The sequence below is a fragment of the Arachis stenosperma genome, chromosome 3 (assembly GCF_014773155.1).
Source record: "Arachis stenosperma cultivar V10309 chromosome 3, arast.V10309.gnm1.PFL2, whole genome shotgun sequence".
Taxonomy (NCBI): domain Eukaryota; kingdom Viridiplantae; phylum Streptophyta; class Magnoliopsida; order Fabales; family Fabaceae; genus Arachis; species Arachis stenosperma.
The window spans coordinates 161254779-161326867 of record NC_080379.1 but is presented as its reverse complement, the minus strand read 5'-3'; the positions used below and the strand labels follow the sequence as shown (position 1 = coordinate 161326867).

General features: G+C 31.1%; 7 protein-coding genes across 9 annotated transcripts in view; 4 read left to right on the top strand and 3 right to left on the bottom strand.

Annotated features, from left to right (window-relative positions):
- LOC130967119 (protein trichome birefringence-like 2) overlaps positions 1-275 on the top strand; it is a 2195-nt gene extending 1920 nt beyond the window's left edge. The window contains exon 5 of the mRNA XM_057891941.1: positions 1-275. This exon is cut by the window's left edge and continues 68 nt beyond it. Coding sequence (XP_057747924.1) covers positions 1-275 — 275 coding nt within the window.
- Positions 276-11059: 10784 nt separating this feature from the next.
- Positions 11060-11746, top strand: LOC130967118 (uncharacterized). The gene has a single exon (XM_057891940.1). The coding sequence runs from the start codon at positions 11060-11062 to the stop codon at positions 11744-11746; it is 687 nt and encodes a 228-aa protein (XP_057747923.1).
- LOC130967117 (uncharacterized) lies at positions 11743-12165 on the top strand. The gene has a single exon (XM_057891939.1). The coding sequence runs from the start codon at positions 11743-11745 to the stop codon at positions 12163-12165; it is 423 nt and encodes a 140-aa protein (XP_057747922.1).
- A 35757-nt stretch (positions 12166-47922) lies between these two features.
- LOC130967116 (homeobox protein knotted-1-like 6) lies at positions 47923-57453 on the top strand. The gene is made up of 6 exons (XM_057891938.1): positions 47923-48264; positions 48397-48516; positions 48636-48777; positions 54359-54618; positions 54809-54932; positions 57416-57453. The coding sequence occupies exons 1-6, from the start codon at positions 47923-47925 to the stop codon at positions 57451-57453; spliced, it is 1026 nt and encodes a 341-aa protein (XP_057747921.1).
- Positions 57454-57457: 4 nt separating this feature from the next.
- On the bottom strand, positions 57458-61139 carry LOC130965491 (cysteine-rich receptor-like protein kinase 2). 2 transcript variants are annotated; one of them, XM_057890252.1, is made up of 8 exons: positions 60996-61139; positions 60010-60803; positions 59491-59604; positions 59184-59323; positions 58890-59100; positions 58576-58810; positions 58202-58352; positions 57458-58097 (listed from the first exon to the last, which is right to left on the bottom strand). In XM_057890252.1, exons 2-8 carry the CDS (start codon positions 60794-60796, stop codon positions 57756-57758), a joined length of 1980 nt encoding a protein of 659 aa, XP_057746235.1. In that variant the 5' UTR covers positions 60797-60803; positions 60996-61139; the 3' UTR covers positions 57458-57755. The 2 variants fall into 2 exon arrangements, with proteins under 2 accessions (XP_057746235.1, XP_057746234.1); XM_057890251.1 differs by lacking the exon at positions 60996-61139 and having other exon boundaries at positions 57459-58097; positions 60010-60921.
- A 1495-nt stretch (positions 61140-62634) lies between these two features.
- On the bottom strand, positions 62635-65768 carry LOC130965557 (cysteine-rich receptor-like protein kinase 3). 2 transcript variants are annotated; one of them, XM_057890324.1, is made up of 8 exons: positions 65293-65768; positions 64825-65210; positions 64615-64728; positions 64389-64528; positions 64085-64295; positions 63753-63987; positions 63403-63547; positions 62635-63271 (listed from the first exon to the last, which is right to left on the bottom strand). In XM_057890324.1, the coding sequence occupies exons 1-8, from the start codon at positions 65676-65678 to the stop codon at positions 62945-62947; spliced, it is 1944 nt and encodes a 647-aa protein (XP_057746307.1). In that variant the 5' UTR covers positions 65679-65768; the 3' UTR covers positions 62635-62944. The 2 variants fall into 2 exon arrangements, with proteins under 2 accessions (XP_057746307.1, XP_057746308.1); XM_057890325.1 differs by lacking the exons at positions 62635-63271; positions 63403-63547 and having other exon boundaries at positions 63749-63987.
- Positions 65769-68840: 3072 nt separating this feature from the next.
- Positions 68841-71135, bottom strand: LOC130970066 (high affinity nitrate transporter 2.5). Its single transcript, XM_057896026.1, has 2 exons — positions 69890-71135; positions 68841-69454 (listed from the first exon to the last, which is right to left on the bottom strand). The coding sequence occupies exons 1-2, from the start codon at positions 71041-71043 to the stop codon at positions 69082-69084; spliced, it is 1527 nt and encodes a 508-aa protein (XP_057752009.1). The 5' UTR covers positions 71044-71135; the 3' UTR covers positions 68841-69081.
- Positions 71136-72089: the final 954 nt, after the last annotated feature.

Sequence of the window (72089 nt, the reverse complement as noted above, 5' to 3'; positions counted from 1 at the left end):
TGCAAAAGTATCCTTCAAAGATGAGGGTTGTGGAGTATGTTATCCATAACATGAAGACACCAGTTGTGTACATGAACATTAGCAGGCTCACTGATTACAGAAAAGATGGGCATCCTTCCATATATAGAAAGGATTATAAACCATCAACAACAGATCAGAACAATTCTCTATTTGAAGATTGCAGCCATTGGTGTTTACCAGGAGTGCCAGATACTTGGAATGAATTACTATATGTTTCTCTCTTAAAAGATGCAAGGGGAACTTGGAAAACTTGATGACCTTCCACTATTTTGCTAATTTCAAGAGGCTTTTATGCCAACTGTGCATTTGCGAGTTGGGATTTTAGGGAGCTTGTGTTTCGGGGAATGTTTTTACATTTTTGGAAACTTTTTGAGAATTTTAAATTGAAAATTGTAAAAACATTCTGCGAACCACATGCCCCCCACAAGGGAAATGGAAGAACCGGAAAGGCCGGAAGAGTAATCGCTTCAATATTCCAACTCGCAATCGCGGCGACCTAGAGAATGGCCACCCGGCACATGCTGCAACCTTATATATCATCAGCTCACACAACTGGAATGTCTAATTCTGAGTTTTTTCCACTAGAAATGTTGCTCATATATAAGGTTGTATTGAGTTAGCTATATATAGTTTGATTGAGTAACAAGATTGTGTATAGGCTTTTTACAAATTACACTCATCTAGCTACAAGGACATGCCATTATACCTTGGATGGTACATCATTTTCAAATTTTTTAGCTGTTATTTTCAGTATCTTATGACAGATTTGGTTGCAGACAATAATGAAGAATCAAATTTTCTGTAAAAGGGTGTTGTTTTTTTTTTAAGTAATTACTGAGGTAGAAGCTGTCCTAAGGGAACTGGGAATTGATAATCCATTGAAGTGTTAAACCAATAAGGGGCTTAATAGGCATCTAGATCTTGGAAACCAACAATTTCAACATGTTCCCCATTGGAAGGTCAAGAAATTGTTGGATAATTAACTTCAACAATGAAACATCAGATGAAAACTTTTATTGAATGTAAGGCCATAAGTCCATAACACAAGAAGCATACATACACACATGAAAAAGGGAAAAGAAAAAAAGAAAGACACACAGACACAAACATTTACCTACCTACATACTCATCTGCAGAAACTGAAGAGCTAGTAGCTTCTCAAAGGAGGAACATCTTCTTAGGTTATTAAATCCTAATTGAAGAAGAAGAACTAACTAGTACAGAATTGAATTGATTGATACATAGCCATATAAGGACCCTTCTATATGTATATATAGGAGTGTCCATTAGTGCCTTCTTGTGACTTGCCGGTTTGCCAAGGCTGTACCCAAATTAAAGCTTCTGATACATGTAAAACTTTGGAGCTGGAGAATGCTTTAATTTCCCTCTGCTACTCATCACAGAGAATGATGCATTTCCACATAGTATAAGGCCTTAGGCAAACTGTGTTGAAAGTGGAGTAGAAGTGTGAAGAATCTACACACTACCCTCCATGTATGCTTCTCTTTCAAGAGCCACGGGTAGATTCCTCCCAACAAAGCTGCTCCATCATTCAACTGATCCTTCTTCTCTATAGAGAACGCTACTTAGTAGAGAAGTTATTATTTTGCAGCCATTGGCTTAATAAATAACTTCTCATGACAACTAACTCTTCATCAGTAGTCATCAGTAGTGCTATCATCTATTCATTATCCAAATCCCTTAACTTAACTTTCTTTTTCTTTTTTTCGAATAAATAGTCAAATTTGTCTCTAAAAAATTACTGGTTTTTTAAATTGGTCCATAAATTTTTTTAATCAAATTCATATTTCAAAAATTTTAATTTAATCATGTTGATCATGTTGATCCTTTCATCACTTCTTTTGTCGTTAGCATATATCAAAATATTCTAATGTGGCACATTAACTGATATCACAACAAATTGGTTATTAATATGACAAATTTATAAAATTATATTAAATTAAAACTTAATTGAAGGAGGACTTTTGAGGTATTGAAATTTTTCAATTTGAATTAATTTGATCTAATTTTATAAATTTATTATGTTATCCACTAATTAAGATTACTAGATATGAGTTATGGTATCACTTGATGTACCATATTAACAAATTTTTTATGCCATCAATAAAAAAATGACGGAAAAACCATCATGATTAACTCAAATTTAACCATTTGTTCTTTTTTTTTCCCTCTCATATCCATGAAAAGTGGGTAATGCTAGGGAGACAAAAAAAACAGTCAGAATTTGCCTTATTTAATATTTATTAATTGTCGCAACAATTAATTAATGTTAAATAAAGTAAGTTATGACTGTTTTTGACTTATTTTCTTTGGTTACCAAACATTTATGTGAAAAGTAGTAGTTGCAATTGGAAAGCATGTACACAGTGATACTAACCAAATTTAAATTAAAGAAAATTTTTTAAAAAGAGCAGTTTTTAGTAATTTTAGCCACTATTTAACCAGTATAAATATTAAAATATTTTTAATAAATAAATTTTGTTAATTTATTTATATAAATTCTGATAAATATATATATATAAATTATATTAATTTACATGTATAAACTCTAATAAATATATATACAAATTATATATTTTATATATATATATAAAATTTTATAAATATTAATACAAATTATTACTTATCAAATATTAATATAAAATAATAATATTTATTAGTTGTGTAATATTACTGTAAATAAAATTATATGAACAGTATGTACTACTGTGTGTACATTATTAAAATAAATACACACATGTAGTCAAAATTATATAATGATTATATATTTGATTTATCAATTATCATGATAATCTTAACCTAATTAATTACCTAACTTGTTGAATCCCATCCATTATTTGACTCTATCTCACACTAGATCTACCATAATTATTGTTCCATTTTTCACAACTTTTTTTAATCAAATGGAATGAAGTGTTAATATCCCTACCCTAATTTTGATAGTCCCATTTTTCATCTACTACTTAGGTCTATATGAATAGCCATCTAGCTACTTGTGTCCATAACGACTTAAATAGATAAAAACCCTAGGTAATATTACCTTCCCTCATAGGCAATTCAGGGAATTTAATAACATGATAGTCATGTTAAATTTCCAAAAAAGAGAGTATATCCACTTATGATATAATTATTTCGTACCATTAAATGATGTGACTATTCAATATATATATATATATATATATATATATATATATATATATATATTAGTGATTTATTATTAAATGATATTATATCAATAAAAATAATTATTTTTATATTAATTACATAAATAATTATTTAAAATAATAAATATAATTAAATAAATATATAAAATAATTTATATTAACTACATCAAAATTAAATTTCTTTATTTGTATAATAATAAGCTTTAAAACATGTGTACCGACCACATCTCTTCTTTTTCTTTTTTCTTTTTTCTTTTTTCTTTTTCATTTGTGCTTGACTTTTGATTATTGGAGGGTTCTCGTGACGCATCAGTGAATCCACTAGCGGATTCTCATCTATCTCTCACTTTTTGCTTTCAATATGTATCATCCACTAATCTCCTTCCTTCTCATCACCCATGCCACCAAGGCTATCCTTTTTAATTTCTTTTATAAAATAATTTATTTTTTCAATGAATTTTGTTAATATATATCTTAAACATACATTTTAAAATATTGAAAAATTAATAAAAATTATTAAAGATAATTCTTTTACACTTCAATACACTCAATACATAAAAGTTTGTAAACAAATGTATTATTATATTTTTAAAATATATTCTTAAAACACGAAATAACTAATTTTTTAAATAAAGAATTTGATTGAGTTTGCCACTGTTATCTTTATTGACAATAACTATGTTTGTGTACTATTTAACAATAAATTTTATTATTCTTTAATTGATAATGTTTTATTTTATTATAAGTCATTCCAAATTATTTTCACAATAATTCTGTTTCCATCATTATAAAAACAAAATAAGAATGATGAAGAATAATTAAAAGAAGAAATCACAAAAATGATAATATCGATCCCGGCATAGCTATCCTACAATAGCTAGGTCACTTTTGTTTTCTTCACTTTTGTACTTTGCAACGCGTGTCCAAAACTCCAAATACCTTGCTTTTAATTTAACTAATAATTAGCTATTAATGTTTTGAGTAATGCTACACATCTAAATTTTATTATAAATAAAATTAAATTAAATTAAATAATAAAATTTAAAATAATATTAATTATAATTATTAATTATTACTATATTAAATTAATTTAGTTAAACTTTGTTAACAAATAATTCAGATGCATAACATTATTTTAATCCATTATTATACTTGCAATTGCCTTTTTTTCATAATTTTCTAGTAAACATACACTTGAATTATTTCTTAAGAGTTAAGAAATGTTTAATCGAATGCTAGAATCTTTAATAATTTTGAGTAATGTTACATAATTAATAAATATTATTATTTTTGTTAATAATAATTTATATTTATATTTTTAAAATTTTATACACAAAAAAATAATATATAATTTATATTTATATTTACTAAAATTTATATATATGAATCAATAGAGTTTATATTTATAATTTTTAAAGTTTATACATATAAATTGTTAAAATCTATGTTAAAAAAATAATTAAAGACAATAAATTTTAAAATACTAAAAATTACCCACCTTAAGAATTTTTCAATAATTATTCCATTCAGATATACATACTAATTTGTTTCAAGAATATTTTTAATTTATCGATTTAATTTAAAAATGTACATACTAATTTGTTTTTAAAATATTTTTTATTTAATTATTTATAATAATAAAATTTATTAGATATTTATTTCTTTGATATAAATATTAAAACTAAAAGTGATAGAAAAACTAACTTGACTAATAAAACTAATTTTTTAAAACTTTTAAAATAATACAAATTTATTATAAACTAAAATATCAAATTTAAAATTTATTGAGAATTAATTTAAGTGTTTACTTTTCGCTTTTAAAAAGAGATGCTTTACATTATCATCAAGCAAGCAGTGAACAAAAATCTCCTTTTATATTATCCTATAATAATAAAAGTATGATCATTTATATCAGGAGTATTAAAATTACTTGTTAAGAATATAAGAAAAAGAAATTATGTATTTGGTGTTGTTGGAAGTTTCAAATTTTATCAACAATTACTCTTTAGCATAACCTATATATAACTATATCAACAGTAACAAACCAATTTGGATTGGTCAAGTAGTCAACTCACTCGTCCGCTTAAACAAGTATCGGAGTTCGAATTTCGCTTTGTGCATTTAGAGTAAGTCATTGGCCAACAACAAACTCTTAAATAGAACTTCAATTTATGACAGATTAGTCATTAACCTATCATATTGGGACCAAAAAATAAAACTATATCAACATTAACCAATAACTGAAACTTGAATTGGAGTACAGTTTCTCACTTCTTTTACCTTTTTTCTTCGCATTGCTTCTTCTTTAAGAAAACAAAAAAAAAAATGTTATTGCCTTTAAGTTCCCTTTTAGAAGCTAATCTTTTTTTTTTTAAGTATTATTATATTGTAGCCTCTTACAATATGTAGATTGTAGATGCCAAGAACTAAAGCCTATTATTTTTCTTTGTATGGAGATAGAGGGTAATCTACTAGTTTTATCAACGTGTCTTTTTGAACATAATTTAAATGTGAAAATAAAAAAAGCTAAGATATCGAAATGTTATCATATATATTAAAATCTAACAATAATAAAATAAATATCGATCCAACATTTAATTTAATATTTAATTCCTATGCAATGCTAAGATAAAACAACAACCCCGTTTAACACTTTGTGAGAGGAAAAAAAAAAACAAGATTATTTGTTTTTGAGTTACAATTATTTATATCAACTTTGTTGTTGTATTCATGATTTGAAAATCATTATGGCCTACCATATACAAATGCGGAAATATTAATGAGATAATATTTAAAGTTTTTTATATAATATAATATTTATAATTTTATACATATAATATTTATAATTATATAATTATTTTAGTGATAATTAATAAAAAAAATAAAATAATTTTAATTTTTTTTCAAAGATTTATTGATACGAATGAAAGCGTGCCACCAAATAGGGGTGTATTAGTAATACTAACATATGATGAGTTGGTTCCAATTAGCAATAATCAGCAATCAAAGTTTGGGTCCCTTTGTAATCCGAAATTTCCAAGTTTTACGGTGAGTTCTGTTTGATTTGCTTTTCAAATCTGGTTGATTACTGTTGCTAAAGTAGCCATCATCATCACAGTAATTATAAACGTGTCCCTCCACTTTCCACATGTCATTGCAAGGCTTAGACCAAGTAGTTACACATTTTTTTTTCATTTAAATTATAGTTTGTTGGTTAATAAGTACATACTTACGCTTACATAATGTGGGGCACATGTATATTATGTAATTTTTTAGCTATTAATTATATCATTATTGTTAGAAATAAATTATTTATATATTTTTTATAAATTTAAGTTTTTAAAATAAATAGTATCATAACAAAATATCAAAATTTGTATACAACCAAAATTTTTTTTATATACGGTGGGTTATGAATTTCAATTAAAATACGGGTTGTATTTTATTTGATATTGATGATAAGTCTCACATAAGTACTTAAAATATAAGTTGCAAATTTATGAGGTTTTAGCCTCTCTCTAATCTCTATCTCTCGCTCTACAAAGCCAAAGTTTTTTTTGTCAAGAGTTTTCCCTTCAGGTGAGAAGGAAAGTTTTGTTTGGTTCTTTTTTTCTTTGGTCAGGAGTTTGGTTCTGGTTTGGAAAAACTATTGAAAAGCACTAAATAACTGATTGAAGAAGCCCACAATACCTGACCAAAAGTTTAGAAGCCCATCATTGAACTACTAGTGGGCCTTTTTGGGCTCCTATTCTCCACTTCTTGACAAATGCTTTACATGATTTTATGACCAAAATACAAACCGCAAGATCAGTGTTTATTTATCGACTTACTGTAGGAAAAATTCTGTCACCAAAAAAATTAAAAAGAAAAAGAAGGAAAATAATATGCTTGAAGGAAAATGTTAGAATTTCTCTTCAATAATCAGAGTGAACAAGTATAAACAATTAATTTTTAATTAATTAATATTTTTAATTTTATTATAAAATTATTTTTTTTATTTCTTATTTTTTGGAAGATGTGGAATTTAGAATTAGATAAAGTATTATTTTGGTACATAATATTTGGGATAAGTTCTAATTTATTTCTTAACGTTGTAAATGTCTTATTTTAGTCCCAAAAAATTTTAAACGTTCTATTTTAGTCTAAAAAAATTTTAAATGGATTCAATATTATCGCACTATTAAATTTTACATGAACAATTAATATACTAAAAAAAAACCAATAATATTTAGTTTTAGTATGTAAATAAGATTGACCCATTAACGATCACTAATGTAAATGTTTTCTTTTTATTCTTGAGAGTTGATGAGTAATTACTAGGATTTGGAGTTTTTTTTTTTTTTACAAAAAGATTGAGAAGAGAGATTGTTACTAAAAAAGTTTTGCTGGTTTTATTTTTTAAACACGTAGAAGAATATATGACTTAAGTACTTAATAATAAATATTGTTAACATTTATGTCACTTATTTCATTAACTATTAGTGTTATATCTAATATTAGAATAACATTGGACATGTTTGATATTTTTTTAGATAAAAATAAGACGTTTAAAATGTTAGAGGTCAAATTAAAATTTAATTTAAATATTAGAGACCAAAATAGTATTTTATCTATTTAAAATTTAAAATTTAAAATTTATAGTTTAGAGTTTAAGATAAAATTTAGGATCAAGGATCATTGGTGGTGATGATAGATGAAATTGTAGTATTAAAAAAAAGTGAAAATGATACAAAGGTAATTTCAAAATAAAAATGGTGAATGAGTTTACTTTTTTTTTTTAATCTTGTTTAATAGTTAGTTGAGACTTATTCTAAATATTGATTTATTGAGTGATGTTGGTTGTTATCATGTTTGTTTTCTAATAGAGATTTTTACATCAGGTTGGGAACAAGACATATAATATGTTTTTCAAAATTAATGAATGCATATAAAATATTAGTCACCAAATTAATTATTATATATTTATATATAAATATATATATTATTTAAATTATTTTTAATATTTATTTTATATTTTAATATCTACTTAATATAGTAAAATTGGATTTTCTTCCAACTAATAAGGGTGACATGTCGCTCTCTTGTGAATTCGTTTTCCCTCCAAAACGAATGAAATTTTTCATCTATGAAATTATTTATTATAATTATATTATTATATTATATTTAATATTTAATGAATAATATATAATTATACTAATTTAGGAACATATCTTTATTATAATTATATCAAATCAATATTTAATACACTATTAAACTACTTATCAATTATAATGCGTAATTACTGTGCATAATAAAAAACTGCCTTAATAATAAGTAATTTACATATTTATTTTTGTTTTACTAAGGTTTATAAATAGTGTTTTCTTGTCGTACATGAATCTAAATTTGAGAGTCAGCTCATAATTTTATATTTAGTATTTTTTTCTTACTACTTCATAGAATAATAATGTATTCTTTATTTTTTATTGAAGTTGATCCTTTTAAGGTACAATTTATAATTTTTTATAATATTTTTCATATACTCATTCTATTATATTATTTTTTTAATAATTTATTAATCGTTGTTACTCTAAGTTATTCTTATCGTTTAATGTTCAATTTCAATTGTCTTTTACCACAATCGTTTACAATGCATCACATCCATGAAATACCTCATCGAGTTGTATTCACTATTCGAGTTCCAACTACATGGATGTAAGCGTTTAAAGAATGGGCAATAATCTCTACTTTACCGAAGGATGGTTGGATCTACTCACCTATTATGACCAACCTAATGGAATGTGGTTAAAGTTAACTTTCTTGGGAGGAGCTCGATTTTTTATTGAGAAATTGCATCCACGAAACTTTATAAGGCAAGTTCAAGTTCCATCCCCTCCATGTTTTTTACGTCTGCCCGAAAATCTTTGAAATGGAGCACATAATGAGATTGAATTCCCTCAGTTTAAGTTCAGTTTTGCTAAATTCGTGACAAACTCGGATATGCAGTTTCAACGATTGGTAATATATTTAATTTTTCTTATTTTAAGCTGTTTATTATTAGAATAATTTTATAACATATTGTGATTTTTTTTCATAAATTAACGGCTTTCTTTTGCATGCATGTAATGCCATTGAGAGGAATAAGAGTTAGTTTGGTTTCTCGGTGTGGCAATTCTATACCTTGCCGGCTTGCCGCATTGCATGAATAGCGGATGATAAAGCTTATTTAATAAGAGGATGGCTTGAATTTGCACGAATTCTAAATGTTGATACTTACAATGTTATTTCAGTTGGTTGTCATTACGAGAATGACTCTATACTATACGTGACTAAGGACTAGAATAGATTCAATATTGTTTAAGTAATTTTGGTTTTAATATTAGTATTTGATTAAATTATAATTAGAGAATTTTAAATTATTGCCTCAATTTATATATTATGAGTATTTTTTGTGGATGTACTATTTTTAAATAATTTAATAATTAATAAAATGAAGTGGTGTCAGATATATTATTTAAATTTATTTTTATCCTTTATTTCTTTATTTGTATTTTTATTATATTTGACAAAAAAACTCTACCTAAACATATAATTTTCGTTGACCTAAACACAATTTAGTTGCAAAAAAAAAAAAAAACCGATTTTATCTATAAAAATAATGAAACATGTATCTTTTGATATTATATTATTATAGTAAGTAGACATTATGATATAATAATATCTTTAATTGCATTATAATTAGCTCATAAATAATGTATGATTATATTATTTTAGGAAAAAAATGTTATTATAATTATATCAAATCAATATTTAATTATGATAAAATATGTTAATTATAATTATATCATAAAATTATAATAATCACGATAGTTATGTTATATATTTTAATCATTTATGTAAGTAAATAAACTAGAAAACAATCAAATCAAATCATGACGGTAAATAAATAATATAGAATAATATTATACATTTAATTGCATTATAATTAGCTCATGAATGATGTATGATTATATTATTTTAGGAAAATATTTTTATTATAATTATATTAAATTAATATTTAATATATTATTTAAATATAATTTTTATATAATAATAATATTATATATATTTATATATCATTTTTTTAAACTCATTCTTATAAATATTGGCATATAATTAATATAGATAACATATATACTTAATAAATATCTTTATTAAATTAATTATAACGATTAATACAAGATAATCTCATAAGTATAATCTAATTATAGCAAGAATTTTCATAAAAAAAATTCACTACTAATTTGAATATAATTGATATAGTTAAATTGATACAACCAATAATATTTAGGAAATATAACAAAATATTACTTAAAAATTGGATTATATATATATATATATATTAGTTTCGTACTTGCTTTACATACTCCTCTTAATACAAATTTTGATTCATTGCTGTAAACCATATCTACTTAATCTAAGAAACCGTAACTAAATCCACATACTTCCAATACTTGCATTTGCATCGATTTTTTGTGTGCCTTTTTCTTTTTTGTTATAATGATTTTGATATTTATGTTAATCACAATAATGTTTTTTAAAAGAAAATGTTACTAATGAAGCATTTTTTAAACAAAAAACAAGGAGTGTTATTTATCATTTAACAATGCATTTCAATCATTTCTTGCGAGAGACTAATTTAATAATTTTTTAAATAATTGTGTTATTTTAAATTAAAAAATACAAATTTAATCATATCAGAAGTCCAAATAAAAGGTATTACACTTGCAAAAATTGAGGATTTGTTCCAATCAAATGGCAAGTCATTGAAAGAATATTGTAGAATGCTATATCTTTCAGAAAATTTGGTGTCCAACTTAAAAGACATAATTATAATGGAAGAGTTGAACTTTGACGTTAATGCTCTTGCGAATGAACTAGGTGGGTATTTAGAAAAGCTAACTAATGAGCAAAAATTTGCATACGATCAAATAATTGGTGCTGTTAGCGGTAATATGGGAGAATTTTTCTTATACAGTCAAGGTGGTTGTAGAAAAACATTCTTATGGTCAACTATATCATGCTCAATTAGGTCTAAAGGAGATATCATTTTAAATGTTGTTTCGAGTGAAATTGCTGCACTTTTGTTGCCTAATGGAAGAACTGCACATTCAAGGTTTAAAATTTCTTTGACCATAAATGAAGATTCTTTGTGTAGCATTAAGCAGGGAAGTCCTCTTGCAAGATTAAGATCGAAGGCCAAATTAATCATATGGGATGAAGCTCCAATGATAAGTAAGTATTGTTATGAAACTTTAGACAAATGCCTCAGAGACATCTTAAGGTGCTCAGATTCGTATAATGCTCATTTACCATTTGGAGGTAAAGTTGTTGTTTTCGGAAGAGATTTTAGACAAATTTTATCTGTGATTTCCAGAGGCTCAAGACAAGATATAATTCAGTCTTCTATTAATTCTTCATATTTGTGGCATAACTGTAAGGTTTTAAAGCTTACAAAAAATATGAGATTGTCACTAGGTGAAAACAACAACATACAAGAACTCAGAAATTTTGCAAAATGACTACTCAAATTGGTGATGATTTGGCTGGTGATTCAACAGATGGTGAATCGATCGTTCATATACCATCTGACATTTTGGTTAAGAACTCTGAGACAGCTTTGGATGACCTCATTGATTTCGTGTATCCAGATATGTTATCCAATTTATCCGTTGAAAATTATTTCAAGGATAAAGCAATTGTTGCACCAACTTTGGATTGTGTCACTGATGTCAACAACAAGATGATTGCAAGGTTACCTGGACAAGAAAGAGTCTACTTAAGTTCAGACTCTGTGTGTGCTGAGGAGGAAAATATAGAATTTAAGTTAGATGCTTTCTCGCCGGAGATTCTAAATGGAATAAATTGTTCAGGTCTACCACCACACAAGTTGGTTCTGAAGGTTGGCGCTCCTGTTATGTTACTGCGGAATATAGACTAAACTAATGGTTTGTGCAATGGAACGAGGATGCAAGTTAGAAGAATGAGAAATCATGTGATAGAATGCAAGACTTTAACTGGTAACAAAGCTGGAAGTATTGTTCTTATCCCAAGACTGAATCTAATTCCAAATAATGAAACATTGCCGGTCAGGTTTCAAAGAAGACAATTTCCAATTATCATGTCATTTGCAATAACAATAAATAAGTCCCAGGGACAGACTCTATCGAAAGTTGGATTTACCTTCCAAGGCCAGTTTTCACCCATGGTCAATTGTATGTTGCATTATCAAGGATAACGAGTAAAGATGGTCTGCGAGTGCTGTTGCAAGATCATGGACACTTGGAAGATAACTGCACGATGAATGTGGTATATAGAGAAGTTTTTGAGAGCCTATAATGAAAAGGTAATAACAAAATGTCTTACTAAATCTATTTATTTATTAAAATCTATTACTATCAATTAAAAAATTTAGAAATTATAGGAACTAATGAATGACTTCTTATTGTACATTAATAGTTTGAGAATATTAAAATTATCGTAAAAATTCGTATTATTTTATTCTCTTGATAAACAATTTTATAATTACGTTTAACCATATAATTTTATATACTAACATTGATACAATGTTGAATTGTTATTCAATAGGTTTAAATTATTTATTGTTTATTACAGAACTTTCTATATTAGGATTCTCTATTAATTTGTTCTTCATTTTGAGCTGATTTTGATATGTTCTTAGTTTACAGTAAACCAACATATAAAATTTTGTTGGATTTATTGAAAAAAGTAGATAAAATAACTATTTTATATTTAATACAATTAACACTATAGTAAGAAAAGAAAAACAACGCATACAAGTTATTTTTTATTAATCAAATTATTATAATTAAAATTAATTTTAATACAACAACTTAAAATTATAATTACAATCTTATCACGTGCATAGTACGGATAATTAAATTTGTATATTTTATATAATTGATTAATTTAGTGGCTAATTTTTAGTTTACATATAATATAATTATATTGTATATCGTAAAATATTTTTACACAAAATTAAATTAGAAGTGTTATTAATTTACGGATATATTTATTAAACTTAACAAGTGAATTTTATCAGAATTAGCGAGCAGACATGGGGTCTTCAGAAACATTTTAAGTGAGCTGAAGAGTTGCACGTTTTTAGATGAAAATTCATAGGACATCATAATATATTATGTTCCTTTCTTTTCGTTTCTTTCCTAATAAATATTATCATCTACTCATTTTTACTTTCTAATTTTTCCATGGTATAAAATCTCCAACTGATTACTTTGTCGTCTCCGGGGAAAAGAAAATTAAATAAATAACATAAATTATGTTCCCTGGGGTACTTTTCTGGTGATATAGATGAGTATGTTGCTTTCAATTACTTTTCCTCCTCCTTTAAGCATCTTTGAAGAAAATAATTAATATCATATAAATGAAGTAAATAGAAGGTTAATCATAGTAGCGATCCAAAGGAGTAATGTTCTTTATTTAGGGTCAAAAAAGCAATAAATAATATTAGGTGATGAAAAGCTATAAGTTAAAACTGTGTTAGCAGCATAAATCAGAGTGGTAGTGGCCATTTTAAGTTTGGGATTATATTCTGTCACTAATTGTATAAATTAATGTTGGTGGTAGGTCAGATATATAGATATTGATGATATCGGCTAATATATTTTCTTGACTAAGTTGGTGACAGCGATAAGAACTCGCATTAAAGCCCGTCATTGTTGGATTGTATTTGTATTCTTTCAAAGATTATCACTTTATCATGTAATAATGTAGGAACCACTCATATAAAGACGCTTAAAACGTGTTTATTTAAAGACGTTTTTTAATAATTAAAATTTAACTTATATAATCGATCAAACTGTCTTATGTTTGTCAAAATTAGATCAAACAAATCGGTTTAACTGAAAAATCGATAAATTAAATCTTAAATTGATCCAAATTAATATTTTTTATAAAAATGACTACAATACTTTTGTTATAGAAAATGACTTAAAATATTTTTATTATATATATATTTTAAAAAATTCTAAATTCTAACCCTTCTTTTCTCTTTATGCCGTCATAGAATTAGAATTCAGGATTTTTAAAATTAATATATATAATAAGAATATGTTAATCATTTTTATAATATATAAGAGTATTATAGTCATCTTCTATAAAAAAAAATTATTAATTTAGATCGATTCAAGATTTAGTTTACTAATTTTTTGGTAAAATTGATTTATTTGGTCTAACTTTGACAAAAATAATACAATTTAATCAATTATATAGATTGAATTTTAATTATTAAAAAATATCTTTAAAAAAATATATTTTAAACGTCTTTATATGAGTAGCTCTTAATAATGTATGTATAGAGAACTTAACCCTTTCTATATATTATGAGATTTTATTGTGAGACGAACGCAGGTCTATATGATGATATATCGACAGACGATGGTCGGCCCGAGCATCCCACAACTCATGCCAGCCACCAAGCAGCTGCAAGAACCACTTGCCGCGACCAAATCTCCCATCAAGCCTGTGTCGTCAATGTTCAGTGGCCTATTCGGAATGTGCTACAGGCCACCGAACTGACATACTACCCGATCCACCTGATTCCACTCGACGATAGCGAAGCAAAGCAGTGGACATACAACCGCCGCCGAGGTCTCCGCCGAAGCTATTGCCGGTAGAATAATCCCAACCAGTTGCGAGTCGGCATATGGGTCCACTCAACCTGTTCACAAAACACAGATACACGACAACGTTCAGATAATCATATGCAACAGGTACAAAAGTAAACTAAACATTAATTTCTTAAAATTAAACATTAATTACTTACATTCAGCATCCCAATCTCGTTCAGCGTACGCCTGTAATGTCTCAGCCTGCTCTCGCTTGTAGTATTGTCCGACCGGTACTGAACCCACCTACACAACCAACAACAATATTATTTTATCCGTTATTATTAATAAACAACTTAATAATGATATGAATAATTTTGGTAAGTGTTTATAATACCTCTCGACGAGTATCAAAGCTATCGGGCCGTACTAACAGAATACGGTGGTAGGCCCAAGAAAGCATTAAGTTGACGCATCCTCCCAAGTTGCGCTGACCATGCTCTATGGCCCGGCACATCTGGTGGTACAACCATGCCAGCACAGCCGAACCCCACGACAACCAGCTACACGTATCATGGTCCTTCAACAGAGGAAGCCACCTGATATGCACCCGAGAGTCAGATGCATATGGGAAGAGGATACCCCCTATCAACTGCATGATATATCCTCTCGTGTACCTCATCAGGCGCTCCTCTGTGGCGTCCTGCTCCAGCTATCCACAAACCGTGTTGTGGAACCAAGTGAGTTTCACAGTCCACTTCGTTTGTGACTATCTGTCCTCTAGGCCAGGAACAACACCCAGAATCTACTCACATAACTTCTCAATGGTCCGTCCTTGATGGTGCTGCTCCCACTCACCTATGCATCCACTCATAGGATCACCGTCAATCCTAAGTCCCAACTGATAGGCTACATTCTGCAGGGTGATAGTCATCTTTCTGTACGGTAAATGAAATGTATGGGACTCATGCCTCCACCTCTCTATCAACGCCGAGGCAAGCGACCAATCGTTCTCGAACTCGACCATATAGGCCACAGACTCAAATCCGGCTCGTCTCAGATATGGCCTAATATGCTCCGGCGGCCGTGTCATTAGATTCAGTCTGGTGCGCAAGATCCGAGGCGCCTACCAAATGGAAAAGAAAAAATTAAGAAAAAAGGGGATCGTGAAGAAATATAATAGCAAGTTCACTTTTTATTCAATACAATAAAATAAAAAAAAGTTAAAACATCTTACCACTCGATCAAGCCTCCCAACAATGTACTCAGCGTGATCCAATTTATACATCTCATCCTCATAACCCAATAACTGTTGCTCCATCGAAACACAATCTAGTAAAATAAAATCACATACTAAATTATTAAAAAAATAAACTAAATAAAAAATAGCTTATAAACCTACTAATTTTAAGCTTACCCTATTTAACTGACGTCGTCATGTAACTAATTAATTTATAACTAACTCAACTTTAAATTTTATTGCTCACGTTTCTTTTTTATCTAAGTTAACCTAATTAATTATTCCACTAATTACCTTCTAATTCACAACGCAAGCTAATAACTCTGACTAAATTAACTAATAATATACTTTCTTATATTCATTAACATGTTTATAGACAATAAAGAGTAACTATACTTAAAAATGGTAAGATAAAATAATCTACCTAATATAACAACACTTAAAAGTATGTCTAACTAACTAACATGTAAACAATAAATTTGTTATTCTAACCAACAAACAATCTATACCTAACAATTTTATCTAACATATAAACAGTAACTTTACATAAGCAAACCAAATAATTCTAATTAAGATAAAAAAATATAGACTATTATTTACTAACCTAGAACTGAGAATATCGTCCACACCAAATTTTACGGATGTCGAAAAGACAAAAAAAAAAGTAAAAGAGAAAATTTGGAAAGGAGAATAGAAGAAGAAAGGAACAAACATAAATAGTCCCACTAGTTTAAATAGTATGCCGAACTTAGCATAGAGTTTGTCGGGGTGCGACAAACTCTATAAATTATAGAGTTTACCGGAGACACAGCAAATTTGCTGTTATTTCCAAAAAAATCGTATCCTTAAAAATAAAATTAAAAAATCTTTTTTAAAGAATGAATTAATTATTTTATTTTATATACAAAAAAATCCTTTCTCTAATCAGTCACTCCTCATTCCTTAACTCCAATGTAGTATCAAAAATATTTTAGGTTTATATTGATTACTTGTTAATCGAGTAAACTCCTTGTATATACAACTGAAGTTATTCAGTGCGATAATACAATTTTATTCAGTATTGTTACTTTTTTTTCAATCAATCACTTTTCATATTCTTTTGATTCAATATAATTAGTTATCTTGTCAGTTTTATTATTTAAAAAATTGGCGTCCATCTTTTTATATTGTTTAACTTTATTTTTCTTTTACAAAAGATCACAAATTAAACAATTTAATTTATTTTTTAAAAATTAAAAATTTTTAACATTAAAATTGAACACTCTAATTCTTTTTTAACAATTAAAAAATAAAAATTAAATTAAAATTAAACTTTTCTGTTTTATAATTTATCCTCTCTTCTTAAACAAATCTGACCATTCAATTTAATTAATATCAATTAGAAAAAACAACTCTATCTAAAAAAATACCAAAACTTCTAATAACAGAGTATTATTCACATATTTGATCCATATAAAAAAATTAGCCATCTTGTCATGCCGTGGTAATAGTAATAGAGAAAAAAGAAAAAAAATACTAATTCCCTTTTATGATGTGCTATATGATATTATATACTAATTATTTTTTAATTACTATTTTTTATTTATACTATTTTAACTAAAAAACTCCTAATTAAAACATTAATTAAATACTTACCATCTTAACTAATATTATATATTTAACAATTAAGTAAACTATTAAAAGTGCAGTCGAATTTTGTTATTAACAAAAATATTTTTAAATAATTTAAAAATACTACACAAATGTCCAAAAAAAAATTTTTTAATGGTAAACGACTTTTTTATTTGACAAACCGCTTATACATCTGATTCAAAATTTTATAGGAATATCTAAATAACTATTTATAAAAATCACACAAAAAATTGGATACAATTTAATATCTAGTTTTTTATTTTTTAAAATTATTATTAGTTATCGACAAAAAATCACAAAAAATATATATATTTAGTGAAACATTACCAAATTTAAGGATAAAAATATATAATTTTTCTAATTATGCTTGCAAAAATTAAAATTATAATATTTTTTGAGAATATATATTTAATATTAAATATTTTTGTCACATTTTAAAATTATTTAAAAATATTTTTATCAATAATAAAATTCGAACATATTTTTGTTAATAATAAAATTATGCGGATGCGTTTTTTATGATTAAAAAATTTAGATAAATATATATATAAAAAGTTAACCCTTTAACCTTTATCTCGATTCTAGAATTATTCTCATTATTTGAATCCATGTTGTCAAGTTTACTTATTATGTTATATAGTCTGTACGTGAACTTAATACTTAAATAAATCAAATCAGACGGATGAAATTAAACACTATTTTAAGAGTCTTTGTCAAAAGACACAACAAATTAATGTCAAAGCTGTTCAGCCAACAAGTGTTGAAAACTCTTTTTCAAGAGCTTCATGACCAAACCGCAAAAAAGATGTAGAGGACAATGACAAAAGTGCACAAAATTAGAGCATGCATTCCCATTGTTGTGCTTTAGTTAGACAAAGTTCTAAACATATCGGATTATATTAAAGAAAGTTATTGTAATTTTATACAATCAATAATTTACCTCCTGCAATCATTTTCCAAAAGTACTCCATCCACTTAGTTTGGAGTTAGCATAATTAAAAGGTGTCAAATTTGATAACAACATGATCAAAAGTACTCCATCCACTTAGTATGCCATAATATATAATAATAATATGTAATTATTATCATTAACATAAGACGGATGTTTCTATAAAGTTGCATAAAACATCTTTTTGTAAAGATGCTTATCTGTCGATATTATTATTAGACGTATTAATGAATCGATTATTTTTAAAATTTTTTTAATAAATTAGAATAAAACTGATTTTTTATAACAATAACAATAAATCTAATTTTTTTAGAAATCTAATTGTATTTTTAAATTTTTAGAGATTCAAATGTTTATAAAATAAAAAGTTAGAGATATATTTATTTTTTTATCAAAAGATTAAAAAATATTCGATTTAGATTATATAATTCGATCGAATAATTATAATACAGACAATTGAATTTATTATTATTACTATAATAAATTAATTTTATTCAAATTTATTAAAAAATAAATTATTACCAGTTTAATAAAAATATTCAATAATAACTTAACATATATAAACATTTTAAAAAAAATATTTTTAATATCTTTATTAAAGTGATCTCTTTAACATAATGCTTCATTCAATTGGTTATCGTCTAACTTTACCAACCACAACTTAACAAATCAAGCCGCTAAACCAATTATATGTTTGGTACATTTAAATTCTAAACTTACACAAACTAATTATTTGAACGTTAATTGTGCTTTGATCGTCAAAATGATCAATTAGAAAGACCTAGATCCTGTTTTCTTTCCGAATAGGAATCTCTTGAAAGTGATGCAGAGGGTTTATGTGGGATTAAAAGCCAAGTTTTGAGTTGACTTTTGCACCATTAATTAATTTAAGCTAATTGATGGATAACTTTTTTTTTTTTTTATTAAATTTGCACTATTTCCTCTGCATCAACTTTTCATTCCTTTTCTATTCTAATTACAATTAATTAGAAGGATCGTGATGAAAAAAGTTCTTGATAACGAATGATCTTTGACCAAAGTTCTTAATAACTAACGAATGATCTTTGACCATTAACTTGGCCACTTTTATAAACACGTGTCATACAGTTTAAAGGTTAAATACTTGTATAATTCGATCAAACTCTCCGACCTTGTTATCTTTATATTTTATCTTAAAAAAGGATTAATACGTCTTTAATTTTTTGATTCGTAAATATTTAAAAATATATTTAAATTTTTTATTTTTTTAAAATCTAAACATATTAATTTTTTATGTTTACTTGGATTTATCAGATTCAACAAAAAAATTAAATATAACTTTTTTTGTACTAACTTAATTGATATAAATGTATATGTGAAAATTTTTTTAAAATTGAACAAATTAAATTCATTAATAAATTTGTCCTTTTTCTTTATCTTTTAAATCTCTTTTTAAGTCAAATCTTGGTTGCGGATGTGCATGAAAATTAAGATTAATATCATTATCAACTCTAATTAATTAATAAAAATACTATTTGTACATTAAAATTAATTACTAAAATCAGCTATTAATATATAGTTTAATTTATTTTCAATATGTACTTATATTCTAACATATATTTGGTCGCTGATTTTAGTGTACACGTAATATAGTCGTTAATTAATTTTCCTACATAAAAGCAACTAATCGATTACAATCATATATTGACAATACAGCGAAAAAATTTCACAATAGTTATTGAGATTCACGACTTTCACAATTTTATCCTTGAGATTCAACTCTAGAAATTATATTGGTCGCTGAATTCTTTTTACACTAAATTAACTAGCGAACGGAGTGTTGAGTTTGCTCTAACTTACTGCGCTAGACATATATATAGTATTTAATCGTCAAAATAAAACTACGTCATTTAGCCCTGTGTCCAACGAGACAAGTTAGAACTAGCTTAGCACTCTGCTCACTGACTCAGTATTAAAAAGGGTCAGAGACTAATATGGTGTCCGGAATTGAATCTCAGGGACCAGTATAACGAATTTTGGATTTAAGGGACTAAAATGGTAAAAATCTTAAATTTAAAGGACCACTTTAAAAATTTAGTCCGATATCAATTCGCTATAATTTATTTTTTTAGCCAACACTTAACCATTAATATACTTTTGTAAATCAATGTTACGAAAAAATATTTGCTTCGTTACGATGATAAATTTATACGTATTGATACAATAAAAATACGATACATAGACTGTATTATTATTCGCTCAAGCATTTATTTTTTTTTAGAAAATATATATGATATCATTGTATTTATTAAAATATTTTTATAATTTATTAGAAAAAAATAAAAATATTTTTTATCATGGTTACTATTTCGAGAGTTACCTGAAACGTTGATTTGGGTCTGAACGTGAGGTCCAGATCTCTTAGTATAGCAGCATCCGACCTTTTTTGTGTCACGGTACCGCCTGTCCGAATTTCTCGTGAGGAGATGAGGGGTGGTACCTACAAGAGATTCTCATGCTTAAGTTAGTAAGGGTTTTAGGGAGGTTTTTGTTGGAATAGTTCCATCTTTATTGATGGATAACCGTTTTCTTTGTCTTGAGAGTTTCTTACATGGGCCTTTCATTCTTATTAGACTTGATTATTATGTTTTAGACCATAATATGAGCAGTTATCTTCTCTCAAATGAAAAACAGGAAGAAGTTGAACAACATATTTTTTCATTTCCAAATGAGATTTTTTGTTTTGTTTGTTTTTTCTTTAAATTATTTGAAATTAAAAATACAAAATTAAAGACAACTGAATTTTGAAATTTAATAAATTTAAAAAGATAATTTTTGTCAAACTTACAAATAAGGATATTCAGATTGTTTTTGTAAAATAAAATAAAAATATATTTTTATCTTTTTTTAATAAATTATAAGAATATTTTAATAAATACAATGATATGATATTTTAAAAAAATTAAATGTTTACATGGATAAATATACCTATAAATTTTCATTGTACTAAAATAAACACTTAAAAAAAAAACTCAAATGCACTAATAAAGTATATGTATCGGCTAAAATTATTGGCCATGGTGATTAATTTTAATGTATACTTGATAATTTTAGTCAAACTTATTTTGTCAAAGAGATATAAAAATATTAAGTATATACTAAAATTAACCATATATATATATATATATATATATATATATATATATATATATAGTTTAATTTATGTTTAATATATATTTTGTATTTTAATATATATCTTATATTATGTGTAATATATGTATATGTACTTACTAAAAAAATTGTTTTGGGAAAAAATGAATTTTGTCAAAATTTTTCACAATAATATGGCATAGCATTTACCCTAAAATGAAAAATGTAAATTCTTCAATTTCTCCTCTTAAATGAATATGAAAATTCTTCTATTTCTCCTCTTGCAAATTGCAATGTGTAAATTAATACGTCGAAATGTCTAAATCAATAATCATGTAAAAAGTTACCTATATTAGTATGGTGAGCATACACTAATTACTCAAAAGAATAATGACAGAACTTTACAAAAAAGCTTTGATCTATCTAGAACTAATTTATTTTTCTCCCTTAAAGTTAAAACTAACAATTGTATATGAGCTAGCACTTTAATGCGAAATAAAATACAATAATACTATCATCAGATAACTCCACTGATGCTGCATCTGATGCTATACATGATGATAGTCAAATGAGTTATTTTACTCTGTTACACATAAACTTGTATTTCCACAGAGTGAAGGATTCTCTAGTATGGAAATTAAAGAACACTCACATGTATCTTGCATGCATCCAACGTTTGTTTTCATTATGTAATTTATATAAGCTGTATATATGGTAGCAGCTACAAGAATAAATCGTTAATTCTCTTTTCTTTCGGTTTCGTTGTTTATTATTTTTGGTTGTCCATGTAATGAGAAACATTACGTAGTTTTGTATAAGCTGAAAACTCAGGTACAGTTAACTGTACATAAAGTTGATAGGTTAATAGTTGAAAATCGTTAAATAATTTGACTAAATTATTTAACAATTCTCACTTATCAACTTCAGATAAATTACACTTAAAACCTGAGTTTCCATATCTTTGCATAAACTACAAATAAAAGTACCGTAGTTTTTGCATGTATGCCAGTTAATTACTATGTGGAAGTGGCACAATAAAATGATACATTCAACTCAGTTAATTTTATTTTTCAAACACAAAATTAATTCTAATGTTGGGAGTAAACCAAAATATAAATTCTTTGTTCAATAATTAAAAACTAAAAAAATATTAAGAGAGTCAAATAAAATTCATCTTAAATAAATGCATATAACACTTTTTGTTCCGTGCGTATGAGTCTGAGGTATGACAACTTCTTCTGCTGTCGACCGAGCTTCAGGTAGAAGAGTTATACGTCGGCTGACGGCGGGAGCACCTGCAAAAAGCATTCCGATGCTCAAGTAAGAATATGAAGTAAGAAGAGTGATAATAATAAGTCAGAGTGAGTTATGTGACCTGACTTGCTCCGAGGTTGCTCATTTGTTTATATAGGCATCTTAGGTTGTTCGGTTGGAGCATATTTCGGGATTCTTCGCTCTTGCCGAGATTATCTATGACGATAACGTTGGAGTTAGTCAGTTGTGTTTTCGAGCTTTCACAACTTATCCAGATTTTGTGGGTTGTTATCTATTTGACTTTGTTTAGAGCCGAAGTATATGGTATGCTAGTGGCAGCCGAGGTATACGTCACGTATCATAACCCCCAAGCTTGCCTTGTGCATGTAAGAAAACAAAGGCGAGCTTTTAATATGTCCGTGTACCTCGACTTGTGAATATGTTGTCGGAGATGTTTCTTCCGTGTGTATGGAGTTTTCTGTCCTCAGAGCACAGACGCCGAGTTATACTTCAGCCGTCGAGGAACACCGGAGGAGGTTGGGACTTATCCTGCTACATTTACTTGGTTCTGTTTATATAAGATTTCTATATGACTTAATTGTGATATGTTCTCCTCATTCCGAGATCTAATGTATGGATACGGTCCGAGAATCTTGCAGAAAATCATTTGGTGACTTTTTTGTAAAGGTATTTTTAGGGTTATTAACAAGTAACCGTTATCTTTTTCAATTTGCTGCACATGGCCGAGTTATAGCACATGCAGCCGACTTATACGGATGGATCACGAACTGCTCTGTTTTGAATTTGTAAGTGGTCGAGCTATAGCTTACGTGGCCGACTTATAATGATAGATCAGACCTAATCTCTGAATTATAGCTTGTATTCGCCGAGTTATAGTCACCAGATCATAGCCTCCAAGCTTGACCTGTTTATTTTTAAGAGAAGCAGGTTGAGCTTTTGAGGTATAACTCGGCAGGATATAGAAGAGATGCGGTTGTATTATAATTTTGAGATATGAGGATTAGCCCCCAAGATCAACCTGATCATCTTGAAAATAAAATTGGACAAGTTTGTCATGGGAAAATAGGTTGCTTATTTCAATATATTTTTGAACAAGCTTATAGATGATTGTTTGTTGGACTAATGCCGACCTATAGGTGATTGTTTGTTGGAATGGCGCCGACTTATAGGTGTCGGTTTGCTTTGATTGATTCAAACTTATAATTATCAGTTTGTTTGGAGTGATTCCGATTTATAGGTGTCAGTTTGTTTGGATTGATTCCAACTTATAGGTGTTAGCTTGTTGTATTGATTCCGACTTATGGTTGCCGATTTGTTAGATTGGTTCCGACTTATAACTGTCGGTTTGTTTTTGTATGCCGACTTTAATATTAGTTTGCCATAATATGTGTAGAGCGTAAACAATAGCTGAACTAAGGCATAGATAAAAATAAAGAAAGATGAAGTTAAAAATAATATACTCTTATTGAGAATCACCCTCATAATATAAAAGGTATAGGATGAAAGTGCCTCATTAAAAAGCTCTCCAAGCAAAGTCCGGTGTAGAAAAAAATCGTGTGAGTGGAAAAAAGAGTACATCTTCGAGCCATAGTTCTTTGCCTAGTAGTGCTTGAAGGGTATAAGTCCCTTGCCGATCAATTTGTTAATTCATAAAGATCCTCCTGGTCATATTCTTTTGATTGAGTTGGTTTATTGATCCGTCGAGCTTGTCTAAGCTCTTTTATTTCCATCTGGCGCGTGGCCCTTTCTCTGAACTCCTCAAGTGACTTCAGTTTGGTTATTGCAATTGTTTCTCAAAATTTTTCGGGTCGAAGGCCGGTCTTAAGTGCATGTAAGTGGACTGCGAGGTCTAAGTCTGGAATCTCCATAGTGACTTCGGCAAATCGGGTCATGTAGTCTTTTAGACTTTCGTGTTGTCCTTGTTTGATTGTGCCGAGGTAGTTTGATCCATGAACGTATATCCTTCATGCGGCGAAATAGTCGATAAAAGACTTCGCCAATTTTTGAAGAGATTGTACCTGCAGACAATTTTGAGAACCAGAGTAAAGCAGCACCATCAAGATAAGTGGAAAAAGCTCAACAAAGTATGGGCTCATTATTAGCACCGTTAAAAAACATCACGGACTGAAATTTCTTAATATGAGCACGGGGTCACCAATCCCCTTGTATGGCTCGAGGGATGTAGGTAACACGAAGTTCTTTGGTATTTGAAAATTGGTGATCTCTTCAAAGAAGGGATTATCTAATGTCAGCTTCTCCTTTGACGGGGTGATGCTTAGAAGGTCTGTGTTACCCAAGGTCGAGCTTTTGGAGTTTCCTTCCTTGTTCTTTCCGACATTATTATGGGCGGACAACTCGGCTATCCTTCGAACTTCTGCTTAGAGTTTACCAATTTGTGCTAGAAGTTCGGCTTGTGTGGACTGATGAACTCCATTATTGGCCATGTTGGAAGATCGGGAATCCTGCAAACGAAAAGAATACAGAAGTGGGTAGAGAAAATAGTGGGGTTATGTTAATTCAGGGCCTCACGGTGGGCGCCAAATGTTCCGTGCGTATGAGTCTGAGGTATGACAACTTCCTCCGCTGTCGACCGAGCTTCAGGTGGAAGAGTTATACGTCGGCTGGGTTTGGAACACCGTGGCGGGAGCACCTGCAAAAAGCACTCCGACGCTCAAGTAAGAATATGAATTAAGAAGAGTGATAATAATAAGTCAGAGTGAGTTATGTGACCTGACTTACTCCGAGTTTGCTCATTTGTTTATATAGGCATCTTAGGTTATTCGGTTAGAGCGTATTTCGGGATTCTCCGCTCTTACCGAGGTTATATATGATGATAATGTTGGAGTTAGTCAGTTGTGTTTCCGAGCTTTCACAATTTATCCAGATTTTGTGGGTTGTTATCTATTTGACTTTGTTTAGAGTCGAAGTATACGGTATGCTACGTGACAGTCGAGATATACGTCACGTATCACTTCTCAAATAAAAAATATATGAAAATAATAACTTTTTTATATTATGTTTTTAAAGAAAAAAAAAAGAAAAAAGTAGACAAGTGAGTTATTCATCGCATTTAAATAAAAAGTAAAAGTAGTAATTTTAATTTTCTACACACTTTTTTTTTGGAGGGGAGAAGAAAAGAAGTAGATAAGTGAGTTATTCATCACATTTTGATTTGGATTCCCCAATCTCCATGATAATTTATTTAAATAGGATTCTTGGCTTTTGGCATCTGATATGAAAAGCATAATAATAACCACATTCATATTCCACCTCCCCCAGAATGATTTTCAATTCATATGGTTTCAAGTTCAACTATCCCTACCAGTTACTATATAAAGGAGCCAAAGTCCCATTTCTCTTCCAAGTGTGTCATTAAGCATAACCAAAATCAAAACTTGTATATATTTTTATATATGCAACTAGCTAATAACTACTATATCATATAATTAATTTTCTCACCCACCTAGCTAGCTAATTCTTATAATCTGATGTATAAAATACTTCAATTCTCATCTACCAAAACCAAAATTTTGGAAGTTAAAGGCATATTGGCACCATGCAAGAAAAGCCTACGCTCGGATGTAGTTATATTTATTGGCATCTGAAGTCTGAACAGGTATGTGTGTATGTTATGCTATTTCATTTCACGTATTATTAGCGTTTAAGATTCCTTCGATATTTATTCAGCTTTGCTAATTCTTTGGAAATATACTGAGAATATTTTACTCCTATAAAAATTAAAGAAATAGTATATTCACAAACTTTTTTCTTTACAGAATATTGATTTATTGTGAAGTAACAAATCACCCATTATTACTTTTTTTTTTTGTCTTGATCCATTATTACTTTATAGGCGATGCAGGATAGTTAGATAGATCTAATTAACTAGGCCCGACCTCAAAATTCTGACGGACCTAAAATTCTTTTTCTTTTGGGCTAGATTCAAAATTGGGCCTTTAGCGCCGTATTAAAAAACACAGAGGTTACAAATTTTTACTTGGAGTAAACTGCCTTTAAACGGCCTTTAATTACACTAATTTTAAAAAATTAAAACAAATACATTCAAATAGATTTAATATTTTTTAATTTAAGATACAAATTTAAAAAACAATTTAAGTAAAACTATAACTCAATAATTCAATTTTAAACCTTTTAAACTCTAACACATTCCAAAACATTCCTTAAATATCTCAAAATACAGGTTTCATTCCATTAAATAGAGGTGTGCATGGGTCGGGTGAAACTGGGTTTGATGTGACTCAGACCCGACCCGAAATATATACCGGACATATTTATTAGATTCGAACCCGACCCTAGACCCGATGAAACCTATACACTTTCGGGCCACGATTATACCTGGTGAAAACCGGGCCATTAACATTACATTACCTTGATACATTCTTATAAGCTAGCATGTGAAAATATCTAAATTTCCAACTATTATTTGACATGGTAAAATTCACTTAGAAAAATATAATAAGAACCAACTCTTCTCTAAAATTATAGTATAACTATAATCAATACTAATATTGTATAATAACACCAAATATTTAAATCAATACAAATAACACAACATTATGCATTAATCTAAAATCTTATGCATTTTAAACATAAAACATTAACTTATAGTCTTATAATAACTAATAACACAAAATATTAAGGTTTACAATACTTAAATTCCATATAAGAATAGCCATCATCCATCACTAATAACACAAAATATTAATTGTGTATGATGATCGGGTCACCGGGCTGACTTCGGGTGACCCGAGCCATGGCTCGGACCCGATCCGAAATAATGACTGGGTCTATTTTTGAGATCCGTACCTGATCCTAGACCCGATGAAATCGCACCAAATTAGCCCCTAAAATGCTCGAGGACGGGCCGGGTCGGGCCATGCACACCCCTACCATTAAACCTTTCACCTGCAGGTAAAATTTAGATCCGTAGCACCTCATACTCCTCCTCCGTTATCGCGCTTCTCTCCTGCGCCGTGCTCCTTTTCTATCTTGTGCTCCTCACCCGCCCCACGCTCTTTCCTCGCCGCGCTCTTCCCTTGAGCCGTGCTTTTCTGTCGCGCCGCGCTCTTTTTCCGTTTCCCTTCCATCTTCGTCATGTTCCAATCCTCTGTTAGAATGTGGACGCATAACACGCTTTTCATTTTGTCCGCCTCCTTTAGTAAAAAATTCTATCTTTTTAATATATGTTTTTGTTTGTATTTGAGAGTTTCAGTCTTGTAAGAATGATTTTAAAGTTATCATAACTAAATAAACATAGTAATTGTTAACTTTATGTTTTGTATCTATCTTTTTATGATTTTTCATAATTTTGGATGTGTTTATAAAATATTTGGTTTGTTATATATTATTTTAGATGTTTTTATTTAATTTACCAAAAAATTATATTATATGTATTTTTGGATATGTTTTAAAAATATTTTATTTATTATTTATTATTTTAGTTGTGTACATAACAATACTTAACAGGAAAAAAATAAATAAAAAATTCTATAAAATCAAGTGTATATAAGAAGATATTATTCTGTGTTTAATTGGGTTGGGGTATTTTTTCTAAAAAAAATGTATTATTAACATTTTAAGATAAAATAACTAATAGGAATTTAAAAGTGTAAAAATTTCAAAAATGGAAGAGAATTAAAAAATATAAAAGTTAAACTAAATTTCAATAAATACCGTTTCTTAAACAATCAAAAAATTAGTAATTAGAAAATTATTATAATTAAATTATTAAATTTAAATGCGGTTTAAAAGATGAATATCATTTTTTAAAAAATTCTACTAGCGTAATTTTTTGAATTTTAAAATAAAAAATAAAAGAAAATAACTTAGTTGATTTATATTATAATTGGCTTCTAGACCTTTTTCTTTATCGATTAACGATTAACGATTAACGATTAACGAGAGATTTTTAAATAGATCTCTATTCCTCAATAAATTAATTTTTAATTTGGCCAATTAGATTACGGTATATCTTGGAAAAAAATTGAAACCAAAACAAAATTCTGTAATGTAAAAATGGAAATTTAGGACATAGGAGAGTGGGGGTGAAGGATTCCATTTACACCCCAAAGCCACAAGAATTTTTTTCCTCCATTCCGATTTCCAGAAAGAAAGGGATTAGGGGGAAAAAAAAAAAGAAAGGGGGGCGGGGGGTTGTCTTTTCCAATTCTGAGAAAATTAGTTTTGTCCATAATATTTATTTTATTTAAAATTTGAAAATTCGGTGTTTGAATTAAATTTGTAACATGTTATTGAATGAGACAGTCCAAATGTATCAAATTTATTTTATTCTAGTTTAGCTAAGACACCCACTAAATGTAATATAAGTGTATTTTGTTGGTGTCTCTTTTAAAATGAGCTCCATATACTCATTTTGATAATATTTTACATGCTACACACGTATTTAAATACTTCCCTCCCCCAACCCCCCAAAGGAATTTACGGTAATAATAATGTTATATGATTAAGTCATTCTAATAATTAAATTTAACTAAATTCATTATTTAAAAATTTAAGATTGATAATAAAAAAATTTAGTTGAAAAAAAACATTTAAAAAATATTTAATTAAATTTAATTACAAAAATAAAATTTAACAATTTTCAAAAACAACTTATTAATAAAAAATCGCAATAGTAATGGATTCATGACAAAAGACTGTTGTTAAATCATAAAATTAAACATATAGTGTTATTAATATGTTTTATATTGAATGTACCATGCTATTTTTATATCAAAATAATTTATTTTGTTGAATATCTAAATTAAATTCAATGTATGTAATAAATATTAGCTAAGTACTGAGTTGACCTAAGTAATCCTATTATTTTTTGATCTATTGCATAATCTGAGTTTTAAATTATAAAACTAGTCAAACGAAGATATTATTAATTAGTATAAAAATTAGTTTAATTGAGTTTGTGAACGTGACTTATATGCAACAGAACTAATAAGTGATTTGACCATGGATTGAAAAAGCGTGGCCCATAAGAAAAGAGATAAGTAGATGGGTTGAGCAATCAATCAATCAATCAAAACTTGAAAACTGAAAAGGAGAAACGAAATTGGTGCGTAGTGGCAGTGGCTTTGGTCACCCCTGTCACAAACAGCAGGCCAAGTCCCATGCCAATCAACAAAAACAATAATAAACAATTAAACATTACATAACCAGTAACTTAGCATGATTATGTGAATTGGACACAAGTCCGACCACGAGTTAATTGTAAATCAGTCACCGGACTTAATAGTGAATCAATTAAAAATAAAAAAAATTAATTCAATACAATTTTTAAGTGACTAATTGATTTAAAATCACAACCATTTTTTTAAATATATATATTTATATTTAAATATATTATTTTATTATATCAAAATTCAAGTACAACTCAAAAATCAGAGAAAATGGAAGAAAACACAAGAAAAGAATAGAAAAAAAGAGTAATTACCTATATGTACTCCATGAAAAATATAAACGCTGACAACTGTACCCATCAAATAAAAAAATAACTATTGTACCTATAAAAGATGAGTTTTATATGACAAAAATATCCAAACTCTAAAAAACAATTCAAAATTTTTAAATTGTCCTTCTTTCTACTACCACCACTGCTGCCACCATGTTTACTCTTTCTCTCTATCATTATATCTCTCTCTCTAAATCTTCTTTCAACTCTCCGATGAATGTCCCAATTTCAAAAATCTAATTTCAAAGCCAAACTATGAAGTAATATCTCCAAATTTAAGTTGAAAGAAAGGTTAATAAAATAGACCTTGGGTATGGAATTGGGATCAACAACCTGCCAAACATTCTCGAGCCACCAGTACCACTAGCAACTCTTTGAAGGCCAATGATAGGGAAGTAGAAATAGATACCGATTTGGTCCTTCACCTGAAACTTGTAGGTGAAGTTGGTGCCTGGTTAAATGGGACACATTGTTCCAGGGAGTACCATCCTGCCATGAATTCTTCCTGAGTTGGATACCATGTCAGGTGAAGAGGAAGGGCTCGTCGATGTTGTTGCTGGAGCAATTGATCTCAGGGCCTGAAAACTGGTTGTTGATGAGGATAACTTTTTCTGGAACACCCAATGGAGAAATGGTGCCGTAGAAGACATTCCATGTATAGTACACATATGGATCTTTAGCAATCACGGTTGCTACCAAGATGCACAACATCACCATCGACACAACCGTGCGCGTCATTCTTTCCAGCTTCATCTTTTGGTTTGCTCTGTGTCTTTCTTACTGAATGAGAGAGCACAAGGGAAATCCACCTTTTGCTTCCCTGCTTCGCTGCTTTATTATACTTCAACAAGATCTATATTCCTCTTTTCACTTCTTTGGATTGCGTACCATCTAGGGGTGGCAAACGGGTCTAAACCCGCTGAGTTGGCCCGCGTAACCCGTCAAAAAAGGTGAGTTGAGCTGAAAAATTGGGACCGCCAAATAGCAAAAGTTCGCTTAACTCGCAACGCTTAAACCGCGGGCTTTGGCGGGGCGGGGCGGGTTTTCCAGCCGGGCTTAGTATTTTTTAGCAAGGGGGTATTTTTACAATTTTTTTTACCAAAACCCAACTTCTCACAACCCAACTTACAAGAGAATGAAGATGAAAATTGAGTGTTTTGGATTATGTTTATTTTGTTTTAGAGACAATATTTATAATTATGTTTTGGATTATGTTTATTTTGCTTTGGAAACAATATTTATAATTATGTTTTGGATAAAAACTTGGTTTATAATTATGTTTATTAGATATTTATAATTACAAATACTTTAATGTTTGTGAATATAAAAATTATAATTTGGTTATACTTTTAAAAATTATAATAGTTAAAAATAAAAAATAAAAGAGATTTTTTTATGCCTTTATATATATTATTTAATAGTTAAAAGTAAAAAAAAGGATATTTGGCGGGCTTGGCCTGCCAGCCCGCCAGCCCGCCGTTAGGTGGGACGGGCTGGGATTCTGGAATTGCCTCACTAGGTGGGGAGGAGCGGAGCAGCCCCCCTAAGGGCGGGCCTCTGGCGGGGCGGGACGGGCTTCTCCGCTTGCCACCCCTAGTACCATCTCTTGTACTTTTTCTATTCTCCATTTTAAATTAGGACTCACCGGAGAGTTGGAAGAAAATTTAGAAAAGGGCAATTTAGGGTTTTAGAATTATTTTTTAGGGTTGGGGTATTTCTGTCATATGGAACCCATCTTTTATGGGTACAATGGTCATTTTCTTATTTGATAAGTACATTTGTCAGCGTTTATATCTTTCATGGATACGTATGGTAATTTATTTAGAAAAAAAAGAGGTTTAAGAGAAAATGAATGTATCTAATAGTACTGTATTATTTCTTCTCAATCTCAAATAGAGAGAAGAGGTTCTTATATAGACAAAGGGAATTCTGGAAAGTTAAAAAGACTCTGAGCTAATGGCTATAACTGACTTAACTAACTTTTTTCCTAATACCCCTCTCTTTAAATTGAGGCACACGTTAGTACATATTGTTAGTTATTTTGTTGTGAATTTATCTGGTAGGTGTGGTGTGAATGGTTGTCTGACTTTGGGAGGTTATGGCCTATTCTGAGTTCACTGAAAGAACATTTTGAGAGTTAGAACATGTGTCGTTAACAGGAAAGAGGAGCATAACAAGTGGCTCATATGCTTCTTTGCAATTATTTGGAATGTTTGGCTAGAGAGGAATGGGCGGATCTTTAATAACAAGGAAGTCGGAGTAGAAGAGGTGTTTCACAAATCTTTGACCAGTTATAGAGAGTGGAGTAATATGGATCCCTTTTGTTGGTGATGGCAATATTGGAAATAACAATAGGGATAGTTTTCAGGTTATAGTTCGTTGGATTTGGTGTTTGAGACTTTGTTTAAGACTTTGTCGCTCCACTTTATTGTGTTGAACTTGCATGTTAAAAAAAATTTTGATTATGAACTTAATAAACGTATATGGAGACAAAGACTTTGTGAGTAAGTCTGCTATTTGATCTGCTAACAGAAAATGCGTGATATGCAATGATTTTTTATTGATCAAGTCTTTGAGAAAGTAAAGATCAAGTTCTAAATGCTTGCATCGAGAATGAAGAACATAATTAGCTGCAAGAAAATAAGCGCTTTGATTATCACAGTAAATAGTGGGGGGAATAGGTTGAGGAATTTGTAGTTTTGAAAGGAGTTGTTGAATGGACATTAATTTTGTTTGGGTTGCACAGATATTTGTATTCAGCCTCTGTACTGTTTCTGCTAACTTTAATTTGTTTATAACTCTTCCAAGCAACAAGGTTATTTCATATACACAGTATCCAGTGATGCTCTTGTAATAATCAACGTCACTCCCCCAATTTGCATTCGCAAAAGAAATAAGTCTAAAGTTAGTTGATTTAGTGAACAATGAAACATAACTAGTTGTACCTTGCAAGTATCTAAGGATACGTTTGATCGCTCTCCAATTATCAATGGTAGGATGGTGAAGAAACTGAGTAACACGGTTAAATTGCAAAGGCCAAATCTGGTATGATATGATTGAGGTATTATAAAGCACCCACCACAGACCTATACAGTTTTGGATTCTTGAATGTGTTCGCAATAAAGGTTGTGATTTTTTTTTCTGGTCACCATAGGAGTTGGCATAGGCTTACAATCTACCATCTTGGCTTGTTGAAAGAGCTCTTTAGCATATTTTGTTTGTGAAAGTAGACTACTACCATCTTTTAAATATGTTGCCTCAAGACCCAGAAAGAAACTAAAATTGCCTAGATCTTTGAGGGAGAAAGTTTGGTTGAGTTGTATAACTAATTTGTCTATTTCTTTTACATTGTTTCCTGTCACAATAATATCATCAACGTATACTAACACATAAATCACATGATTAGAAGAATGACAAACAAATAGAGATGTGTTTGATTTTGTGTTGTGGAAACCAAACCCCTTTAAAGTAGAAGATAGTGTCTCAAACCAAGCTCTTGGAGTTTGTTTAAGACCATAAATAACTTTGTTCAATCTACATACCATAGAGGTGTTGGAAGAGGAGTAACCTTGTGATTGAGTCATAAACACACTCCCGTCTAGCTTACCATTTAAAAAGGCGTTATCAAAGTCGAATTGGCGCAAGGGCCAACCTAAAGAGATAGCAATGGTAAGAGTGATTCTCACCGTCGTAGGTCTTACAACTGGGCTGTAAATTTGTTCGAAGTCAACTCCTTCAACTTGGTGAAACCCTTTACTAACCGAGCGGGCTTTATATCTTTGAATAGCACCTGTTTGATCTCTTTTAATTGTGAAAACCAACTTGCTGCCAATAACTGTTGCATTAGGGGGAGCTTCCTCTAAAGTCCAAGCAATGCACTTCATTAATGCGCTATACTCTATATTCATTGCTTTCTTCCAATATGACGAGGTCAGTGCTTGAGTTACATTTCAAGGTTCATCATTGACAAGGTCAGAAGTTTGAGCAAGTAAGGATTTTTGTTTGGTAATACCCAATTTAGAGTGAGCAGTCATAGAGTGAGTGTTTGTTGGAGGTAAACTGGTTGGAATTGAAGTTGGTTAGTGTAGAGCAAGGATGTTGAGGGAGAAGAAGATTGAGATGGTGCTATATGATGTGAGGGTGTTGAATGAATAAGGTTTAATGGAGAAATATCAGTGGGTAGGTTGTTTGGAGCTGTGATGGTGACATGAGGAATATGTGAGGGTATAGTTGCATTTGACTTGGCTGGTAGTGTCTCTATTTTAAACCTGGTTGAATCAGAAGGGGTTGGAGGTGTAAAATTTGCAATTTTGTTAGTTGAAAACAAAGTATAATAGGAAAATACGAAGTCATGAAAAAGAACATGTCTAGTTAAGTATATTTTACCATCTTTAGCCATACATTTATCGCCTTTATGATTTGCACCATATCAAATACATATTGTTCATATTTATAATTAAGTTTTGTTTTACTATAAGGTCTAAGAAATGAAAAACAAGCACACCCGAAAATATTTAGAAAAAGATAATATAATTTTTGATGAAACAATTTCTTACAGGGTCTAATATTATTAAGTACTATGGTAGGAAGATGATTGATGATATATACAAAATTAAGGAAGGTATCTTCCCAAAACTTCATGGCCAGGGAAGAACTGGCAAGGAAGGGAAGACCCATCTTAATGACGTGGCGATGTTTCCTTTCCAGAGTTTCCTGCTGATGGTGAATATAAGCACATGACTGTTTGTGATGGATGACTTCTAATATAAGAAAGTCAGTGAAAGCTGTAGGTAAGTAATCCATACCCATATCAGCTTGTAATGCTTTAATACAGTGTCTAGTTTGCTTTTCAATATATGTCTTATAATTTTGAAATGCTAGCAATGTTTGGGACTTGTTTTCAAGAAGGAAAATACAAGTGAATTTTGAGAAAACATCAACAAAACATATGTAGTATTTAAAATCATTTCTGAAAGTGATTGGGACTAGTCCCCAAAGATCATTAAAAACTAATTCTAGAGGTTGAGTATAAATAGAGTCAATCATAGTAAAAGGCAAACGATGAATTTTTGTTTAAGGGCAAATTTACAATTACGTTGAGATACAGAAACAGAATTAGTAGGAATAGAACATAAACTCATATACACCTTTAAAAAAAATCACATGAATTGTTATATCTATAACAATTCTTATTATTGTTAAATTCAGGAGTGTTTATATATTGGATTGATTTGGGTTTTGAGAAAAAAGAGATTTACACCAATGAACTTAATTGATTTAGCTGGATTGAATAAAAACTTTTTTGTAAATAGATCCGAATCAATTTGTACCGCATTAATTCGGATGTAGATAAAACCGCTAGAACGGAGCATTGACGGAACTGATGGAAAGAAGCGCATATCAAACTATCAAAAAAGTTGTAACAACTGCCCTTTATCCATTCTAAAAACAAAATTAAATTCAAAATTTGAGAATAAGCTAAGAGATGGGTTTAGAATTTTGAATTATGGATAGGAATCTAATAACTGCCTTTTTTTTAATTTAAAATTATTCCAACCACCCTATCACCAAAAGTATATAAATAAGAGTACACCAATAGGTAAAAGATCATCCCTCTCAAACACTAATTCTCCCTCTACGAAAATATTCTGTGTGGAAACATAAGACGCAAGCTCATAGGCAATAACGAGGCGTTAGAAAAAGTGTAGGAAATTATGCTTTTTACTTTTATATTTGGCATGTATTATGATCTATTATTATTTTTACCATCTATGCATGTTGTCATGTTTCGGTGTCTTATGGCACTAATTATCGTTTTCTTCTCTGTTATCCACATTGATCATGTTTGTCCATTATGTTATTCATATCCTCTTAAGCCATTAGTACATGCCTTCTTACAAGTCTTTTTTAATTATTTAATATGCCTTATTTTCATTATGTGCATTTATATGATTCTTTAGTTTATGCCATTATATTATTGATATTCCTTTAGGGTCGAGAGTACATCCCCTTTTATAAGTTTTATTCAATTATTTTATGCCTTATTTTTATTATGTGTATTTATATAATCTTTTAGTTTATGCCATTATATTATTAATATTCTTTTAGGGTCGGGAGTACATACCTTTTTATAAGTTTTATTCAATTATTTAATATGCCATATTTTCATTATGTGCATTTATATGATCCTTTAGTTTATGTCATTATATTATTAATATTCTTTTAGGGTCGAGATTACATATCCTTTTATAAGTTTTATTCAATTATTTAATATGCCCTATTTTCTATACTTTAATATGATCTTTCAATTTATGCCATTATGTTACTAATATCTTTTTAATTAGAGAGTACATGCATATGTTGTGCCATATAACTAGGGTCTCATTGTTTCACATGTCCCTGTTACTACTATATTTATCCATCTTCTTGCAAGATTTCTTTTTTGTATGATTTTCTTCTTGTGTATGCCTAAACAACCCTATTTGTAAATTGAACTGAGGGAATGATCCTTCAATAAGGGAAGGTGACCCCAAAGACAAGATATCGATATGATCCATCGACAAGGAGGGTGATCGATCGAGATGATCCTTCGGTAAGGGAATGTGATCGCCAAACGTTTGGGATAAGAACTTTCGATAAGGGAAGGGGACTCCCATCTTTATACCGGTTTGTGCTCAATACCTTCAATAAAAACCACAAGTTAAGAAAGAAGAAGTATAAAGGAAAGTTTGATTATAATTATATTTTTAAGATTATTTTCTTAAGTTGTGATTATGTTGATGTTCCATAAGTTATTATCCTTTCTATTTGACTTGCATATGTCAACATTACGTGCTTTTCTTTTATGCCTATTATGTTTTACCTTTTACAAGAAAGGTTCATAATACATGTCATACCATATGATTTTTAAATCCTGCATATGGGCTGGGGATAGGTATGGAGGTGTTACATAGCACTCCTATTGAGACTTTTTAGGTTCTCATCCCTTCTTGTTCCCATACTATCTCCGGAGAAACATGGCACAGCGGATGGAGACGACGCAGCACCCCGAAGATAACTTCTGAGTATGACCTCTCGAAGCATGCGTGGGTAGTTATGACCACTACTACCGTGCTCCAAACTATCTACTTAGGTCTAGATTTTGTAGAAAGAAATCCCCAACTGCCTGTCGTAACCTTCCTAGATACGAACACTCCAGCACTCAAGAAACGGTCATCCGAGATGGTATATCTCAAATCAGATTCTGAGACAGAGGAAGAGGAGTCCGATAGCCCTAGCCAGAAAAAGGACTACTAGTATCTCGATTCATGAAAGACTAAAAGGTCCTGACCAAGGATAGGATATGACACAAGGATGGAAGTTTTTTCGATGAAATTAGTTAGGATGTATTGGTTTCTTTTCCTTTCGTCATAATTAATTTTAAGCACTTTCTTCTTTTAGAATCGTACTCATGGGAATTTTGTTTTTTATTCAATTTGCTCGAACCTCTTTGAGTGTATTCAATTCCGTCTTTTCAGCGCTATTTGATTGCTACCCAAAATTTCATGCGTATTTTCCTCCTTTCTTGCATAACGATAGAGTTTATTGATTTTCTATCAATGGTGACACCCTATCTAAAGGGCCTTCAAGGATAGGATTTTTAGCTAGGCTGTTACATTATTGGTATCAGAGAAAAGTCGATCTAGGACCCTACTATGGGAAGTATGACTAATAAGATTTTTTCCTTTTGCTATCCATAAACAAGACAATTATGGCAAGATGTGGAGGCCTACGTGGATCAAGTTCGAGCTCCTCAAATCTAGCGAAATACATGAAGGATATGGCAAGGGCAATAAAAGAGCAAACCGAAGCCACCACTCTGATGGCCTAACAACTATCCAATGCAAATCTGGATTCCAAAACTCACTAATTAGATATAGGACAAGCATGTACAACCTTTGGTGACTTTAAGAAAATTGGTCCACCTGAATTTCATGGAGTCCTCGACCTCGATGTGGCGGAAGAATGGCTGATAGAAATGGAAAAAGTGTTTACAATTTTTCTATGCACCGAGGTACAAAAAGTGAGGTATGCTACCTTCATACTTAAAGATGATGCCAAATTCTGGTGGGATGGAATAAAACGATTGTTGAGGATGCTGGAACAGATATCAAGTGGGCCACCTTTAAGGAAGCTTTCTACAAGAAGTACTTTTTTCTCTCTGTTCGGGAGTCTAAGGAGATGGAGTTTCTACAACTGAGACAAGATAGGATGAGTATTGCAAAGTACATGGAAAAATTCGAGAGACTTTTCAAGTTTTCCGCCATATATAAGGCTAATCCAGATGAAAAGTGAAAATGCGTGAAGTATCAAAGGGGACTCCGAACAGAGGTCCTAACCGCAATCGCTCCACTGGAGATCTGGGAGTTCTCCTCCGTTGTTAGTAAGTGCCAAGTGATCGAATAGTGCACCAAGAAACTATCATCGAAAAGGAGCGAAACTTTTAAGAAAAGGCAACTAGACCAAGAATATTCTCAACAACTACAATGGAAGAAGGCCTTTCTTGGAGGACATACGGAGGGGCAGACTCAACAAGGCACGAACCACCTGGAAACTTCCACCGATACCTCACAAAAGACCGCCGAACTCAAGAAGTGTGCTTCGTGTGGGAAGCAACATATGGGTAGGTGTTTCGCTAAGCAAAATGTCTGCTTCTGTTGCTTTCAACCAGGACACTTTGCCAGGAAATGTCCGGCAGTTTCTGCACCCCCCGCCGACCTACCACAGCGTCAAGGACGAGTCTTTGCCCTCAATAGCAAGGAAGCCCACGAGTCAAAAGATCAAATCGAAGGCAAGTGCACAATTAATAGGATCTCTCTAACTATTCCATACTGGTGCTTCTCATCTCTCTCTGCTACTAGTAGTATTAGCTTACATATGTCCAAATCACTATACATCTTATTAATGACTTTTATTGACCAATTTTGGATATGAAATTTAGGAACAAATTCTTTTTTTATGGGGGTGGTAATGTAACAACCGCCCTTCCCCCTTCTAGAAACAAAATTAAATTCGAAATTTGAAAATCAGTTAAGAGATGTGTTTAGAATTTTGAATTATGGATAGGAATATAATAACCGCCTTTTTTTTGAATTTAAAATTATCCCAACCACCCTACCACTAAAAGTATATAAATAGGAGTACACCAATAGGTAAAAGATCACCCTTCTCAAACACTAATCCTCCCCCTTCTCTTTCGGTAAGGGAGGGTGATCGATCGAGATGATCATTCGATAAGGAAAGGTGATCGCCAAAACGTTCGGGATAAGAACCTTCCGTAAGGAAAAGGGACTCCCATTTTTATACCGGTTTGTGCTAAATACCTTCCATAAAAGCTATAAGTTAAGAAAGGAGAAGTATAAAGGAAAGTTTGATTATAATTATATTTTTAAGATTATTTTCTTAAGTTGTGATTATATTGATGTTTCATAAGTTATTATCCTTTCTATTTGACTTGCTTATGTCAACATTACGTGCTTTTCTTTTATGTTTATTATGTTTTACGTTTTAGAAGAAAGGTTCATAATACATGCCATGCCATATGATTTTTAAATCTTGCATATGGGTTGGGGATAAGTATAGAGGTGTTACATAGCACTCCTACTGAGACTTTTTAAGTTCTCATCCCTTCTTTTTTCCTATACTATCTCGAGAGGAACATGCATGACACAGCGGATGGAGACGACGTAATGCCTCCAAGGGTAACTTCTGAGTATGACCCCTTGAAGCACGCGTGGGTAGTTACGACCACTACTACCGTGCTCCAAACTATCTACTTAGGTCGAGATTTCGTAGAAAGAGACCCCAACTGCCTGTCGTAACCTTCCTAGATACGAACACTTCTGCACTCAAGAAACAGTCACCCGAGGTGGTATATCTCGAATCAGATTCCGAGGCAGAGGAAGAGGAATCCGACAGCCCTAGACAGGAAGAGGACTGCTAGTACCTCGATTCATGAAAGACTGAAGGATCCTGACCATGGATAGGATATGACACAAGGACGGGAGTTTCTTCGATGAAATTAGTTAGGATGCATTGATTTCTTTTTCTTTCATCATAATTACTTTTAAGCACTTTCTTCTCTTAGAATCGTACTCATGGAAATTTTGTTTTTATTCTATTTGCTTGAACTTTTTTGAGTGTATTCAATTCCGTCTTTTCAGTGCTATTCGATTGCTACCCAAAACTTCATGTGTATTTCCCTTCTTCCTTGCATAACGATTGAGTTTATTGGTTTTCTATCAAGGATGACACCCTATCTAAAGGGCTTTCAAGGATAGAATTTTACCTAGGGTATTACAAAAGTTACAAATTGCTGGAAGAGTGACGAACTGTCGAAAAGATGTAGAACTGTCGAAAAGATAATAAATTTCCGAAAAATTGTTGAATATGTGGCAAACTGTAGAGAGATGGCAACCTACTAAAATTTGATAAACTATTAAAAGGTGACGAAAAATAACTAATTTCTACCTGAGAATAAGTTAAAATCCTACAAAGATGAAAAATAGTAAAATTGAAGTAAAACTCGTAAAAACGAAAGACAGAATTAAAAAAAAACACAAAAAAATTTTAAGTAATATCTACTAAAAAATGATACATTAACCATTATGTCAACATTGTGCATAAAAATCCTATGCCAGCACGTGAGAGAATGCATAAGCTACGAATAGAGCACCCAATAAATAATTAGTATCTCTAAATGAATATAAAACGATTATACCATTTGAGTTATAATTTATGGACTAGACAATAAATATTTAAAACATAAAACTTAAGTCTTTTAACAAAAAGTTTGTATGGGATAAAATTTGAATAACCGGGTCGGATCCCATCGGCAGCGAGGAAGCCGGGAATCATTTCGGCCACACCCGCACTTGCAGTCTTCCAAATAAATTAGAATAACAATCTTTGTGAATAATTAATTAATTAATTAATAATTAATTAAATGTAAAAAGGGTGATCATCATCGAACCCCTTAGCTTTCTCCTTATCAAGAATATATTACCACTGCTTTTTGTTTGAGGGATGCCGAAAATGATTCCTGGCGTCTATTTTTAGTACGTGCTTGGAAAATAATAATAAACACATAGAATATTTATCCAAATTAATCTTTAACAAATCTCAGATAAGATATTTTAATTTTTAATAAATTTTTATTAATTTAAAAGTCTTAAAAATGTACACATGTCGGATAAATTATTCTCTCTATCATTTTTAACAAAAAAAAATAGAAATATTAAACAAATAAATTTTCAACATTTTATTATAATTTAATTAGGCTTTCGATAAATATTTTTATAAGATAAATTAGTTCTTTTTATCAATAATCTCTAAAGTAATCAAATTTTATTAAAGATCAAAATATCGAATTTAAAATTTTTTGAAGATCAGTTTAAGAATTTAATCAAACATAAATATTTAAGTGTTATCTAAATATTAGGATTAAATACGATTTTGGTTTCTAACGTAAAGGTAAAAAATTTATTTCATTCTCGACCTTTTTTTCGCTACAAAATAGTTCAAAAGGTTTAACTTAATTTTAAAATCGTTATTCGGATGAAAATACCTTTCTTCTCTTCTTTCCCAAAATCAACCAGAAATAGAAATGCAGAAACACAAGCAAACACAGAAACAGAAGCAGGTAGAAGCAGAAAGCAAAAGTAGAATAACAACAATCAAACAACAACAACTAGAAGAATAATAACAACAATAACAATGGATGATGGAATCAGAGCAATAACAAAAACAGCACCAGAAACAGAAACAAAAACAAAAACAGGCAGAAACAGAAATAACCAGAAATATCAACAACAACATTAGAATAAAAGGAATAAACAGAAGTAACCAGAAGCATCAACAACAACAAGGAATAAATAAAAGCAAAATACTTTCCTTTAAATCTGAAAAATTAAAGAGAACATGAATAAAAAATTGAAACAGCACTTCAGGGACCTCGAGACAGTGGTGAGGGAGGAGGGACTGCGGCAGTTAACTACGAATCACGAGGGAAGGAGAGCTGCGGTGGTGGTGGTGGATCGCGTGAAAAGAACTGCGTGTGCGGCAATTGTATGTGGCGATGCCATGAATTGCGATGAGAACGGCGATGTGGTGGTGGCAAACTACAAATCGTGACTAGGAGGGCGCTGTGGTGGTCGACGACGATGCGAATCGCGACGAGGGCATGAGTGTGGCGACGAAAACGGCTCCGTTTCTCTCTTCTCTTTTTTTCTCTCTCTGCTCTCTCTTCTCTTGCCGTTAGTGTGAGTGTGTGCTGAGAAAGAAAGGAACAGCAGCAGTGACGACGACGTGGAACAGTAATAGAAAATTATCAAATCACGTTTTTCAATGATTGTTAAAGGTTATAATTAAAATATTTAGAGATGTTTGATTTTAATTTTATCCAAAAATATTTAATATTTTTTAATAATAATTTTATATGATTAAAAATATGTACCTTGACAAATTTATGTCGAGTTATTAGTGACATGCCAATCTAGAATTATAACATGTTACGTTAGCTTAAAATTGTTATTTTAACATATCTATTAACAATGTTAATTCTTAAAACTATTATTAAAATATATTTAAAGAGTTAGAAATTAAATAAAAAACAAATTAAAATAGCATCGATTAAAATTTTCGAAAACTTTAGTCAATGCTATTTCTTTTCAATACTATAGCTCTGTCGAATATATAATGTTTTCTACTAAATAAGTCATAAAAGGTAATATGGTTGTGAAGTCGTTGTTGTCGTCATGGGCTTTCCCCCCATTTACAGTAGAAAATATTTTAATGATTAATCTTTTTTAATATTGCTACTTTTTAATGACAAAGATTAGTTGAGAACCGATTACCACTTCTTTAATTTGTTCATTATGTTTATTTAATTCTAAACTGTTAAATTATAAAAATAGATTTAATTTTGATTTACTTATAACGTAAAATATTTTACAAAAGCATTCAATTATATCCGATTTTTTTAGATGATTATTATTCACGCGATCAAAGTAAAAAATAATTATTTTTATTGACATATTATTATGTAATTTATAATACGTATAAAATTGTTTTATATTGAGAGTGTATTAAAATTAAATTCTATAAAAATTTAATTAAAATTTTGATAAAATAATAAAGATCCATTAAATAATAATTTTTTTTCACAAATGATATTTCTCTTTTTGTTTATTATTATAGAAAAATGATGGAATATAAAAAATAATATCGATAACAAATATTTTTCATTAAAATACTATCTCTCTTTTTGTGTGACCAGATTTTTTAACATGGAATTACTAAAACATTCTACTGATGTCAACTTAATATTTTCAAACAACCGAATAAATTGTGAAAAATATCATTCTTGGCAGAACTTTTTTTTTTAATATTGTATTATTAGGGATGAAATTCTCTATGATGGACTAAACTATATGTTGAACACTACTATCGTCATATATAAAATATCAATAACTTTTTGTATTTTTTCAATTAAAATAATATTTTTTTAACAAAATATCAATGATATTTTATGCTTTAATAATTAAAATAATATTTTTTATTATAAAACGTCAGAATATTTTGTTCTTTTAAAATTAAAATTTTTTTTATTATAAAACGTTAATGACATTTTATACTTTTACCATAATTCTGTAGAACACTAAAATAATTAAATATTTTTATATTTCACATTAAATTATTTATATATAAAAATTTTAGCCTTGTTGGCATTAAAATTAAAATCTTTAGCCAAAAAAAGAATAGAATGTATCTAATAATTTGGGCTCCACTCAATTAACCGTAGGTCTTGTACGGAAAAAGCTGCGCGAAAAAATTCCAAAAAGGTTATGTATTTTTTTTTTCTTACATGAGATTTATAATTATATATGTGAACAGAACAAGAATTATGCGAGCCATCAATATAAATAAATAAAAGAGGTTATTATTATATGCGAGCAAAGCAAAGGTGCCTTCAATTCTTTCCTTCACTTTTCTTTTTTTTTTTTTAACATTTAATTTGTTGGACCCTAATTTGTTTATTTAACAGTGAAAGAAGCGATTCATATTGTTCAAGTGAGGATTCCGTTTCATCTTTTATCAGTTTATGTACAAACTAAAGGAACAAAAGGAACCATAGTCCGTAGATTCCACTGATCAGAGATGCAATGATTGGAGCTTGAGTTGAGGAGGTAGGGTAAGGTTGATATAAATAGGGTACAAGATAGCTACTATTATGTGTTCCGCAATTTCAACACACTAATATGCATGTAAGTATATATATAATAACAACTAAACATGCAATCACAATGAGATCAACTACTAATCATTATCTCTCCTACAAATTTAAATCTTTAAATAATACACAAATAATTGTATAGTTGTATACATAACAGTACAATATATTCAAATTTGCTATTAAAAAAATAAACATTTAAATTAATTTCCAAAAAATTTCAAATTAAGTACTTTAATCCTAAAAGTTATTGTTATAAAACATATTTGTCTTTTTGTCTTTTTTAATTATAAAAATGGTGAAAACTTAGGTGACGTCGACTTCACGTAAAATTGATATCTGAGAGTCGTTAGATAAAAATTTAGTCAAATCAGTCAAATCATCTAACGACTCTCAAGTATCAACTTCACGTGAAATCGACTGCACCTGAGTTTCCACCTAAAAAATACACTCTAACACAAATTAATCATCTTCAAGAGGTAATGAAGTAAATATCGAGTTTTGAGATAGTTTTTTAACCATATTTTAAAAACGAATTCATCTCATTACCGTGGATTTTGCTCCCACCTTCTCTAACTATGAAGGTAAGTTAAGTGGATGAATAAATTTGATTCCTTGGATCCTAGTCAATTCCTAAGAAAAGATTAGAGTTATTGGAATTCAAATTAATTGGCAAAAATAAAAATTATCAATCACAATGAGTTTGATAACTCAAGTGTTTCCAATTACTCAAACAAATCTAAGAGTGTAAAAAGCTAAATCAAAATTATAAATTTGAAATATTTCAAATTGCATTAAATAGAGAAATCAAATTAAACATGAGAATTCATAAACCAAGTAGCAACATCAAATAATCAACAAGGGAAAATCAATAAACTAGAGTACTAGAAGAATTAAGAGTAGAAGAGAACAAATGAGCTATTGAATAAAATCTCACACGAATTTTACACCATTAAAATTATCATTGATGACTATTTGATGGCTATAAATCACAAAAATTGATGTCTTCCTAACACTACTCGTTAAACTTTATCTTAATGATTGCTTCAAGGAAGCTAACAGTCGCAACAAATATGAACCAATTTTTAAGATGGTTAGGTATATATATATATATATATATATGATATATTCTGTAGGTAATTTTATTTTTTTTTATTTATCTTATTTTTTCAATAAGTTGTCTTTACTTAACATTTTTTTATGATTATTGTTTTAACATAAATAATTATTTATCTTACATGACTCTTTCGTAAGCATATCTTTTTTAATTTGTCTTTTAGTGATTAAATTCTAATTTTTCAAGTTATTAAAATTCTAATATCATGTTATAAAAGTATTTATTTAAAAAATTAAATAAATGAATAAATCTACATAAATAATTATATATCTTACCATAATAATTTCTCGTGACATGTGTTCTAATATGTTAAAGAAAATTTTGTTATATTTTTCGCTGTATTACCATTTTAAAAGCTCATTTTTCTTACAATTTAAGGCAGTTCTCCATATGGAATTACATATTCAAGATTTGCGAAGACACCTAATGTATTATGTGTCCAATATCTGGATATATTTGGTTCAATGGCTAACAAGCTTAAAAATGCCCAATAACCAGGCTAAATAAAATCATATTACGTTGGTCATTTAGTTAGGTAATATGTAGAATTAAGGTTCTAACCAGCGCCCTACCGTTATTATTGTTCGGTAATGATGAGAATTCAGTATTATATTTGCTATGTATGACTCATCTATACTAGCTAGTACAATTTTATTATTTTTGTACGAGACTAATTTTGATATTAAAACTTGAAATTACATAAAAGTAAAATAAAAAAAAGTGTATTATAGACACTTCACATAAATTTATATTTTAATAGATATAGTTATTTTCTATAATGGTCCATGTCAATTGTTTATAGTAATACACTTCACATAAATTTATATTTTAATAGATATAGTTATTTTCTATAATGGTCCATGTCAATTGTTTATAGTAATAAATTGGAGTCCATTTAAAATTGTTCATGCATCTGTTGGAATTATTAAATAACCTGACAGGCATATTAGTCTTTGGTGTTGCTGGTACAGGCTCAAAACTACTTGTATGTCGAATTAATTTGGGAAAGAAATTGAATTTTGATGAGCACTCTTTCTGGCTGAAAATTAACAGGAGGGGGGGCATGTTTACACTACAACCTGGCCCCCCGGGAGGTCTAGACAACCTAAATGATGTTTTATTTATCCTTTAGTTTAATTCAGGAAACCTACTGTGCTCATTTTTGTCTTTCTAATTCGAATATCATCAACACCACTTGTCAACATTATATTATTTCTTGCATTTCATTCAACTTAAAAAGTTGAAATATTATTCTTTTTTACATATATTTTTATTAGTCTCAAAACTCATATTTAAAAATTAAAATCACAGGTAAAAATTTTTTGTCTACCAATCAAGTAAATTAATGTTAGTGGACTGTGTAGACATGGACATTGATCTGAGCTGAGCTGATCCACATACTGTGTCTGTGATTCTGTTCTCTCTCTAATGTAAGCTCTCATCTTTTTTTATCTTTTATTATTCTGGTCTTTGATTTACATATTTCAGCAACTTTGTTTTCCCAAGGAAAAAAAAGATCAAACTCCCCAACAAACATTTTATTCTTTTTTCTATTTTACCGTCTTCTATATCGAATTTAGGCAATTTTTTAATATTTTTAAAAAATAAAAAAAACGGCATAACCATTTTTTTTAAGAAATTTAAAAAAGTAAAATTGCGGCGTCTTACAATTTAATACAATACACAATGAATAATTTGGAGGATGAACCCAATATTAAAAAAAGTTTTTCTCTAATTTATGATTCATTGTGATTGTTAAAAAAAAATATTAATTAGGCATCTTTGCGTCCCTACTCTCTACTACTTGTACCATAAAAAATTTGATTATATAAAAAACAAATCTTTGAAATTGTTCTCCTTTTTAGTTGCCTTAATAACCATAAAAAACCACTTACTCACACTCCTCACTTACTGCTCACTTATCAATTATCATATTGCTACAACTCAAGGAGCAAACAAGCATAAACGCTAAACACCAGAACAATCAGAGACGAAACGCAGCGGCTGCTTCCGTCCATGGAGGACGAAATGTACGGAGTCCCGCCGTCGTCGATGACGGTGTACTCAGACAGGGCGCCGTTGACACCGGACAACCTAATATTCCCGGTTGAGTACCACAGCTTCCTGATGTCCACCGGCGCTCGGATTCCTATGTTCGGATCCGACGAGCTTCTCTCGGCTGCAGCCTCCGGCGTAACGGCCATCACAGAAGCGGAACCCTCTTCCAACATCGTCGTCCCCGAAATCCTTCAGCGTCACCACTCCCACGACGCGGCTTCTTCCTCTCACATGAAGGCCAAAATCGCTTCTCACCCTTACTACCCTCGCCTCCTCCAAGCCTACATCGATTGCCAGAAGGTAACTGATGGTAACCGTTTCTATTTCGTAACTAACTCGAAATAGTTGAGTTTCAGTTTTCTGTTTCTATTTTTATTTTTGAATTAGTTAATATGGTTGACGGTTATGAAAAGAAGTCCGTTGGGGTTTCAGGTGGGAGCGCCTCCAGAGATAGCAAGTTTGTTAGAGGAGATACAGCGAGAAAACGACCTTTGCAAGGGGGACGTGAATTCCACGTGCATAGGAGCCGATCCCGAGCTCGACGAGTTCATGGTCCCCCCACACTCCCTCCCTCTTCCATATTATTTTCCCTATTTCTTCAAATTCACATGCTTGTTTATTTGTTTTTTAATTGAGGATTTTATTTTTTTTCCCCCTCGGGGTGGTTGTAGGAAACATACTGTGACATGCTGGTGAAGTATAAGTGCGATCTGACTCGGCCTTTCGAGGAAGCGAGCAGCTTCCTCAACAAGATCGAAACGCAGCTCAGCAATCTCTGCTGCACAGGTGCTTCCGCTCCAGCATCACTTTCCGGTCAGTCTTTATCACCCTACCTACTATTAGCTCTTCTATTTCACTCCCACTCCCACTCCCAGTACTCCCCCCTCTCCTCTTTTCTCTTTCAGCCTTCTCGCTGCACCATCGTTGATATCTGTGCACCAATTACTCTCTCTCTCTCTCTCTCATTTTATGTGGAAAATTAATTAATTAAAATGGTGTTTATAATATACATTCGGAGGGTTTAATTAAGCATAATCCATGGTTTTCTTCCTTAGATTTACCAAGACCTTCGCATATAATTAAGTAGCCGCAGATTAATAAATCTGCGGAATCTGTTGCTCATTCCAGCTAATAAATGCTAAGTTGTACTAGTAATCTAGTATCACTTAGACACGCAGGCCGCAGCTTTTTGAGACTTTAATAAGGGAAAAACCCTAATCAACCTTGTTAACCAGCAATCATCTCTCTCCTCCTTCTCCCGCTCTCTCTCTCACACACTCGCAGAGGAGATATTTCCTTGTGCAGTTAATGCGTTGTAAGTGTGTATGTGACTAATTTCACTGCGAGACAGTAACTACCTTGGTTCCTTCGGAGTTTTAAAAGAAAAGTTTTAACTTTTTGGTCATTCATGGCAGGTCAACAATGTTTAGATCTTTATTAGCTTTATTTATTTTTTTATTTTTATATTTATACAAGTCCTTTCATTGTTACATGGGCCCTTGATGTAGTCTTGAATTAATAGGTAGGCTCGTTGGACTTATATTGAATTCTCAGTCTTTATGATCCGGATCACATTTTCTTTTTTGCTTCCTGCAAGTGGTGAAATGAATTTCTGGAACAACGACTTTGCAAATGCCTTTTCAGTTTCGTTATTGTTGTAGCTGAGATATACACCTCTCACTAACCAATGAATATACCATGTTTTCAAAACTCCGATCATCATAAATGGCTTTCATCTTCGCATACCTTTGGCACTGTATGTCCTTCAAAATATTTAATTATTAGCTTGTTTAATTATCTGGCCATGATTTATGCTAAGCATAATATAACTTATTAGGCGTCAATTAAATATGATTTATATATGATTTTTAATTTCTTTCACTTGTGATTATGTTGTTTTCCTTATTTTTACTTCCTTTGTTTTTGCTGTGGCTACTTTGTTATGGAAATTTTTTTATTATTTTAAACTAGTACAATTCATAAAAAAAAGTGTTTTTGCTGTTATTTGACACTTGACATTGTTTTACAAATTACGAGTAGATTAGAGTTTATATTACTGCTTAAGATAGGACTAAGTAGAGATTAGAGTTTATTATTTATTAGCTTAGGCAGTTAATACACATCACTTATCTATTATAATATTGCTACAAGCTTTCAATCTGCTGCTTTTGGATTTAAATTTGATGGACATAAATGATCTGACTGAGTATTATGGTGTTTGTTCTCATCATTCTTTTATTATTGTGCGAGTTACAATGAGCTCAATTTGTGGGACAATATAAAAACGTTTCTTGGGATTTTTTATTAAGGGGCTGATGTTGTCATTCTGCAAAACACAGTGTCAGATTTTGCATTTTACAGCATGTTTAGCATTCTTACACTCAACAACCAAATTTAAGAATTTCTTATTTATTATGCTCTCATCTGTACATTCTTGCTACTGCATGTTGATTAGGTTTGTATTATTTTTAACCTATAATAAATCGCTTATTTTTATTCAAACAGAAGTATATACTTTGTGTTTTGTTGAATTAATGATTGGTTTATGCACTTTGAGTATCATATATTTTTGACCAAAAATTCATTCCAGTTTACTCACTAATAGCTGACATACTATAGATTGTGCTAATTAATATATAATAGTTTAATTATATTCGGATTGTGCTAATTAATATATAATAGTTTAATTATATTCGGTCGATGTTAATGATGGTGAGGTTGGGTTATAGTTGGCAACTAGACAACTATATCCCATTGTGTTTATGTTTGAAAGTCTTGGTTGCCTTTCAAGTTTCGTTGTACTATATGTTCTACATAATAATGCTATGCCGAGTTTTGTGTTTCTACAAAAATTTCATGAGGTATTTAGTATTAGTGAGGCATTATGTGTGGATTGATAAACAGTAACTGTTATGTACCTTGAAATGTTGGCTTAGTTTGTTGGTATGATTTTGTTTTGTGGATAAGTATCCTTTGTTGATCTTTACCAGTTCTTATTCAAGCGAAGGAATACATTTACAGTGATAGAGAGACAAAGATAATATAAATAGTTATGTGCTGTACTCCTTTGTACTCGATGTCTATCTCCATCTCCACTAGAGAAGTATAAAGTGATTAAAGTTATCTGTTTCAGTCATGCGTACTTTGTGATTTTGAACCTTCAAAACTTATCTGGTCATGCATGCTCTGTGCATTTGAACATTCTTTATTCTAGTTCTAGATGTTCTCGTTTAACTACTATCAAATACGCTAACTTTCATGGAATATCATTTGCATGTTAGTTAAGCTATTCTTGTGCTGTGCAATATATTTTCTGTATTACAGTAAGGTAGGTTATAACATTTTTGTTGCGTTAAAAAAGAAAGATTTGATTATTGTGCACAAATAAAGTAGTTTATATAAATATGATAGGAAAAAGTGACATGCAGATGCACCAATATCTATCTAAAATTGGGATATCTAACGATGAAATAAAAAGGACGACCTGACCAAAGTTGGGCAGTTTTAGGAAGAAATAAAAAAAAAAGGTTAATTAATTCCAATTGGGTATAAAAAAACAGAAATGAGAGAAACATAAAATCCGAGGCTGGCAGCGGGTGGTTTTGGAATTACAGCTTTCGCATTTCACGTGCACACCCGCTGTTTTTCTGTAATTGTAGAAAGGGTATTAGCCATTATACAATCAGGTATACCCCATTTTAGACCTTCCCTACAGACACACTGTAATTGTAGAAACGTTTTTGCGTTATTTTACTTTTTATTATCTCTTTTAATACAAGAAGTTAAAAATTGTATACAAAAGTCAGTACATAGAAGCTTTTTCATTTATTTTTTGGGTTAAAGACTCTGGAAGTTATTTGTCAGAGGTACATGGGATTTGATCAAATTTACAGTCAGCTATTGTTGGACAGTTATGTGTATTTGGGTTGAAGTTTGTAAATGGGATTAATTTTAAGGTGAGTTCTATGGTGCTTTTGTTATAGTGCCTAAATTGTCTAATTTTCCTTTTAAAGTAAAAAATAAAATGTTTAAAATAAAAAACAAATCATGTAAAATTTATTAAATATAATTTATGTACTTCTTTTAGTAATTAGGTACAAAGTGATAGGCACCATAACATTTACCTAATTTTAATTAAAAAATGAGTTGGTGTTAAGGTGGTTTTTGTTCGTCAATTTTTATATAAAATGAGGGTGAAAACTAACGTGCAGTTAACTTCACGTGAAGTTGATAGTTGAGATCAGTTAAATGATTTGACTAAATTTTCATCTAACGACTTTCAGTTATTAACTTCACGTGAAGTTAACTGCAAGTGAAGTTGATTGCAGCTGAGTTTTGACACAGTGAATTGTAGTAAACTAACTGTTTGGATTATATTACTCAAATAGGAGTGTTAAGGGGCAGTTTTGTAATTTATAACAATCAATTATTCATCATTAGTGTTTTTAATGGTATGTGATTACATCTAATGGTGTGAGATTATTCACTTTTTTAGTTTTTTTTGTTGGTTAAGTGTTGGTTAGATTTTAATAAAAATACTGGCCTCTAGACTTTTTCTTACTCAAAATCACTCTTAAAAATAAAAATTATTGAAAAATACATTAATTTAAATAATTATTTTATATTATCTTATTATTTTATTTTAGATATTTAAATAAATTTTAATATTCATTTCTAGTACTTTCTGTACTCTTTAGCTTTTTTTTTTAACTAGAAATTTTCACTATTAAAGATTCTAATATAATTTTTATATTAGTTTTTTTATTTAATTTGATCTTTCTAATGGAATTAATATAATCATAATATAAACTAAAAAAAGTTCTACTGGACAAAAAATAACAAGAACGGCCAAAAAAGAAAAATTATATTAACAAAAAATAATAATAACTCTATAAAAAATAATATGTACGAGAGAGTATTAATGAAAAAATTATAATAAGAAAAAACAATAAAATTCATTGTAAGAACAATGAAGGACAAAATTGATAAATAAAAAATAAACTTATTATTATGGTTTAACTGAAAAAAAAAAAGTTAACGCAAAAGCTTGAATTTCTATCTTTAGGTGAAACATAGGTTAGACTAGAGGAGAAAAGAAATACAGCCAATCAAGAGTGAAGTTTTCAAAAAAAAAAAAGCTAAGCATGAGTTTGAAGCTCCAAATGCTAAGCCAAACACATTCGAATTTGGATCTTCTAAATTTTGAATTTTTACTTGAGATAATAAAGTATGATCTGTCACTTGGTTCCACTTATAAAATAAATGGTAAAATATTATACTTTACCCTCTCATGTAAAATTTAAAATTTAGAGAATTCAATTTCTTTAACGGTTGATTAAGAGTTAAGACTAGAAATGAAGGGTATCATCTTTTGACATAGGATTAATGCATAAATTAGTCATGAAAAAGTGAGTTGTTTTTAAATTTAAAGGTTTTATGAATCAAATTAGTCTTTTAAATATTACAAATTAATTCCTTTCGTTATTTCATTAGAATTTTAAATCAATAATTGATGACATGTAATGTTGATTGACAGCATATATTATTAATTTATAATTTTTGAATGATCAATTTAATTGATAAAATATTTAAAGGATGAACTTAAAGAACATGTTATCTTTTGGGGTTAATTTGACAGTTAATTCTTTGATATATGATCACCAATTAACCTGTCTTTCCTCTTCTCCTAGTAGTATATCGGAGTAGTTAATTCTTTGAACATTCATTTAGAACCATGAGATTAGAGTGACGATGAATTCTTATTTCCAATTGTATTGTACTATAAACAAGAATGATACTTGATTGATATATGTGAAATTCTAAATGAGTCATACTTAATCAGAAAACTTTCTACACTTAGTAGTAAATTCTTAAGGGAACACTTCAAAATTATGGTTACCTTAGCTTTTACATTGATTTTTGTTGGATGCAATGAAAAAGGACACCTGTAAAATTTGCTGTTGTTGACTGAAGCACGAAAATGGAAAAGGTTTATGCGTGGAGGGTCCTGGTGAATGGATTGGTGGATGCGAGGACCCGTGTTATTTTTGTTCATAGTTTATCCGTACTGTTTCATTTACGTCACTGTCAAAATTAGATCGAGTGGGTGTGGTTGGGGGGTGAACAGCTTCAGAATCTGACAATGGATGGAACCTGGCACTGAGGAGGACTGGGACTGAGGGTGGTGCCTTTACTTTCCCAACCTAGGTGTGCTTTGCTCTCTCCAAACCCTTGTCTCTTCCCCTCGCTACACAACACTAGAGAAAATAATACTAATCTACTCTATCTACTATTATTAATGTATATATCAAGACAAATGTATGGTTCCTTTTTCATGTTCTTCTGTTAGCAAAAGCAATAATTGAAATTGCCATTCTCATATAACACTGTGTAGATGATGATGGGGGTGCATCATCGGAGGAATATTTAAGTGGTGGTGGTGGAGATGCTGATATTCAAGATGGGCAATCACAATCACAATCACGGGTTGAAGATCGTGATCTTAAGGATAAGCTGTTACGCAAGTTTGGTAGTCACATTAGTTCTTTGAAATTTGAGTTCTCAAAGAAGAAAAAAAGGGGCAAGCTACCCAAAGACGCTAGGCAAACTCTCCTTCAGTGGTGGAACATACACTACAAATGGCCCTATCCAACGGTAAATATATAATTAATTAAGGTAAAAATTCAGGTGCAGTCGACTATCTAACGACTCTTAACTCTCAACTTCACGTGAAGTCGACTGCACCTGAGTTTTCACCGTTAAATATACATATGCATGCTTCTAGTTTCTCCATAAGACCTTGAATCTTGCATGTTAATGTGTGGTGGTGTTGTATATGACTTAGGAAGCTGATAAGGTTGCACTGGCGAAGTCGACAGGGCTAGATCAGAAGCAAATTAACAATTGGTTTATTAATCAAAGAAAGCGTCATTGGAAACCCTCGGAGAACATGCAGTTTAATTTCTATGAAGGATGATCCATCTCAGTGAATTATCAACTGTATATTCCTAATTAATTAATAATAATCATTATTATGATTGCTTGTGTAAAGGATTTATGACTCTGACATGCTTACTTATTCCCCACAAAAAGAATGGGGAATGATAGTATAAATTGTTTGCGTGACATGTATTCTTGATAAATGGCTACTCAGTACTCACATTGTGAAATGTAATTTGGAATTTCTGTTTCGTATATATTTTATGGATAATACATGCTTCATGTAACGGGGTTCATGATTATTATAAAGATTTGGATTTACACATTCAAATTACTAGTTTGGTCAGTAGATGACAACGAACAGTGCCAAAGGTTGGATCTGCTTGGATTACTCCTTACCTGACGTATTTACCGTACATATTAACATTGTTCCCTTTTTTGAGTATTGAGAATGATTTGAGACTTCAGAATAATTTCTTTTATCCTTTTCCTTTTATTTTTTTATTTTCCCCTTCTCCTGTCAACTTCAGAATCTTTATGCCGGTTGCTTGTTTTAAAACCTAGGCATCTTTCAAACTAGAAGAGTTGTAGACTAAAGAGATTAATTAGACCATTCAAGTAGTCCAGCATATCTTTTTTAAGTCTATTTGGAATGGGCCAAAAATTGAGATATTTTATTCTTATTCTTTACAATTTATTTTTAAGAATCTCTTAATTATATCCATTTTAAACACTTTTTTTTTTCTACTAAAAAACTCATACGCCATATATAAATTTATCAATAATATATTAAAATATAATTTTTTTTTTCAAAACTTAAAGACCTGGAATAAATCCGATAGGATATTATTATATTGGTCCAAATAAAATTCTATCACAATGAATAACCATAGAATCTTTCATCTATAAATGTATAATATATATAATAAGAATAATCTTTTGTAATAGCTAATTTTAATCTGGTAGTTTTACATTATAAAAGTTAGTTACACATAGAAGTTAACTTTTACATTATGGTTAATTTTATGCTTTGCAATAAATATAATTATATAGAGGACTTACTAGATACTAAGATTGTTTTTAAAAGAAAGATGGAGACTGAGAGATACAGATTAGGATTTAGAAGAGTAAGACTAAAGTCTTTGTATTATGTTTGATGTAAAGTGTAGATAAATAAGTTATGTCTTAATTAGTATTTTATTTGATTCAAGATAAATATGAAAATGAAATAAAAATATTTATTAAAATAGCTTAGTTAACTAAAATGTTAAAACTTCAATTTCCACTTAAAAATATCGAAGGACTAAAATTTTATATCTTGAACCTAAAATTTTAGTTAACACCAAAAACTAAAACAAACACTACCTAAGTATCCTAAAAAACGAATCAACATTTACATGAGACGATTAAAAAATTTGGTGATTCTAGTTTATAGGAGTAAAAATACTATTTCACATTTTTTAATTATTATTATTATCATTATTATGATCTTTTTTAAGTTTAAATTTTTAATATAAATAATTTCGTGATACAGGTATTAAAAAGTCTAAAATTCAATAAAAATAAATAACTTTAGCACAAGGAAAACTAAAAAAAATAGAAAAAAGGCCTAACAATATAATTATTTATGTATTTTTTATGAATTTAAAATTTGAGATATTTTTATTTATGAATTATTTTTTAATTTAAAATTTTAATAATATTATTAAAAAATTACATTCATTTTTTCTTAAAACCAAATTTTAAATAAAATATAAAACATTATGAAAATTAATAACTATATTAATTTAATTTTATTTTAATTAAGTAAATATATGATATTATAATAGGGATAATAGGTTGTCTTTTTTTATTAGAGGAGAAAAAAAGAATATTTTTAGTCCTTATTAAAATTTGAGAAATTTTCGAGTTATTTCGAATTTTTTGTTGACACGGACAAAGTCAAGAAAAACCTCTGAAATTATTTTAATATTGGACATTCCTACCATATTATCTATATTATCTATTCTATAATTGTAGTGCAAAAAGTTTTGCTTTTTTTCGTCGTGCTGTCGATTGATCAAAAAATTATTTTTTTGGAAAACAAAAAATATTTGATTTTAAATTTATATCCAAAAACCCCCCGTTCTCTAATGAATCAATGGACAAATTGGTTGTTAAAGAGTCATTATCAATATAATTTGTCTCAAAGAAGATGGTCTAGATTAGTGCCACAAAAATAAAAAAGGGTAAGGCTCAAAGCCCCTTATCGGATTTGAACCGATGACTTGCGTAAAATAAGAAAATCCGTGTATTTTGACCAATTCAAGGTGAAAAATGGAGTTGCTAAAGTTGAGCCAAAAGATCTCTATTCAAGATAAATTCAGAGCTACCAGATTTTATTATTTTTAGCTATATTTTTAATCATTAATCCAATTCTTTTGATCTAGTAATCTAATAACATACTTTAACTCATATTTTTAAATATTGATAGTTAATTAATAACAAAAATAATAAATTTTGATATCCCCATATGATTCCTCTAAAAGTTTTATGACAAAAAAAAAATAATGTGGAATTACTCTATGTCATTTGAACAAAAAATTGGAGACTTGAGAAATTTCAAATAGGAGATGCTCTGGATGAAGTGTGAGAAAGAAACTCATCGTTTGTTGTTCCTGAGTGAGTAGTTGTAAATTAAAGGTGTACAGTGTACATTTAATATTCTTATGGGCTTGTGGCTTACAAGCATCTAATTTTCCTATCAATCAACGCTTCTTTTTGTGTGATAGCAACATTTATTTCATCATGTCACCAATAGAATCCAAGCTTTGGACTAAAGTAACTGCTGTTGCTTTAATTCTCTTCAGTGATCACCTTGCATAAAAAGAACTATGGGACATAGTAGCCTCTGATGAATATGTTGCATTATTGAGAGGGCAAAATGGGTTATCAACAGTGTCATTGAGTTCCATTGTGTTCTCATCTGTGAAGGGTGGATTAGAGGGACGTGTAAGATTCTCTTCCTTCTTTGTTAGCATCTGTAGTGCCCTTGACATGGTTGGCCTCAAGGAAGGGTTCTCTTGTGTGCATAGAAGTCCTATGTGCACCACTCTTAAAATCTCATCCTTCTTATTAACATTGTTGTTGTCATCTGAAACTAGATTTGGATCAAATAGCTCTTCTGCTGTCCCTGATTGGAAATGCCTCCATGTCTGATTTTATTACAAGATATTAAATTGGATCAATGGAAGAAACAAAAGTTAGTTCATTATGCATATGCAGTCTTGGCTCATTAGACATTCTAGAAAATAGTTACCAGTATAACTATGCTGTCTGAGTATTCTGTTGATTTGCTTCTGTTATTCTGTCTCCCAGTAACTATTTCTAAGACTAACACTCCAAAACTATATACATCTGCCTTTTCTGTTAACTGACCATGAGCTAGGTACTCTGGAGCCATGTAACCCCTGCAACACCACTTAAGAAAATGAGTATTCCACAATGTTCTCAATAGGTTAAATTACACTTAACATTCATTGAAACCAAACTATAGCATTTACTGCAGTTTACCCTTTCAGATATGATCCACACATATTAATAGGTCTTGGATTTTTTTCAAACTTTTCAATGCTATATATATTGTTAACGGTTGTGAATCAATGGATGCATTGATTGGTAAGAGATGCTTACAGAGTTCCGGCTATAGCCGTGCTAATGTGACTCTTATCTTCTTGAAAGGACCTGGCCAGTCCGAAATCAGCAATTTTGGCGCGAAGTTTAGCATCCAGTAAGATGTTGCTGGCTTTTATATCTCTATGAATTATCCTAGTTTTTGAATTCTCATGCAGGTAAACCAATCCTTCAGCTGTCCCAATGATAATGTCATATCTCTTCTCCCAGTTTAGTTCTCTTCCCCTGACTCTATCTAAAACAAGAGATTGGGATAATATTTTATGACACTTTATAAAATGGAGGCATTTTTAAAGCCATAGTTTAGTAGTTACCAAAAATAAATTGATCAAGACTTTTGTTCGGTAGAAATTCATATACGAGCAAGCTTTCGGGTCCAGAACAGCTGCATCCTAACAACCTCACTAGATTCTTGTGCTCCACGCTACTAATTATGTTGACTTCATTGTAGAAATCTGCTGCTCTATGCCTGTTGTTGAAGTACAACCTCTTGATGGCAATTTCTCTTCCATCAGGCAGAACACCCTGCAACATGGATTCGTAAGAGTGGTTTTGATATGCAAAATGGTGGGGGAGGGGAAGTAGGTGTTATGTGGAAGAGAATTTACTCTATAAACCGATCCAAATCCTCCCTGTCCAAGCTTGTTCGCTTCGTTGAAGGAGTTGGTAGCCTTCTCCAGTGTAGAGTACTTGAAATTCAAGCTGTTGCGGTGAAGTGTCTTAGCCAACTTCTCTGCATCATTTGAACCTAGAAAAGGAGAAGAGCAGTTTAGACACAAACAAAATTTGTGAATCCTCAATAACTTATGAATACATGGTAAGAGCAAATTCAGCTTTGTATCCGTTAGAGGATTTGGAACGTTGTTGTTCTCTGTTTCTTGAACATTCTTTAAAGAAAATGAATAAGTCAGTTACCTCTTCTTTTTCTTTGAATGTATCTATCTTTCCTTATATAGACCCCAATAGCTATTCCAACTACCAAAACAATCACTGCACTAACTACTGCAACCACTATCACTATAAGAGTACCTGCACAAACCAGCAAAATGAACTACTCAGGAATATAAATATTTATCTTTAACAGGTACAAAATAAGTTTCTCACAACATTAGAAGAGTAACACCAATTCATCATGATATGCAATAATTGAGACAAGATAATTTTAGCCTTTAGCATGTTGGTCCATTAGGGACAATTGAAATTAGGTAGCACAATAGGATTAGATAACATTAGATAGAATTAGTTAACTGTTCATTACTTAGGAATATAGACAACGGCTAAACCTCGATCGAAAATCAATTCTAGTCATTCTAATTAATTGTAAAAGAATAGTATTATTACGAATTCCTTGAGAAAGTGGAGTTTTTTTGTGTATTTTGCTCGAAATAAATGTATCAATTATGCTGTTCCATAGCAGAAAAAAGAATTCATTACCTCTTGATCTTCCATTATTCTGCTCCTTGTTAAGAAAATCTGTGTCAGAATACCTCATGAAGCAGCCAGTGTTCAGTGCTCTACCTTCTGAAGAAGGCAAGCATCTCAACACAGATTTAGAAGCATTCTCAAGACATACTTTGCAAGAACTACTGTTCAAACTCTTCCAACAATTAGCCAAAACATAAGCAGATTCATTTACCCTTCCAGAAACATCAACCTTCCCTCTTGCATAGTATCCTTTGCTGTTTGGTGCAGCTTGCACTACTTCCAAAACCGCCTGCTTCGTGGCCGCTTGAAAACTCGAGTTCTTCCTAGTTTTGTTGCCACAAACAGCCTTGTCCCCTGGCCCTGCATACTCATCAAAGAAGCTATAATTTTCAGACCTCATGAAGCATCCATCAAGAAATATGCGGCCACCATTGTTTGGGAAGCATTTAGGAAGAACCGTGCGTGCCTCGGCATAACATAACACACAATCAAGAAGTGAAAGATCTCCATAGCACTGTGCCAGGCCATAGTCTATGTCTGGTCCTGTCCCTGTAACTGCTGTGCCGTAGCCGGTACTGCGCATTTGTTGGCTTATCTTCTCCATGGTTGCAATGAAATTCGGAACAAAGATGGTAGTGTTGTGCTCTAGTTGATGGCCACATGTTACTTCAACTGTTTTGGCCCTTGGTTCTGCTACCACTGAATCTAACAGTAACAGAGATTTGATGAGGAGGAAAACAAGGATCTGGGGATAGACAAGAGAGACTAGTTTCTTTTCCATTGCTGGGACTTTCATCAAGCAGCTGCAAGGCAAGAAGACTATTGAATTAGAATATGTTACAGCTATATTGCTTATGACTGAATTCATTATAATTTTTACTATGGAAAATTATTAATTAATCAAATAAAAGCAAGTTTGAATCAATTAACAGTGCATTGAACATGTATGGTATTAAAGTGATCATACACTAAAATGGTAAGGGATGGGTCCCAACCTAACTAATGTGTGCGAGATAGATTCCAAAAATTTTAATCTTTTTGGTTGAAAATGAAGATCTTGAGTATTTTTCTGGCTTGCTTTTTGCAGCAAACTATAAGCTAGTTTCACACTTGAACTACTGCTATGATTGACAATGAATGAGATAAGAATAATGAAATAGAATCAAATGGAACATTTGGGACCACAATTTGGGATAAATAGTCAGCATCACAATAAGGTTGTGGAAACCATATCTCTTAGATCTTATTACACTTGATGGTCAAATGAGCTTTCAAAACTAAACAAGTTGAAGCTTCAAAAATCATACTGACTTTGACTTTACTAAGTTTTTATCTATTTCAATCTATCTATTAAATACTACTTTTTCTTAGAGGCTATCTAGGTACTATTGAAAAAGACAAAAAAGGGAAAGAGTAATGAATGGACATTGTTATTCACAACTTCATTCATTAATCACTAATACTATTATATGCTAACAACATTTATCACATATTATAATGGTGAACGAAACAACAGATGGTAAGTTTCCTATTAGAATAAATGAAATCCTCAATTACCTATGAATTATTATAGGAACAAAAGGAACTAAACTAAATCAAGTTGTCCCATGATAGTGTGATACCTCACTTTCCATGATGCAACCTGAAATTATGTAGAGTAATAGTGAACTCAATTAATCAATGTTTTGGACTAAGTCAAGAAGAAAGGCTTAGAATAAAAAAGGGTACAAATACCAATAATAGCGAGTCAAGCACGGGGTATGCTAATTCTAATTGCTAATGAGTGGAAGTTGGTGATTAAGACTTGACAATCAAGAGTTGCTCGTTGACTTTGAAATCAAGAGCATCACATGATGACAATATGCTTACACCTAAAAAGTCCTCATTATCCACGCGGTTTCGTGTCTGAACCAAAAGCCGAAATGAACTGAAATGAAATTTTCATCTGTGTTACCATATTGTATTGCATCTTCCTTTCAAATCCGTTAATGGTTTCATATAATTTTAATTGTTTTTCTGGATTTTGTTTCTGACATAATTCTAGAATGAGTACTTGGACATATTGTATTCTACACTTAAATTGTATAAAATTCATAGAACGGACCTATATGCATACTTGTGTTGTTGAATAAGAACTTTGATAAAAAGAATAAGAGTACAGCAACGACCAAGAAGTTGCAGCCTCTAGAAACTTACTACAAATCTAGAATATATTTATCAAGTTACAAAGGTTATGCCTATGACTATGTAATATGTATCAACCCCTAAGCAAAACAAAACAAAAAATTATTTTTTATTCACTTATTAATAAGTGTTCCTTAAGCAATTGGTTAGCGACGCCCTATTTTATATACAAATGTATAATGATAAATATAACAATATTATGAGTTGGATTTGTTCATATTTTATGTTGAGTTTGTGGTGTGATTATGTTATTAGAAAACTACTTAACCGGTGTGAGCTGCTTCCGCAGCAAGAGCACCATTTTACAACCCTTAATGTTTGACTTCCATTAATTAGTTGGTAGGATCAAGCATTGTCTAAGAAAGAGTGCCACATTTAAGGGATGAATTAAAAAAAAAAAAAAGACGTGATCTTTCTGCTTGAATTAGAAACAAAGGAAACAAAGTTGGATTTTGCATAATTAGCTGACTCATGGATTCTTTCATATAACATAACTACACATGATATTGTAATGTACAAAATTTTACCAAAATTTAACTAAAGGTATGTCAGTGTGTATGTATGCTCAAGTAGATATTTCCTATAAAAAATATTATGTGTACATATTAAGTGTGGAACATGGTGCTACACTCATCTCTCATCCACCATTAGATTAATGGATTATGCCATTGCTAGCTTCAAGATGAAACCTTGCCAGCAACTCTATCATCAGATTCCTTAGCAAATGTATGCAGAAAAGAGGAACATTTTGTAGTACGTCTCATCTAGGCTCAATAAGACTCTCTGTCATGCTGTCCCCTGAAGACTGAGTCATGGATCCTGGCTGAAAATTATATCCGGGCAAACTTGATTTGCTGATTTCTGAAGAACTAGAATTAAGAAACGGCGGTTGCGTCGGCTGAGGAATTTCGTGGCTATTGTTAATCATTTGAACAACTGCTGACATCGATGGTCGCAGCTCTGCAGAAGCTTGCGCGCAAAGCAACCCTATCTGCAGCAGTCTGCATGCTTCCTCTGAAGGGAAGTTACCCTCGAGGGCTGGATCAACGATTTCGGCTAGCCTATTTGATCCAAAAAGGCTCCACAACTTTTATAAATGCAGAAGGAAAAAAAATGATAATCAGCCAAGGAAAGGTTGTCCATGAACTATGAAGAAAATTTGGCTTGTTAGAAGCATAAAATTAAATAGTCTAGAAGCATATAGAAGATAGCAGTTACCGTTTGTAGGATAGAGGATGAATTGGCGATGAAGGAGCTGTTTTTTCTGCCAGATACAATTTCAACAACTAGAACTCCAAAACTAAATACATCCGCTTTTGCAGTCAACTTCCCACAAACTATATATTCTGGAGCCATATAACCGCTAATATGAACAGAAAAGAAATTGTAAGATTAAATTGAATTGTTTATCAATCATTAACATTTAGTCAGTTATAAATGATTGCTTGCTTAGGCATACCGCAATGCATAGCAGTGATGCAAAGAATATGAACCTAAAGTCCTAAAGCCTATGATCATAGTTTAAACATTGATAATGTCGTAGCATAGTTCTTTGGTTGTGTACTTACAGTGTGCCAGCAATGGCTGTGCTAAGGTGAGACTTATCTTCTGGAAACAATCTAGCAAGACCAAAATCCACAATCTTCGGTGTGAAGTCATTGTCTAGCAGAATATTGCTTAATTTTATGTCTCTATGAATGATTCTAACATGAGACTCCTCATGAAGATAGGCCAGGCCCTCAGCAATTCCTAGTATGATCTTATACCTCAGTTCCCAAGTCAATGGCTGCGAAATCCTCCTAGCTGCAACAGATAAAAGGAGAAGTAAATAACCAGAACCAAATTAAGAAGGTTTGCATTTATCATCAGATCTCAGATATACATATATATAGTTAATAACCTGAAAAGTGATCATGGAGACTCTGGTTAGGCACATATTCATAAACTAAAAGGCTTTCGGGTCCTGTAATGCTGCATCCCAAAAGCTTTACAAGATTCTTGTGATGAACACCACTTATCAAATTGACCTCATTGAAGAAAAGATCTGCCCATTGTGTTGTGTTAAAGCTAAGCCTTTTTATGGCCACAACATTTCCATCAGGCAGAACTCCCTACATTGTTGAAGTAAACAGGAAAGTATAACATCATTAGTTGCTCAATCAATAATTTGGTTGTGTGAAAGAGGTAACAATATCAATAATTACTTTATAAACTGTGCCTGATCCACCTTGTCCTAGTTTATTTGCATCATTGAAGTAATTTGTAGCTTTTTCAAGGATTTCATATGCCATATTTAGCTTGGACCGGTTCACTCTGTCCAACAGTGCACCAAACTGTCGCCTATCTGATATAGAAATAATATTGCACTAAATGTTAGTACTAGGAGTTTGGCTAAACAACCAAAAATTAGATAGATAAACAAAATGACACCTCTTCTTCTCTTGAGTAGATTCTTCCTTGCAAAGTAAACAAATGTTGCAGCAGCCAGAACAAGAGCCAGGGCAGCACAAGATGCAGCCAGAATTATAGCTAGCTTGCGCCGTCCTATCAGACAATAAGATTTTCATGCTAAGTTATCAGAACAAATAATCTCAGCAAACATTCATGTACGTCTATCTAACAATTTAAAGTTTGACTCACCATGATTCCCAGAAGAAGAAGCAACAGTGGTTGAATTGTAATAAAACTTCTGTGAGGAATACCTCATGTAACAACCAGTATTCATCGCCCTCCCTTCTTCTTTGGGAGGACACGAATCGATTCTAGTTACAGCATCAGCCAAACAGCTCTTACAGGAAGTTGCATTAACAAATTTCCAGCACTGAGCCAATCCATAAACACTCACATTCTTGCGGCTGAATGAGCCAACGAAGAAGCCACCGTTCTTGGGCGCCAGATGACTCAAGTTGCTCACCAACTCCAAAGCATTGCGCTTGTAAACGACGCCGTTTCTGTTACTGGTGCCGTTACATACCGAGGTGTCTCGATCGGTGACGCTCTCGTTGAAGAAGTTGTAATCATCGTACCTATTGAATTGAATTGACGAAGCCTGTAACTAACTAACTAACTAACTAACTGAGCGGTTACAAAAAGCAAGTAATTAAATACCTGAGGTAGCAGCCATCGAAGAAGAGAGAGCCGCCACGTGTCCCTTTCTGGAAGGGAAGGCAGGTGAGGATCTGTGTCTTGCACTGGGCGAAGCACATGTTGCAGTCTTGCTGAGACAGATCGTTCATGCACTGGCCGAAGGCGTAGACCGTTAAGTTGCGAGTCCCGTTGATAACTGCTCCGTACCTTTTAGTTGAGATGAGAGGGGTAAGTGCGTCCATGGCAGCAAGGAAGTTTGATACGAAGAGTTGACGGGAAGGAGCAGGTTCGGTCCTGTTGGTGCAGAGCAAGGCCGCCCTTGTGGCTCTGGGGTCCGAGACCGAAGGAGTTGATAAGCAAGAGAGGAACAAGAGAAGGAGGACAACCACAAAGGGTGCTGAATCCATGACTGGTAAAATCAATGGGTTCTCATTTTGACAAAGGTGAAGGAGATATATACAATTCACAACTTGTGCTGTCCATGTGGTTTTGAAACCTTTTCTATATCAAAATATTATGTGGATGAATCTTCTAATCATGTCTTATTAATATAAAAGATTTATTACAAACAATTAATTATGTATTTTTATTTTTTATAAAAATATATATAAAAGAATAAACTCTTTAAATATTTATAAAACACAAAAATCAAAATTCAATGTTATTTTAAATTTTATAAAGAGAAAATTGTGATGAACTTCCAATCTTATTTAGATAGAATTATGAGAATAAAAAACCATCTAGTTTATAGGATAAGAACCTATTGTTTTCTCGTAAACTTTAAGAACTTATCATTTAGTTCCTTTTTCTGGTGATTATTATGGATTTAACATAGTATTTAATTTGTCGAGAGAGTATCTTGTTAATATTTAACAAATTTTGAACATTTAATTTTTTATTTTAAAAAATAAATTAAACAATTTAAGCACAAAAAAGTTTTTGCTTGTTTACTATAAAGATAGCAAATAGCGTTGTTGTATCGTGTATGAGCGAACAAAGGGATCATAAACGATAAGCGTGAAGGAAATTTCGTAGGAACCTGTTTGTCAATTCTAGTTTACATTATTCGTTTGGTTATTGACCAATGAGAAAGCAAAGTTCCATATAGGGCGTGTCACTCAAGTCAACTCATCTCTTGCTTTCCGGGGCTAGAAATTTTGTCGACAAAGAATTGAGAGTTGCACGTCACTTGCCACTGGTGAAGTCTCTATCTCAAAACTTTTTTTTTTTAGAATGTTGCTTAACTCGTGTCAACTTCAACCGTGGACCTGTCATGCTCTAAGGCCTATTTGTTTCTATTCGTACTCATTTTGGGTCAACACTCAGCAAAAAATTCCATAGACCAAGAACCAGAATTTGGTTGGGACTTGGTTCTTGTATGTCTTGGGCTTAGCTCTTTCTGCAGGCCTATTTAAATTCTGTATTGGACTGGGCTAGCATGAACCATGGCTATCTCTCGTCTCAAAACTCCTTCTGACCATATTACCCAAAAAAAATCCTTCTGACCAAAAACAAAAAAGAAACTCCTTCAATGAGAAAAAAGAGTAAATGCCCATAGTGGTCCCCGAGATTGACGCCGTGCACCAAAATCGTCAATGAGATTTTAGTTGCATCAATTACGTCTCTGAGATTGAAAAAATTACACCATAGTAGTTCCTGATCCGTTTTCCGTTAACAATGTGCTTACGTGGCTTGATGACGTGGACCTTTGGTGACACGTGTCACCCCATGGTTTGACCACGTGTAACGGTATGATGACGTGTCAGTCAATGACACGTTGCATGCTGACATGGATGGGTATGCCACGTGTCACAGTGCTATTTTGCCACGTGTCAAATTATGCCACGTGTCGCAATGCTATTTGTCCATGTGTCATCTACTATGTCATCGTTACATGTGTACCAAATTGGTCCCTTACTTTACATCAAATGACTCATTTTAGTCCCTGAAATTGAATGTCGTGTACCAAATTAGTCCCTTCATAAGTTTTTTCTCATTTTTTTATAAATTTAAAATTCTCATTATATATTTAAATACACTACTTTTAATTTTATCTTTTCACAAGTTATTTAAATATAAGTGTTTTTATAAAAAATTTTAAAATATTAGTTTTAATTATACAATTTTTTTATAATATTTTATTAAAATAATTATGTGACATATTGATATTGATTTAATAAAGAGTGTAAGTTAAGAGTATAATAATATTCTTTAATACATTTTTTTTAAATATTTAACACTTTAATAAATATTTTAGGAATACTTGATAAGGCACTTATTAACTAATATAAATTCATTATTCCCATCCATTTTAAGAATGTCCGATTTTTCATATAATTAACTTCTCACTAAATTAATAAGATAGATTTATACTGTCGATTATAATAATTCATTTTATCTATAATTTAGTTAGGCGTTTTTTTCATATATTACACTATTAATCAATATAAGTACTTATTGTAACCATGACTTGAACAGTATTAAAACAGATACAAATAAACACAAGAGACAATAATAAAGTTTTGATTTTAGTTAACATGTACTCTAATGATACAAGTTAACATTATTAATTAAAAAATTTATTATAAAATATGTATAATAGAAAATATAATTAAAATTAGTGTATAAAAAATATTGAGAATTTTATATTTATAAAAAAATAAGAAAAAAACTGATGAATGGACTAATTTGGTGCATAGCATTCAATTCCAGGAACTAAAATGAGTCATTTGATGCAAAGTAAGGAACTAATTTAGTGCACATGTAACGATGACATAGTGGATGACATGTGGACAAATAGCATTGTGACACATGGCATAATCTGACACATGGCAAAATAGCATTATGACACATGACATAATCTGACACGTGGCAAAATAGCATTGTGACACATGGCAAAATAGTATTGTGACACATGGCATGCTGACACATGGCATAATCTGACACGTGGCAAAATAGCATTGTGACACATGGCAAAATAGTATTGTGACACGTGGCATATTCATCCATGTCAGCATGCCACATGTCGTCGACCGACACGTCATCATCCGTTACACGTGGCCAAACCATGAGGTAACACGTGTCACCAAAGGTCCACGTTATCAAGTTACGTCAGCGCATCGTTAACGGAAAACGGGTCAGGGACTACTATGATGCAATTTTTTTAATCTCAAAGACGTAATTAGTGCAATTAAAATCTCAGGACGATTTTGGTGCACGGCGTCAATCTCGGGGACCACTATGGGGATTTACTCGAGAAAAAAAAAAAGGCATTTATAACCAAGATAAAAAAAACCAACTTAGATTAATTTAATGGTTAGTTCTCTAATTTGCTTAAACAAGCAATTTATTGGTCAACGACAAATCTTTAAATGAAATTCTGATATGCGTTGGATTAATTATTAACTTAAAGATATCATAGAAAAAGAAAAAATCAACATACAAATTATAGCAAAAGACTTACCACCTTATTGATAGGGGAAAAATAAATGAATTAGCATTGTATTAAATTATGCAGTAATATTAGGAAAATAATTATTCTAGTAATAATCAATGGATATTAAATAAGATACTTTTAAACTTGTTTGAACTGAAGTTTTATTGTTTCCCAAACATGGTTGTAATTCAAGTTTCATGCACTAATTGATAATTAAAGTCTTCATGGGATGCTGGGATGTACTAGAAGAAATTCAAAATTGGAAGAAGCCGAGGAAGAATGCAATCAAAGTTTCATCAAACATTATTGTTCAGCAAGCAAACTTATGAACAGGCATTAATATTATTACAACTTCGAAAAGGGGAAATAAATAATCAAACATATGTTGGTGTTGGTTCATCATTAGGTCTTGTTGAAGTGTTGTGTTTTCTGCCTCTCTCACTAACACTATTATCAGCAAACTTCAAGCTAGCATGGTGTGACCCTTTCTCTTGCTCCTTTGAGTTCCACTCACCAAGATAGTAGTCTTCTTCTGTAACTTTCTTTGATGATGGACCAAAGAACATGCCACCCCACTGCGGGAAATATATTAGACATATTGGGAGGGTGCATATTATGATCATCACACCCATCAGTGTAATTCCCCTCTCTTTTGAAAATTTTGATCCTTTGAAGAATATTAGTTGGGTCACAACTGCACCCACATTCCCTCCTCCTCCTGTCATTCCTGATATCACTCCTAATGACCTGAACATCATCATTATCAAGAGTTATGGTGTTTATAGACATCAAATCTCAAAAGTTGAGTGATCAAGTGGGAATCACATTCTAATCTAATGGAAATAAAATAGGAGTTGAAACAGATATCTAAATTATACCAGAGAATCCCATTCCCAGTTTCAGCCAATTACATAGGTGAGAAATATGATGCATGAACCATGTACTATATGCCAGAGAATCAAATTCAATGTCTCAACCAAGTACATAGGTAAGGATGATCAATGATTTCCAAAAAGAAAAAAGAACCTATCCTATTCCACTTTTTCTTTTACTTCTATTTTTGTCCTGTTTGTGTCAATGAGTCTGAACTTGACTAAAAGAACACTCTGGAGAAAATGGAAAGCAATTCAATGGAACTAAAGATAACTCTAAAGAGAATGAAAGAAGAAGAAGAACACAAACCTTCTTGAGACAAAAGGAACAATTCCAAAGGTCATGCCACAAGCAGCTTGAACAAACACAGAGAATATGATCATAACAACAACAGAAACACTCAAAGATCCAACAAGGCCAAGAATTATGCAGAGGACACCAGCGAATGTTTGGCAAAGCCACAAGGCCCAGAGCCTACCCCTCATCCCAAACCTCTTTGAAACTGCATCAGATATGAAGCCTCCACCGGGCCTGGAGAACAGATTCGCCAATCCGAAACTGGCAGCAATGATCCCAGCAGTGTGCAGCTTGAGATTGAATCTGTCATAGAAGTACTCAGCTATGATGTTATCAATAGTCAACTCCACACCAAAGCAGTATCCATAAGTCAACGCCAGAATCCAGCCTCTATAGTTAGTAACACCATGGAAAAGAACCTTTGAGAATTCATCTTTTGGTTTCTGCCCTGACTTCTTTAGCCTCTGGAAGTTGCCGTCTGGCGTGTCCTGTCCAAATATTAATATAGAGAATGCTGTGAGCATCTGGAAGAACGCAGGGACAAAGAATGCGATTCTCCAGGCCGTGAATTGCGCGGCGCCGATGTCTCGGACGAGGGAAAAGACTAATGGCATGATGAGTTGGGTTGCGCCTCCTCCAAGGTTCCCCCATCCGCCGGAGAATCCATTTGCTCTGCCTACAACAGGGGCAGAGAACATGGAACTCATCCAGAATTGCGTGGACACGAAGGTAGCTAAGGAGAATCCCGTGAAGAAGCGGACAAGGAGGTAGGAGGTGGCTGAGTTGATGAGTGAGGTGCAGTAGACAGCCGGTGCAGTTAGGAGAATGAGGGAGGCGGAGGCCAGGCGAGGGCCCACCAAGTCACAGGCTGTCCCCATGGCTACTCTTGCGAAGACGGCGCCGGAGACTGAGGCCACTCCTGCATTGCCGATGTCTGTGGCGGTGAGATTGAGATTGTCCCGGATGATGGGGAGCAGGGGCGGTGCTGCAAAGCTGGAGACAAAGCATGAGAAGAAGGAGATCCACGAGAGGTGGAATGCTCTCATGTGTGGTTTGGCTATGGACATCAGTCTGAATTCTGTGGCCTTGTTCTCTGAATCCACTGCCACACTCCATTTTTGAGTTTCGTTGCTGCCTTCTGCTACTGCTGGCACTTCCACTTCCATGCTTGGAATTGGATTGGGCTAAACAAACAAGCTAAGCCTCAGTATTCATTTGAGTTCAATATATACTTATGTGGTAACTCTAATTCCTTAGCTAACTAATATGTGTACGTCACATAAATACAAATATTTTAAAACAGTATTATGAATAGACAAATTTATTTTAGAGAATGAGATAGATAAAATATTTCTATTAACCACAAATTTTAGTAAAAATTTCATATCTTGTATCCTGGGGATAGGAACAATTAACAAAAATAGATAAGTTTTTGGTTTCATTATAGTACACAGTTAGTCAAGTCAACCATTTGTTTTTGTCTTTGTGCAGAAAATGAAGGGATGAAAAATTGATTAATATCATATAGAGATATATAGACTTTATAAGGTGTTAATGGTTGATGATCCGTTGGCTATAACTCGAATCAAGTAAAACTATAAATCAGAGTCTATTTAAACACGTGTTATATAGAGTAAGTCTCTCTTAATAGACTTATCTTATAAAATCAAATAAGTATTTACTAATTCAAATTGGCGTAAAAATCTTTCCATAAATCTCTCTAAATAAGGTCACTAAAACACAGTTACAAAATAATGAGCTAACTCCGCAAAAACAGTTTTTGAAATATTTATAACTGTCCCAAACACATCTTTATAAATATAAGTGACTCATTGGATTTTTTATTTATATAAATTAGATAATTCTATTAATTACCGATTTACATAACTTCTAGCATTTTTATCAAAATACATTGCATCTCATATTTTGTTTACAGTGCAAATGAAATAATTTTAAACGTATTTCGTTTACACTGTAAATGAAATATGAGGAAATTTTTAAACACGTGTGCACACGTAATACGTAAAAATCGATGTACTCCACGTATTTCGTTTATACGGTAAACGACTGTAAACAAAATATGAGATGCAATGTATTTTGGTAAAAATACAAAAAATTATGTAAATTGGTAATTAATAGAATTATTTAATTTATATAAATAAAAAATCTGTAACTCGTTAGATCACAGGTACGTTATTTATTCTAAATAACT

Coding starts and splice junctions, on each gene's coding strand:
- LOC130967118 (XM_057891940.1), top strand. CDS start 11,060: ATGGAAGAGTTGAACTTTGACGTTAATGCTCTTGCGAATGAACTAGGT.
- LOC130965557 (XM_057890324.1), bottom strand. CDS start 65,678: ATGGATTCAGCACCCTTTGTGGTTGTCCTCCTTCTCTTGTTCCTCTCT. Junction 64,729..64,824: donor TTCTTCTTCTGGGAATCATG/GTGAGTCAAACT, acceptor ATTGTCTGATAG/GACGGCGCAAGCTAGCTATA. Junction 63,988..64,084: donor TCTCCATGATCACTTTTCAG/GTTATTAACTAT, acceptor TATCTGTTGCAG/CTAGGAGGATTTCGCAGCCA.
- LOC130965491 (XM_057890251.1), bottom strand. CDS start 60,868: ATGAATTCAGTCATAAGCAATATAGCTGTAACATATTCTAATTCAATA. Junction 59,101..59,183: donor GATTTGGATCGGTTTATAGA/GTAAATTCTCTT, acceptor TCCATGTTGCAG/GGTGTTCTGCCTGATGGAAG. Junction 58,811..58,889: donor TCTTGATCAATTTATTTTTG/GTAACTACTAAA, acceptor CTCTTGTTTTAG/ATAGAGTCAGGGGAAGAGAA.
- LOC130967116 (XM_057891938.1), top strand. CDS start 47,923: ATGGAGGACGAAATGTACGGAGTCCCGCCGTCGTCGATGACGGTGTAC. Junction 48,265..48,396: donor CCTACATCGATTGCCAGAAG/GTAACTGATGGT, acceptor TTGGGGTTTCAG/GTGGGAGCGCCTCCAGAGAT. Junction 54,933..57,415: donor CATGCAGTTTAATTTCTATG/AAGGATGATCCA, acceptor TGATATCCCCAT/ATGATTCCTCTAAAAGTTTT.
- LOC130967117 (XM_057891939.1), top strand. CDS start 11,743: ATGACTACTCAAATTGGTGATGATTTGGCTGGTGATTCAACAGATGGT.
- LOC130970066 (XM_057896026.1), bottom strand. CDS start 71,043: ATGGAAGTGGAAGTGCCAGCAGTAGCAGAAGGCAGCAACGAAACTCAA. Junction 69,455..69,889: donor GTTCCTTTTGTCTCAAGAAG/GTTTGTGTTCTT, acceptor GATGATGTTCAG/GTCATTAGGAGTGATATCAG.